Source organism: Onychomys torridus, chromosome 3, assembly GCF_903995425.1.
Source record: "Onychomys torridus chromosome 3, mOncTor1.1, whole genome shotgun sequence".
Lineage (NCBI taxonomy): Eukaryota > Metazoa > Chordata > Mammalia > Rodentia > Cricetidae > Onychomys > Onychomys torridus.
In genome coordinates, this window is record NC_050445.1 from 136,629,175 (window position 1) to 136,701,263 (window position 72,089).

Consider the following 72,089-nt stretch of genomic DNA (forward strand, 5'->3'; position numbering starts at 1 on the left):
CTCATCTTCGCTTGGTGTAAACCTCCCAAGCTGTCAGCATCCTTCAGCAGCATCCTTAGTCATATCCTTTTGCTGTACCCTTTAGCAGTGTTCTTTAACAGTATCCTGTTTATCTGGTAGAAAGTAAAGTCCATTTTGCAGTTCCTACAAAAAACAAAACAAAAACAAAACAAAACAAAACACATGCCATTGAATCAGGCCTAGAAGAAGTGTTGCCCTTTTTAAGGCAGGGTGTAAAACATTAATGAAGAGTATTTATTCTGGTTCCTTCACAAACAAGAACTCAAGTTCCAGTAAATGTCACTGTACTGAGAACAGGTTTCATGTAAGAAAACACCAAACCAGGCTAAATGATGGAATTTAAAAGCTATTATAAAGTTATAGGATATGCCAACAAGAAATATTGAAATTATTTTCCCTAATAAAAATAAACATTTTCTTTTTGCAACAAAAAATAAAATGCATTAACTTGAGAAAAGACATTATAATTTTAACCAAGTAATAGAGCTGTTATTACAGCCAAAAAACTCAGAGTGTGATGCACTGCATATGCCTCATGTTTTATAAATAACTTGTAATTTACCATCAAATGGCACCATGTTATTTCAAGTTTTATGAGCATACTTAAGTATAACTTGCTATAAAAATACATGAATTATGTGGATTGTGCCATTTATTATTGACAGCTTCATCTTAATATACCCTTCTCCTCTGATTAGGAAGAAGGACTTTCTAATCGGGAATTAAAACCTAAGCCAAGGTAAGCCATAAGTGACAGACATGACACCTAGAAGTGGCAATGATGCCAAGCTGCTCAGAGACCACAGACTTCAAAAGTGAAAGATATGTTGCAGTGCCCCTCCATGAACTGTGCCATTTTAAAAGATTACTTATGAGAACATGGTATTATCTTTTATACTGCTGGCAAGAGGTTATATTTCTTTTTTGTTTTTATTAAGGATTTTTTTTTGTTGTTGTTCATTTTACATACCAATCACAGATCCTCCTCTCCTCCCTCCTCCAGCCTCTCCTGCCTTTCCCCCCAACTCACCCCCATGAACTTTAGACCAACAGCTGTGGAGCCTCCATGGGACTGGACTAGGCCCTTTGCACAAACAAGACAGTTGTGTAGCTTGATCCGCTTAAGGGGTCCCCTGGCAGTAGGATCAGGATCCATCCTCAGTGTATGAACTGGCTTTTTGGAGCCCACTACTTATGGTGGAATACCTTGTACAGCCTTGATGCAGCGGGGAGGGGCTTGGACCTGCCCCTACTGAATATACCAGGCTCTGCAGACTCCCCAAGAGATATTTCTGAATAGATGACATGAAATTGTGTGTAAGAGTTTTTGTAAGACTGTACTTTTAGCAAACATCATACAGACACATTGATTAAAACATGTCTGTAGGCTCTGGAGAGATGGTTCAATGGTTAAGAACACTGGCAGCTCTTCCAAAGGTCTTGATATGACATCTCACAACCATTTGAAACTCCAGTTTCAGGGGATCTTATACCTTCCCTTGACCTCTGCAGGTACCAGATGTGCACATGGTGCACAGAAATATATGTAGGCTCAACATTCAAACACATAAAAATAATAAAATAAATCTAGAACAATAAAACAAAAACACATCTATAAGGCTTTAAAGAATGTGCATAGTGTGTGGACTGGGGTGGAATTTCATTGGTTGTATTAAATTAGTTTAGTCTAGGTACTAATTCCTCCATATTTCAATGTAGGGTCTACCACAGTGGGTGGTATCAATTGTCTTCAGAAATGTAAGGGAACAAATAGAATTTAAGTGAAAAGGCAAAACATGCTAAACTTTTGATAACTTAGGGAATCCATAGCAAAGACACTGTTATATAGATGTCTGGGAACTGATCTGCTTTTATCTTACTAAACATGGCAGGGGGTCATGAGATAGCACAAGCAAAATGTGCCTAATCCTGAGAGCCTCTCTGTGGACACGTGGGGCCTCTCACTCCTGGCTCCAGGCCTGCAGGCTTTCTGAATTGGTGAGAGTGACTATGTCATCAACTTAACTTTCTCATTTTGAAGGTAGTTAATGTATATCTATAAATGGTTGAAATGTCCTCTCCATCATCAAGAACAGAAGATATGCCTGTGTATCTTTTCTCCATGTTCTCTTGTCTTGGGCAATATTAGCTCGTGCACACCGAGTGCAATCACAGAAGTTTCTAGTCCTGGTAAGTACTTTTGCAATGTGAGGGCAAATGTTGCTTCTTGCTTTTTTTAAAAAATTTTACTTATTTATTTTTATTTTTTTATTAAGGCCTGTCTCTTAATCTTTTCTTAATCTTTTTTTCTCTCTCTCTCAACTCCCAAGTATTCTCCCTGTATTCTGCACCCTTACTTTCTGCTCCATGAACTGCCTTCCTTATTTTCTTACTTTCAACTACCCTACCTCATCTTTCTATCTGTAAACACTCAATAAGTCCTTCAAAGTTGTGTAAAACCCACCCAGGCCGTGTGCTCCCTTTCCCCCCAAGGTATGGTCTATTCAGGTAAAGCAACTTGTACTTTTTTCCCCCTGGAAGTAGTATTGGATACTGTTCCTATAGCAAAACCCACAAAAGGTACGAACAATCTCTTTTCAACCATTAAGATTTAAAAATATAAAGATTAATAAGGTTTGATGTAGTAGGAATCTTAAAGGTACTTGTTAATAAGAACAAACCTGAGGCCAGTTATTGGGGTGGATGCTGGAAGATCAGAGAAGCAGAAGAAGCCACAGCTTCCTCACCTTGCTAGTTCCTCAGGTGATCCTGTTTCCTCAGGCTGGAAGCTCCTGAGTCCTCATCTTAATGGCTCTGTGCTGCTCCAAAGCCTGAATGCTAAACCAGCCAAATGCTTAGTTCCTGGTCCTCACGCCTTATAAACTTTTCTGCTTTCTGCTATCACTCCCTGGGATTAAAGGCTGGATTTCTGGGATTAAAGGCATGGGTCACCATGCCTAGCTGTTTCTAAAGTGGCCTTGAACTCAGAGATCAGGCTAGCCCTGCCTCCCAAGTGCTGGGATTAAAGGCGTGCACCACCACCACCCAACTTCTGCTATGGCTTGCTCTGACCCATTTTCTAGCCACCATTTCTAGCTCTGTTCTAGTGACTGTCTGTTCTCTGACCCCAGATAAATTTATTAGGGTGCACAATAATGTTGGGAACACAATACCACTACATTTCCCCTTTTTTGTCTAAAATTTAAAAAAGGTTACAACTAATACAAGAAAAACTATCCAATAAGTATATACAATATATACAGTCAATATTACATTAATGATGTCTATTAACATTTGACAGATTCAGGTGAAAAACTCCATTATATATAACAATGTCCAGTCCAGTAACATTTGACAAAACGCAGACAAAAAATTTTCATTACTTATCCTATTTAAAACAAGTAGTTCCTTTTTAAAAGTAGACTCAAAAATTGATCTTTTTTTCTTATCATCTTCATATTCTCTTTTTTCTTTTCATAAAAGTTTCAATAATCTACATTTTGTCATTTTTATGTCTTCCCTTTTTTTACAGTAGATTCAGGGATCTACCCATTTATCCTATTATTCTTTATCTTTTTTCTCAGAGTAGATTCTATGATCTACCTCATACCTACATTCTCCTTTCTTCTTTTTTTTAAAACAAAAACTCTATATTTGGGTTAATTGTCAAGTCCTGTATCATTTGTCCAGCCGCTGCATAATGAGAAAGTGCAGGGCTTGTTTCAAGTCCTTGTTCAAGTAGTCTGTCAGGCTGGATCATCTCAGCTAGCCATCTCAAAATTGTCCTAAGCAGTTTGTAGTTCAAAGTCAATCTTTCCGTGGTGCTAATGGCTTTACCATAGTCCACATGAATTCATCTTTGTAGGGTTCCATCATCCTTTTGAAGATTTCAAAGTCACTGTTAGGTATGGTCATGGTTCTCTGAAGACTTTTTTGGTGTTGTCGTTTTTTGTTTTTTGTTTTTGTTTTTTGTTTTGAAGAGTTAAAAGCCATGAGGTCAGAGCAAGAGCTGAGAGCTGAAAACCTTACCCTTCACTGCTGTTGCTGTCTTTCCTCTCCACAAGAGACCTACTTCCTGTGTGTCTGTCTTTTTATAGACTTTCTGTTAGCTGCTTTCTCATTGGTTGTAAACCCAGCCACATGACCTCCTCATCACTGCCTGTCTGTACAGACCTCCAGGTCTTCTATGGTTGGTATTGAGATTAAAGGCATGTATTGCCATGCTGGCTGTATCCTTGAAAACACAGAGATCTGCCTAGATCTGCTTCCCAAGTGCTTCTGCTCTGGCTTGCTCTGACCCCAAGGCAACTTTATTAATATACAAATAAAATCACATTTTACAAATATAGTATCACCACATTCAAAGATACTATATCACCAGTTTCAAAGACTACTTGAATAAGGACTTGAGATAAACCCTGAACTTTGGCATTATGGATAACAAAGAATATAGTTACCTTTCCTAGAATTTGACAATTAACCCAAAATTTTTCTTTTCAGAATAAAGACACCTTCGCCCATACCCAGCAGGAAGCAATTTTAAGAACACAACGCCCACATTCCCAAAGGGGTGGTGTGAGGTGGGTGGTTTTTTGACCTTTTAATGGGTTTTGGGTCTGGGATAGTTTTCATTGTTTAGAAGGGTTGTTGTTAAGTGTTAGGAAAAGGGCTAGGCAAAGGAGATTAGATTTAAGGTGCTTGTTTAAAACAGAAAGAAAGAAAGAAAGAAAGAAAGAAAGAAAGAAAGAAAGAAAGAAAGAAAGAAAGAAAAAGATAATTACTAGTTTAAAATACTTTACATTGGATTGGATTGTTTTATATTGTATACAAATTATATATCTATGTTGAGATTGAGATTGTTAGAATATGCCATACACATATTTCTAATCTTGCTTGAGATATTGTACTTATACCATTCATTTAACAATGTAATGCAATTTGCTGATCCTTGGATGTTATTATTACCAACTATTAGGATATATAGAAATGAAAGTTAGTAGTTAGACATTACAATCAAACTTGTAGTCATATTAGGTGTGTTTTCAAGATCAAACAGATATGTTTTAGATAGACAGGTCATCTTCAAACCCTTCAGAGATCTACAGAATATGGCATTTAAAATGTTTTAATAACTTAAGAATTTTTCTTTTTTGCTATGACTATGAGACATGTCGGCTCCTGGCAGTACCAGTCTACTTCAGAGAAAATATGGGCACTGAAGAAACTGCATATGGAGTTAACTTTCACTGTGGCAAAAGTTAGCCACTGGACAACAAAGTATCCTCAAATCAACTGCTGACAAACAGGACAGACAGGACATGAAACAAAGGACTACTGATTCTTTCTAAGACAAGTGTGGTTGTGGCTTTATCAAAAGGCATCTTCTGAAGCCAGGACAATATGGCACCATCCCTGAAGTGAGTGACCTTTGCAATCTGTAAAAGGTACTGTGCCCTTTTCTTCGAAGGCAGCTGAACAGGGAGTGGGCCAATGGCTTCTGATGTGCAATGGAACAGCAGATGAAACAGTTATTCTTGAAGAATAACTAAGCTCACCCCTCGCAATAGTAGACTGGTATTTAATAGAGGGATGTGGAGAAGAACGGGATGCCGAGACGAAGCCACATATACACAGCCAAGAAAAATGGACAGCTGAATTGAAAAAACATCAATAATTTCCAGAATTTAAAATCCTGAATCATGACATGACACTAATGGAATTCAGGTGTTTCTGGTATATGGATTGCTCTCACCAAATGTGAGGTTGAACTGTTGACCTTGTGTACATCCTAGTTCACAAATGAATCTGTCAGATATGCTAAGCCTATAGGCTGAAGAGGATGCCCCAACACTATGGAGAAACCTCAGGTGACTGTCCAGGCAGCTGGCTGTTTCTGTCAACTCACATTTTTTTTTTTTGGAAGCTGCTTGCATGCACTTCCTGTTTTTATTTTTATTAGGTAATATTCTTTCCTTCTTGGGTCTCTGAGGGAGTTGAAGATTAGATAGTGGTAGTTACAGTTTTTCTTGTCAAAAAATTCAGAAAAGAAACTCACTAAGAAGTGTAAAGTGTATAAATTTGAAAGACGTTATAAGACAGTTTTGTTAGTAATATAAGTTAGGATAGAAGTGAATCAGCTACATTTTGGACTTACCAAAATAGGATCAATAATGGAATTATTTTCTCTGAATTTGTCAAATACAAATGGACTAGAGATTTTAGTTATTACTTTTTTCCTTTTTTTCTTTTATTAAAATAGAAAAGGGGAAATGTGGTGATACTATATTTGTAAAGTGTGATTTTATTTGTATATTAATAAAGTTGCCTTGGGGTCAGAGCAAGCCAGAGCAGAAGCACTTGGGAAGCAGATCTAGGCAGATCTCTGTGTTTTCAAGGATACAGCCAGCATGGCAACACATGCCTTTAATCTCAATACCAACCATAGAAGACCTGGAGGTCTGTACAGACAGGCAGTGATGAGGAGGTCATGTGGCTGGGTTTACAACCAATGAGAAAGCAGCTAACAGAAAGTCTATAAAAAGACAGACACACAGGAAGTAGGTCTCTTGTGGAGAGGAAAGACAGCAACAGCAGTGAAGGGTAAGGTTTTCAGTTCTCAGCTCTTGCTCTGACCTCTTGCTTATAAACTCTGTATTTGGCTCTGTGTTTCTTATTTCACAAGAAGGTTACATCTACAGTTTATAGTTTAAAGATCACTTCCAACTCACTGGCAAGACAGCTGAGGTGCAGAGCAGATCACCCAGCTGGCTACAACCACACAGTTCATTGAATACTGAGGCTTCAGTGACCTGGAGACTGACTGCTCCACCCACTTCTCAAGTTCTTCACCCCAAGAGAAAAAGGTTTGAAATACATTTCCTCTTTATGAATATGTGGGGAATGGGATATGTGAGGAGAGGATGTCCCTCCACCAGGAGGTAATTAATCCCTCCATCCACAGCCTTTATTTTTTTAATTAGTATTTCCACTCAGGCACACAGTGTGTACAGATCAATTCCAACCTTCCATTTGTCTTTTTCAGGCTTTAGTAATTATAGTTCTACTTCCAGTTGACTTCTATTGTCTTTTTGTGTTTGTTTCACTTAACATGGTATTCTGGAGTTCCATCATGGATTGCAAAGGACAGTATCTCATTACAGTTTATAATTGAATACTGCCCCATGGTGATATACATCTATAGCACATCTGTTCCATGTGAGATGATTCCTTCTGTACACAAGTGTTAAGTTCTTGTCCGAGGCTGTGACAGAAATATCCTGACAAAAGCAACTTAGAGGAGAAAGCTCATTCTGGCTTGAGCATTAGAGGTGCAACATGGAGGAATACTCAAAGCAGCAGGACCGTGAAGCAGTTGGACACATCACACCTGCAGTCAAAGCCACCTGGGAGTGTGAACTAAGCATGCAGACCGGTGTTCAGTCTACTTTCTCCATTTTTGCACTGTCCAAGGTATTTTGCCACCCACAGAGGTGGGGCTTTCAACCTCAGCCAAGGTAACCAAGGTAAGAGGGGATGTCCAGAGGCCCATCTCCTAGGCCATTCTGGATTCTGCCAAGCTGACAGTTCACTCTAGCTATCACATCACAGTTCAACCCCCTCTCCCCGCCTTACATTGGCTGCTCCCACTCAGCATTTACAGAAGAAATACTTTATTTAAATGTGTTTCAGACTCCCTGCTCTTTAGGAAACCTCCTTTTATTCTGCTTCCCTAGCAGACATACACTGTCATTTTCTCCCTTTTAGCTCAACTGTAAAATTCTCTCCTGTTTATCATGTTCCCTTGGGCCTGTATGAATCTTCTGCCCCCCACAAACATGGAGACAGATGGATCTCAATGCTCTCATTCCCAATCTAGATGAATAGTTGTCATTCTATAGTTTAATTTCACAGTGACATTGGACACAAACAGTCAGAAACTCGACAGTGGTGACCTCACAATTAATGATGAGGGATCAAGTAAACTTTACTAACTTTTGTCCATCTCAGGAAATCATCCCTAGAAATGCTTGTTTCTAGAATGTTAAAAAAAATAACTAAAATTTGGTTACAGTTTGTATCAATGTGTAAGTCCTTTATATTTTTAGTTTTGAATGCTATTGTTATGGATGCTTTGGCATCAATTCATAATTCTTGGAACTCAGACACCCCTCACCCTCCTGAGATTACTCTGTCCTGACTTTGGCTCTATTTGCCTCTGCCTATCACTTAGACAAGTGTTCCTTGAGCCCTTGTCTTGGGTTTTTGATTTTTTTTGTCAGTATCTTCTGAGTATTGACATTCATTCTTACAGCCTGCACAAGGGACCTCAGGTATCCAGGCAGCTTAACTTCAGCATACAATAAGAAATCGTGCATATTTTAAAGATGCTGTCCACAAAGAAACAATATAACCCCAGGTATGCATTATGACCCAGGACATCAATAGTTAAGGATAGAGGTGATTCACATATAAGTAATGACACATAGTTAGGATTCAGACCAAAAATAGAATACTTGGATATCTCACCAGAACTTCCTAAAACTACGTGTTCCTTCAGCTCAGCCCTCTGTCATTGCCTCTATTCCTGCCTGTCTGTTCTTTGTGTTACTTGGTTAAGGCAGCATAATTCACTCATTGACTAGCTAGGAAATTAAAACAAACAAGGTTTCGTTCCCTGTAACCTTATCTCTCAAATAGGCTGTCACTCGGCAACCTCTTTCCAATTCCATCGTGAATGCCCTGGTATAGAACCCACACCACTTACTCCACTCACCCACTCACTCCGCCATCTTCTGGATTATTTCCTTGTCACCCTTCCATATTTCAGTAAGACTGATCTTCTCAAGGAACAAATCTGAACTTTAATATTGCCAAAGTTCTTCTTTGATTTAAAGCCAACTATCTTTCCCACCCTTCTAGCCAATCAGGCATTTCTTTCAGGACAAATACATCTCATTTTATTAAGCGCAACATTACTGCTCTCATCTCCATGTGGATGTCATTCTAAAGCTTAGAACGCCCCTCCCCCACTCCCCTCCCCTGGCTTAACCACCACTCACACTTCACAGCTTACTTTCAGATGTTCACTTCCTCCCAAATTGTTTCCAGGAGCCCACATCTGGACTTTGTGCCTCTAGTATCTTCCCTCAAGGAGTCTTCAGCTTCTCTAACGATAATGGTTGACTACTTCATTTGTCTCACTTGTAAAATTGTCCTATCCTCTGCTCCATAAGAATGTTAGAATTTTTGTTCATTCTTGCTTCTACTTATCTGACATTCTATCGCTAGGTTCTAGTCAGGGGGGATCAATAATGGTTAGAAATAACCAAGGAGCTCCAAGAATGAGTGGGTGGATGCATGAATCAATAAAATTGTCTGTAGGACGTGGAGATTAGAGGGGGGGGTGCTGGACAAAATTGTTGGATGGCAAAGACAATTTGGATCTTTGTTAGGCACAGTAGATGGGGGTTATTTGAAACTTGTTACTTTTCACTGCCTTAAAGTAGAGATATGTGTGTGTAAAGGCTAAGGTCAATGTTATTTTATATTGAGACTTAGAAATTCACTGTTTAGCCTAGACTGGCTGGCCAGCAAGCCCAGGATACTCCTGTCTACTGTCTTCTGGCACTTGGATCACAGCTAAGCATTAGGAAACTTAAAAAAGTCATTTCTCCTGGCTCTGATGCTTCGTTTGCAACCTAGTATATAGTATTTCTAATGTCAAAACCTACTTACTAGGTTGGCTCAAAATCTTTTCTACAGGAGGCTGCTGAACGTGGGCCTCGCAGGTCTTATGTGGCCCAGAACTTGCTGGCACACTCCTTTGGAGTGAAGTATTCAAGCCTCCCTGCTTAAGCTGCAGCCTCCTTGCCAACTGTCCAATCCAGGCAGGAGCGCAGAGCATCAATAAAAGACACTGTGGGAGGCTGCTGGGGTGGAGAAGCCGATTATCCGCTTTATTGTAAAAACCAGAAAAAGTGAGCAGTAACTGGGAAGTGGTTAATCCTTGAGGAATTCTGGCTAGCCGGCCAGACATTAACCTTGGCAGTAATCAGGCCATCAATGACCCTTTCAGAGAATGTTCAAAGACCTCAGCTTTGTTTTGAGAACTTGTGTGGGTGGAATCCACGGTTTGCACAAAGAAGAGCAGAAAGCCCAGCTGCTCCGCACCACGTTCAAGACCAAATCTGCTGCGGCGGGGAGCAGGGTGGAAGGCAGCCGGGGCTCCGGTCCTTTCTGCAGCATGGGGAAGTACAGGCTTCCACACCCAAGCCTGGCGGTGCTGCTGCTGCTGCTGCTGCTCATAGACACCTCCACACCACAAACTCCGTGAGTTCCACAGAACATGAGAAGCTTGAATTTAGGGTCCTCTGCGTATCCGTTCCTCTTCTATAAAACCATCTTCTTTCTCGCCTCCAAGGTTCCTTCCAGCTCTGAGATTTCACGAATCCCCCCCCATTCATTCTTCCCCTTCGCTCATTAATCACTCATTCACAGCTTTAATAATGTCTCTTGAGGTCTCTGGATTGTGGAATATCAAACCCACTGCTGTGACGCACCACCTTCCTGAATGCTCCTGTTAAAAGTCTTCAGAACCCGGAGATAGTGTGGCTCTGTTGACGCTTTGCCCTTCCTGCAGCCTCCTTTACAATCCTCACCCCGTTTGATGAAGACACACCTCTCCCTAGCAATGGTTCCCAATGTTGACATTGATGCTGAGAAAGTAAAGGACTTTAGTGACCAAACAGGACTTTTGTGTAGATCAGCTAGTGATGAAGTCTGTGTTTCAAAGAAACAAGAAGAAAACCAAGGAGAGTAGACAGACAGACAGACCGATAGACAGACAGCTAGGACAATATTTGGGAGCATTGGCTCTGAGTAATCCCGGCAGGTCATTCAAGAGACTGTGCAAGAAACGGTGACAAAGACATAATTATTATCTACATTTACTTGTGGGGTGGCCGCTTTGCTTAATGCTTATATTTACACAAAAGAAAAATGTTATTTGTTTTCGTGAGGGATATCCAACCACGGATCATCAATGTTTACTGAGGGGTAGGGAGGTGTGTGTGTGTGTGTGTGCGGGTGTGTGTGTGTGTGTGTGTGTGTGTGTGTGTGTGTGTGTGACACTATTCTAAATAAAGATGAGCCTTGAAAGTATTTTAATTTTCAACCTAATATATATGAATCATGATTTTTATTTTTTGCTAAGTTGTGTATTATAACTTCTGAAAATAATTCAATCATAAGAAAACACTGATGCAAAGTTATGGTTACACATTTAAAAGAAGAGTTACTGTTATATTTACATACCCATGGGTTGGGTATATTAAACATGCAGGGTGGGTAACCCACAGGTATATAAATTTCATGTATAAGTATGTATGTTTATATACCTGTTAATAAAAAATTAAGAGTTGTTCATGAGCTATTTTGAAGCATAAGAAAATCATGGTATAAACTTCTAGGTAGTTAGCAGTACAGAAATTAGAATTTTTGACCATTACAAAAAGAACGTTTACATTTTATTATTTACTTACTTATTTTGGAAGCAGGGTCTTGCTATGTTGGCCTGGCAGGCTTTGTGGTAATCCTGCCTCAGTTTCCCAAGTCATATAGCACCGTATCTCTCAATATATATTTTTAAGTAGGTGATAGTACTTATAAGATTTAAGATTTTTTTTTTGGCTTTTTGAGACAGGGTTTCCCTGTGTAGCTTTGAGCCTTTCCTGGATCTCACTCTGTAGACCAGGCTGGCCTCGAACTCACAGAGATCCACCTGCCTCTGCCTCCCGAGTACTGGGATTAAAGGTGTGCGCCACAACCACCCGGCAAGATTTAAGATTCTATGGAGAAGTTGAAACCTACTTAAGAGAAATTAAGCCTTATTTTAGAATGTTAAAAGAGTATATTTGATTATTTAAAAATGTAATAAAAAAGAAGTTAACTTAAGAGTGTGTAAGAGGTGCATGGCATTTGAAAAACAGTCTTGAGAGTCGCTGTTTGAAACTGGAGTGTCTTTAGCTGTGTGTCATGGTACTGAGAAACTGTCTGTCCTGCTTCTGAGTTACCAGAGGACGGACTATGTTTGAATGGAGCTTTTCTCTACATTTAGAAAGGCAAATACACATGATGCAAACATACAGGGTATGTTGGGTAACCCTCAAAGACTTTGTTATCCAATCGCCACAACAGAGACTGCCTGTCTTCTCTCGCTGTATAATTAAGGATGATGGATGATAATTGGTAGAACTGTGATGGGACATAGTGATTTTGATAGCAACAACTCCTTCACTCTTCTCTAACTATATTCCTTTATCCCCAGAATCTACATGGTGTTGGTTCCTTCCTTGCTCCACACAGGCACCCCTGAGAAGGGCTGCCTTCTCCTCAGCTATCTAAACGAGACTGTGTCTGTGAGTGCTTTCATGGAGTCTGTCCAGGGAAATCAGAGCCTCTTCACTGACCTCGTGGTTGACAGGGACTTATTCCAGTGTGTCACCTTTACTGTGAGTGAGGCCACTTGGCTTATGTACACTTGACTCAGAGAGTAGGGATCCAGGGTTACCAAGATGAAGCCTTGCCAAACTGGGTGGAGACAGTGGGGCTGGCAGGGGCGGGGTGTTCAATAAAGAATTCAAAGGCTGCAACCAAGTACAGAGATTCAGTATCACCTCATCTGTTTCACCTATTAATTATAGGCGTATTAAAAATAAATTCAATGATCAAAGAAAAATTCTATTAGCCTAAAAACAAACAAACAAACAAACAAACAAACAAACAAAAAACCCAACAGCGTGCAGTAGAGAAGGGGAAACTGTGACTTTTACTTAGAGTTAAAATTATGTTTTAAAGTTTATAAAGCAAACTAGGTCAAGGTTAATCATAAGCCACCTCCTGTGCTTCATACTATTCTAAGAGAAAAACTGTAGAAACCACTCTGGGCATGTTTCCAAAATCTCTTCAGAGCTGGATACAAGGAGGAATACTTGTAATCTAGTCCTAAAAAAATTTTCTTTTTCCATAGTGTTAAGACCCTGAAGACTTGTTTCTACAATGTCCTATTAGTGTATAAGTACTTGGTCAAACATAGTGTGTAATTGAGTCCAGACTTCCCTGTATTTTGCATACAAATCAAGATGAGATTCCCAGTCACAAATTTTCTTATTAGTGTATTTTCTCTACCTTATGCTAGGGGGTCTTCCCATTTGTAAAATGTCAGAATTCCTGCATACGCCAACTTCCAGGATGAGAACGAAGGGGTGAAATTCATCAAAAAGGTTGAGATCTCCAAGAGATGTAGAACAGGGAGAGGAGGAGGCTGGAGAGATTCACTCCATTTCAGACTCTCTTACATATTTCAGATCCCACAGTCTTTGTCCAATGAGGTGATGTTCCTCACTGTCCAAGTAAAAGGACCAACTCAGGAATTCAGGAAGCGGAACACAGTGCTGACTAAGAATAAAGAGAGTCTGATCTTTGTCCAGACTGACAAACCCGTCTACAAACCAGAGCAGACAGGTATGGTGAGGTCCACCGTCAGGACAGCATCAAAAAGGAAACTCTTTTCCCTCTGCCTGTTCCTCACAGTCCCTGTGACCTTGGTTCCGTAACAGTTTCGTTGCCTCCCCCCACCCCCATAGGACTGGTCCGTGGCTCATCAAAAATATTTCTATTTCAGTGAAATTTCGTGTTGTCTCATTGGATAACCATTTTCACCCCCTTAATGAATTGGTAAGTCTCCTAATATTTACATAAATCATTGTTGTTTGTATGAACTGGCTAGGATTCTGCTTGGCTTATTGAGGAAGGAAGTGTTGAATAGCACTACCAGTGATTTCTCACATTGCAAGACTAAAGGGTCTTCATTTAAAACACTATCCCAGGTCAAACAGTAGGGGACATGTTCTGTCATGACTGGCACTCAGTTGCTTGTCATTTAATTAAACTTACTCTTTAGTTCCTAAATAGGAAGAGTAAGAAAATAAACAATGGACAGCTGTCCAAAGATCTAAGTTCAAATATTTCTTAGATATTTAAATCTTTTTTCAAACACACTGAAATTTCCACTATGAAAGAAGTTGGGAGTATTAGATTTATTCCTTTGTGAGGATTCACACCTCTTTCTACCACAATGTGAGCATCAGATCAACTCTCCATTCTCAGTTGAGTTTTCTACTACATCTTCCCATCTTTAAAAGAATCAATTCTCTTTTAACTCCAAAGGCAAAAGGAGATGCCATGACCCTGGCTTTTCTGTATCTCACATCTATATGTACTTCACACAAAATCATGTTGGCTCAGAAAAAATACTATTTCTTACTACCTGAATTGATACAACTTGGCCAACATCTGTAAATAAGACCATTGCAGTAACCTTGATATTTGTCTCTCAGCTTCTGCTTTCACTCTACCAAAAATCAAATACAATATCTACCACTCTGTCAGGTTAATATGTATGTGCAATATATATGTGAGAGGCATATGTGTATATATCCATATATATATACACACACACATATCAAACCCTACATATGATGTCATCGTGTGTGTGTGTGTGTGTGTGTGTGTGTGTGTGTGTGTGTGTGTGTGTGTTTTGTTTTTCTATCCATCCTTTTAGAATGAGGACAGACATACTGTTCTTTTCTATTCTTCTATGTTCTCAGCATCTAGAATGGCACACAGCATATAAGTAGATATGTAATAAATATCCCTTTCCTAGTCTTATTATATCCTACCCTTTCTCATTCTTAGAAGCACCTAGTGATGTATATTAATAATTGGGTTCAAGAATAGTTACTTCCAGCACCACATATTTATTTTTCAGTAAAGTTGCATAGCAAGGAAATGTTTTTAACTAGGATGCTGCAAGCTTTTAGATAATATTAGTAAACCCTATTCCTAATAATAGCACATTACCCATGGCTACTAAGTTCTTAATATCACCTATTAGTTGCTTGAAGTGAATTAATTAAAACTTGGGTAAAATTTAATTTGGTACTATATATATATATATATATACACAGATATATATGTGTGTGTGTTGAGTTATTCCACATATTTGAGAACCTTATACAATTCTTTCTTTTCTTTCAGATTCCTCTACTGTACATTCAGGTAAGCAATGCAAATAGTCCACAGAAGAAAAGCAGTTATTTCAGGGGAAACCTTCTTTCTGGACTTCTTACAATAATATGCCAGAGACTTTGGGAAAGGGAGAAGCTCCCAGCCAATCCAGGAATGGACGACTGGAACTCGTCTGCCCTCTGAGCCCTTCTCATTTACCCTCTTTATGGATAACATGGAAGCTTTCACAGATTTCTTTCATAATCTCGGATGTTCTTTGCACTTTTATGAATTATGGTTAATTTATTACAGGACCCCAATGGAAATCGCATTGAACAATGGCAGAGTTTCAAGTTAGAGCATGGCCTCAGACAGTTGTCCTTCCCCCTCTCCTCAGAGCCTCCTGAGGGCTCCTACAAGGTGGTGATATGGACAGAAACAGGCAGGACTGTAGAGCACTCCTTCTCCGTGGAGGAATTCGGTATGAATCATGGAAAATCATGGAATGATGTCCTTCATAGCTGAGACCACTAGAGCACATAGTTTGAGTTTGTTCAGATTCCTTTTGTTTCTTGTGGATGGTTTTGGGCTTGGAGTAGAATCAATTATGTTTAAGTCCAATGGGGCATCAGTGCTTTGTGAATAAAATTTCATTTAGTGTAGCTGTTTGTAGCAATACTGAATGACCAAAATAAAATATTGCTTCAGTAGTGAGAGGGGTAGGGGAGAAGGGAAGGGAAGGACGTGGAGAGAGAGACAGAGAGACTCTTTAAGGTCACAGTGAACTGTCATAGTGCCTTCATCAAAATCTGTATTTGAGAATGAAGTAGGTGTGGATAAATTGGAGAATGGAGTTGCCTTTACAAAATCCCAGAATATTGTTAGGGAATTGTTGCAAAGAACTAGAACATAGTCAAGCCTTCAGATCTGAAGAGCAACCCTAACCTCCTTCATTGCGGTCCACAGTGCTTCCCAGGTTTGAAGTAAAAGTGACAGTGCCAAAGACAATCACCATCATGGACGAAGAGATCCACGTGTTGGTGTGCGGCACGTGAGTTGATGGGAAGAGCAGCAGCACTCTTGGAAGCAGAGTCACTGCTTGAGACACTGGGCCTGCTTTCCCCAGGAGCAGGGGCAGCATGGGGACTTCAAGTACCTTGGGAGTGTTCCCAGCTGTAGGCCATTCTTCTCCTGTTCCCTTCTTGTGTTTCCTTCTTGCTTTCTTTTATATATCTATCAACATTTCTATAACTGTCGTGATGCGGGGACCATTTATAGAGAGGCCACACAGCTGGGAATGACTCTACAAGGGAGAAAGCTGAACACATGCGCGCGCACACACACACACACACTCTCGCACATGCAAGTGTGCTGAAGGACCCTGGCTTTCCTGTAGCCATAAGTGATACCGATACACTTAGGAGGGAGATAAGGCACACTTCTAAAGGGATTTCAGTCCATAACAGATCACTTATTTGACCTTGTCAACAGTGGGTAAGCATAGTAGATTCAGAATCAAAGTCATACATAACACACCAGGCTGTTTTAGGCTGTCACCTCCCATTCTCTACTGCTGTTTTCATTGAGATATTGGACATGTTCTTTCTGGACAGTCCCTTTGAACCGGAAATGTCTGAAGGGTCTTAAGCCCCCAAGAGACCTGTAGTGGCACTAATAGAAAGCAGAAAGACTAGTGCTGCCCTGAGGTTATACATGTGGCACACATGTTATCAGCTCCTTTGGAGTCATGGCCTCCAAGTTCCCTGGAACTCCTGACCAAAGCTCTTGCAAACAGAGGCAGGGGATACTTCAAATTTCCAAATAGGACAGGAAACAAATACCCTTGAAAACAAAATAATCACATGTGACATTAATGTCACAACCCGATTCATTTTATAAAAAGCATATACATAGAGATTTATACCGAGGACACATTTTGATAGTTTGGATTCTTAAGTCGTTTTGAGAATGTTTGTAGTTTCTATTAAGTTTATTTTGTTCATGCTGGTATTACTTTTCTCTTAAGAATGTAAAATAATGCATCCTCTCTCATGTGTGGATCCTAGCTTGTAATGCTCATATGAGCGCATATAAGTAGGGCGTGAATGTGGGTATACACCTTGAGACCAAGAGAAGGGAAAAGAAGAGAAAGAGAACACCTGTGGCCTGAAAGTAGAGAAGAGAGAGGAAGGGAATTGACAAGAAGAATTGGGGAAGAATAAAAAAAATTGCTGTTTGAAAATGTCATAATGAAACCTAATACTGTGTGTGTCCCAATTTAAAAAATTGTAAATGAAACAATCTAGTCAGCCTTTGTAACAAAAACACCTTTTAAAAGATTGACTATACTGGAATTTTAAAGTTAAAAACGGAGTACAGTGCTATATGCCTATAATCTCAACACAATGGAAGCTCAGGCAAGAGAATGGTGAGTTCAAGGTTACCCTAGGCTATAAAACTGTCTCAAAATAAATTAACTTATAATAAAGAATCAAGATAAAAAACTGATAAAAGAAGAAGTGAAGTGAACTTCAGCACCTGGCGTGGAGGTTTTCGGAGTCACAGTGAGTTTGTCGGCTTCCAGTGTGTAATGAGTAACCTCAGCACAGGGCGGAAAGAAACACTGAGAACAGATGTGCTGTAGGTGAAGGAGACTTGCAGAAGAAAGCAACAGGGAAGCCCAGTGCTTGCTTTGAGTCATTTGGCAACATTCTCCTTGCAGATACACCTATGGGAAACCTGTTCCAGGACACGTGACTGTGAACATTTGCAGAAAGTACAGTCATCCTTCTAACTGCTTTGGTCCAGAGTCTGTGGCTTTCTGTGAGACATTCAGTCATCAGGTAGGCTCAGATCTGTGCCTTCTGGGAGCTAACAATAAACACATTGCTTGTTAATGGCAACACGGTGCTAAGCCAGGGAGAAATTCTATAATATCTTTAAGAAACTTAAAAGAAAATCCCTGGTCTTTTGCTATTGCCCAATGTACTTGTTCCAGAAGAACAAGTCAAGCCGTCCAAAGCCCTTCCCAGGTATCTTCTGTAAAAGAAGGAGACACGCCACACATCTTTTAAATCACCTTGACCCCGAAGAGTGTCAGTTCTGTTTTCTTTCCTAGAAACAAGAACCTATTGCAATGCCTCATCTAGATGCCAGGGAGATGAGATTACCAGCTGTCTGCCATGGGAGCGGACCCAGCACTCGGAGAAGTGTTAGTTCTGTTGTAGTAAGATTACCCAAACCATTAGCATATCTCTCAGTTATTCTTTCCAGGGAATGTCAGGCAGTGAGGAGTTATATCTGTCAATTATGCACAAGATATTGTTGTGAAATTACCAATAACTAGTCTCTGAACGGTGTATAATGTGTCTTAATATGATATAAAATGCCTAGATTATTTTATCATTTCCCCCTAAATTCTTCCAGATTAACCAACTACTGATCTATCCAGTGTAATACGCATTATGTTTTCAAGTTTTATTTTTTCCCTTATTAGCTAAATGATGATGGCTGCTTCTCACAGCTAGTGGAAACCAAGGCTTTCCAGCTAAAGAGGAAAGAGTATGAGATGCAGCTTGAAGTGAATGCCAAGATCCAAGAACATGGAACAGGTTGTGTGTTGCATGGTTGTGGGGGAAGAAAATGACATTGATTTCTTGCTTGGGCCAAATTATGAACTGTAAGGAAAGAGGTAATGATATAAGAAATTCACAGATATTGGCCTTCAACGAAAGAACCTTTCCCCTTCTGTTTCAGATGTGGAAGGAACTGGAAAAGGGTTCACTAAAATCACAAGAATCTTAACCAACCTGTCATTTGTGAATGTGGACCCACATTTCAGACCAGGAATCCCATTTATTGGACAGGTTGAGTATTTTTCAATCCATCAAGCCATGTGCTATCAGAATTCACATCATGGGTACAATGTCTGCTAAAATTGTACCTTGTTAGTGCTGTCAATCAATGTAGCCAAAAGGAAAAACTATAACCACATGTCTATTATATAACCAAAGGTTATGATTTACAAAAATAGATGCTTTTGTCTTAAAGTTGTATATGAAGTCTCTAAAATTATCCTAAAGGATTATTAAGTTGATAAGTTTTTTAAAAATCATTTTTAGAACAGCATTGCTTGAAATCAGTAAGTCTTTTCACCAGCAGATTTTTACTACATTATCCCTTAATCCCATCAAAATTCATAATGACAAGTCACATTATCCTTCTAACATCGACTCTGTGTGGAAATGGATATACAGGTTGCTTTTCCCTTGTGCCTAGGGTTTTTCATAAATATTATATTAGCCTTAGCTTTCTGTAAGAACAAATATGTATTTTAAATAGTCCTAAATATAGAGATAAAGCACTGTTTGAGGTTTCTAGCCTCTCATAATGACCTTTCTTGCAGACCTGTGACAACTTTCTATTATGATTTTTCTATTGTACGTAGATGTGTAAATGATCTTTGTGACTCTTGAAGTCTGAGGTGACAGTTATGTCCAGCTCAGTGTGTAACTACTGTGTATTGTGTTTTTTTAATGAAAAGGTTGTTTCGCTGTGGAGGCTGTAAAAGACAGGACTGGACTTAAATGAAACAGAGTACATTGTGAAAGGTTCCGTTATATTATGGCGGCAGAACATGTTCAAAAACTGTAGCCATTTTCTAAAATCAAAATGTAGTCCATTTATTTTTTTTCAGATGTATATTACAGTGTTTCTAATTTAATGCTGGGAAATTACTTTACTATCTGTCATAAGACTCTCTTAGCAGGAGACCAAAGAGCAAAGTTATATGCCCATTCTTGTGCTTGCACATGAAGCTGACATTTTCTTGATAAACCTAGATTTCATTGATAGTTAGGAATACTGATACATGTCAGCCTGTTTTGGTTTCTGCTACCAAATATATGGGACAAGTGATATGCCAATTATCTTGACCTTATCATTATACATTGTTTGCATATGTATTGAAATTTCATATTGGACTTTATAAATATGTACTATGTGTTAATTAAAAATAAAAGCATTTCAAAAAATTTCAAAGTAGGGCTAGAGAGACAGCTCAACCATTAAAGGTGAAGCTCACAACAGAAAATTATTTTCAAAGTAACTTACAGTAAAAAAGTCACCAACTTTATAATATGGATTGGTTTTTTATCTATCTATCTATCTATCTATCTATCTATCTATCTATCTATCTATCAACCATCTATCTATCATCTATCTACCATCTATCATTTATCTGTCTGTCTGTCTATCATCTGTTCATTTATTTATTTATTTTGCCAAGTTCAGTATTAACAACAGTTAGGCTTTAAAACCTGATTCAATGCTAAGTGTGTCTTACATTTGTCATGTGGGAAGCACATCATCAAGTCTGCCTGTTTTCTAGAAGATTGACCATCTAGGACAAAAAGCAGGTGCATAGATATAAATCAACTGGAGAAGCATATGGGACCTATATTAGAATTCTTTGCTTGTATACATAATGACACCCCATAACATTAAGCCATAGGGCGTTATCTTGTCTACCACAAGATTAGTGTCTGAGGCTCAAATAATAGTTTGATAACTAAGCTATTTTTTTAAACCACTATATAGCTCTTGTCTTCTATAACTCTCTGTGAGTTATGTAGCACAGTCTTTGCAAATGAGCCACAATGCATCTGCTAAGTCACTCCTGTTTATTCTTGTTGCTTTGTGTCTCCTCACATTCAGTACTTATCTTCCTAAGGTTGATTACTGACCACTAGTTTACATTAGTTGTATGTTTATTTAGCATCCTTTTACGACCCTGTAGCCCCTTGATGATATCCACAATGCCTGGGACTGTGAGTATGCAATACACAGGGACAGACATTTGCTTTTAACCTTCAGGTGCTTTTGGCGGATGGGAAAGGCATCCCTATCCCACATGAAATGATCTTTATTGAAGCAGATGAAGCGAACCATCACTCCAATGCTACCACTGGGGAGAATGGCCTGGGGCGGTTCTCTATCACCACCGATGACATCATAGGCACCTCCCTCACTGTCAGGGTGAGTGTGGAAAGAGGTTGATAAAGACATGCACAAGTCTTGAAAACAAATCTGCAACCTAAAGAGATGAAATCTCCAAATTGTGTTTAGTCCAATGTCCTATGGAGAGAAAACAGCCCTAAAACTTAAGAGACAATTGAAGGTCAACTTTTAATAGTTTTAATAAGAAAGTAATGTTGTGACTAAATATGGATGCTCTATTTTGTCAGGTGGTGCATACACTGTGGAAAATACCGTGCCATTTTCTCAAAAATAAAATAAAAATAAAAAGAACTAGAGTTTCTGTAAGATTTTGCAGTCTTACTATTATGTACATTATTGTTCACCCTACTGCCCAGCTGCATGAACCTAGAGAATGATAATGTAATGTATATTTCAAAATACTAGAAAAAGTATTTTAATGTTTTTTATCATAAAAAATAATAAAGTTTTTTCCCCATTGTGTAGCCCTGGCTCTCCTGGAACTCTCTGTGGAGACCAGACTGATCTTAAACTCACAGAGATCTCTTGCCTCTGTCTCCCAAGTGCTGGGATTAAAAGTGTGCACCACCACCACCCAGGTTTTTTTTTTTTTTTTTAAACATTTTTTAATGTTTATGTTAACAAATAAGATACTTAATCTGATTTAAATATTATGAAATTCAGAACTACAGAATGCGTTCATCACATACCTAAGACAGGCCTGGAAGGGATATCAGCTAATTCTCTAACTCAGCTCTAGCCAGTGGTTTTTGCAGTTGTTTTCTCAAATTTATAAGGTTACACCATTTCATTTATTCATAAAACCCAGTTGGAACTAATTGCCAAAGATGAGACTCCTTAGTGATGTAGTTACTGGCATTTCTTTTCCCTGGTAAGGCTTTGTAGCTCCAGTGTTAGTCTGCATGGCAAAGGAGCAAAGAGACCTTTAAACCAACTAGTCAGCAAGACATACAGCTCATATTATTCTCTTCTGATATATAAGTATCAAACTCAGGTTGTTCTGGGATGGAAAGTCACAGCCATGCCTATATTTAAGACAGATGAAATAAAGGCCTTTCTTAATTCACTGTAGAGGAAAAGACTTCTAGCTACTAGTTAAGGAAGGTTAGTAAACTTACAGAGTGTTGTGAGGACAATGGTTCCCAACATAGAACCTTGTGAAGTAACATTGTTTTTCTAATTCCTTAGGCCAAATACAAGGATAACCATGTCTGTTATGGATTCAGATGGTTGACAGGAGAGAATGTGGAGGCACAGCACACTGCCAACGCCGTTTTCTCGCCAAGCAAAAGCTTTGTGCACCTGGAATCCATACCTGGTAAACTGCCCTGTGACCAAACACAGCGGGTCCAGGCACATTATATTCTCAATGGAGAGGCTGTGCTGGAGATGAAGGAGCTGGTCTTCTATTACCTGGTGAGTAGGGAGCTTACTGCATTGTTACCTACAGATAAAGCTCTCTGGGGACAAGGGCTTATGACACTGTGGACATCATTGCTTTGACCTCCTTTGAAAGCTTCTTATTCTTATGTATGCATGTATCTGTGACTGTATGCCATGTGTGTGAGTGCCTGTGGAGGCCAGAAAAGAACATCTGATCCCCTACAGCTAGAGTTTCAGGTGGTGATGAGCTACCTAACTTGGGTGCTGGGAACCAAAGTTGGGTTTTTTAGAAGAGCAACACTGCTCTTAACTGATGAGCCACCATTCCAGCTCCTAACTTCTTACTCTTGTTTCTTTCTAAAGTCTGGCTTCTCCTGGGGCTATTTATTTCCAGCAGGGGCTCAATAAGGCAAGCATGTAGAGCGGAAGCTAGGATAAGATCTCTGTTGGAAATTTTTAAATTTCCTGTTTTTCAGATAATGGCAAGGGGAGGCGTTATCCGATCGGGGACTCACACACTGCCTGTGGAGCGGGGAGACAGTGAGTATGGCATTATCTCCACAGTTCTGCTCCATACTGACCACCTAGCCTCGTTAACTGTCAGGGATACTTCCAACGGGTCTCTTTTCCATCTAGTCACAATAGAGAGGAAGCCAGGGAGGAATGCAATTTCCTTTTTTGTCATTCTTTATCATATAGTTTTTTTTCCCCCCAGTACATTTTGCTTAGGTTACTTAAGCTGTTGATAGGGTCATGAGTATACCACAGTTATTTCAAAATTTCTAGCCAGAAATATTTGTGGACTCTTTTTTTTTTTTCAATGTAAAGGACATTTTAAGAGTTGTATAAATGGAGATGGGGAAAATTTAAGTGCTTTCTATTTACCAGGTTTTGCACTTCTCTCTCTCTCTCTCTCTCTCTCTCTCTCTCTCTCTCTCTCTCTCTCTCTCTCTCTCGTGTGTGTGTGTGTGTGTGTGTGTGTGTGTGTGTGTGTGTGTGTGTGTGTTTCTCCCCTGAACTTAGTAATGATTTACAAAAGTTCAGTTGGGCATTTCTACCATGGAATGGGACTCTGCTCATGAATAATAAACATCTGAAGGTTCCCCTGTTCTGAGGTCTGAACACTGACTTGTTAGAAAACTGAATGAGCACCTCTTTATCTCTTGGTGCCAAAATGGAGACACCACAGTGGACTCAAGACCATTTAATGCAGGCACTACAGTGTCTGTAGGCATCAAAGTTGCCTTCTGAAAGAAAGTAGACTTCCTCTTCAGGAGAAAAGGACACCACCCCATATTTCACATAGGGAAAGAGAACATAAGCATAAATATAGTATGTTAAACTCTTAGCATCAGGTCACATGACTTCCTTTCTCTCCTAACACGAGGAATCAAGAAGGAATGAAGGTGAAGTCAATACCTCCACTCCCTTAGGTAGCATTTGAGGTTAGTGTCAGCCAGCTAAATCTGAAAAGTGATGAGAAAAAACATACATGATTGATGGAGGAGAGAGGATTCTGTGTATTGCCTTCTCTAGTCCCAGGGTACTCTACAAGGTAGTCATGCGTTTGTTATGTGTACTGTTCATTGTGTCCACTAAGAGTAGCAGTGATTGGCCAGGCCAGGGGCCCAGACTAGCTCTGTGTAATAAAGGAACTTTCATCTTCACTCTGAATGTGTCTAACACATGGTTGCTGCCTCTCCTTCTTTCCTCTTCAGCAAAAGGCCATTTCTCCATATTCTTGCCGGTGGAGACAGACCTGGCTCCTGTAACTCGATTGCTCCTTTTTATCATTCTGCCTGATGGAGAAATAGTTGCAGATACTGTCAAATATGAGATTGGAAACTGTCTGGGCAACAAGGTGTTTGCTTTATGTAATAAAATTTCAACATTTATAACTAGCAGTCCCTGTTATTAGCTGTTCTTTTATACGTGTGTGGATTGAAGGATTAAGTGAATGTCCCAGCAGTGCTCTGTGAGGTCACAGCAGAGTCACATTAAAAAAAATCATGTTATTGCCTCCTTTTCAAAATTCTTTGTGTAATATTAACTCAACACATATCCCAGCTCTTTCAATGTCCTCATCCTGTAATGGAATATTAGCAAGCAAGCAAGCAAGTTTACGGTCACGTGAAACCTAAACAAAAATGCTTTTGTTAGAACTTTTTACGGTCCACAAATCCAGAGTTAATGAGCACTCACTGTATATTAGAGATACGAGACTGATATTTCATAACTGCCTTTTAGAAGTATCTTTAGAGACCATTACAATGGTCTAACTAATCTTGAGAATCAAAGCAAATTCCAAGGTGGGAAAGAGCCTTGCTCACATAGCATAACAGCAGCCACTGTGAAAGCAACCAACATTGTTACATGCTGGAGGTGGGGAACACCTGGGAAATGTAGGTGACACATGGTGGAATACAGAAATGGATTTTTCTGACCTTTCTTTCCTATATGCCAGGTGAATTTGATCTTCAGTAAAAGTAAAGGTCTTCCGGCCTCTCATGCTCTCCTTAGTGTCACAGCTTTTCCTCATTCCCTCTGTGCTCTGCGAGCTGTGGACCAAAGTGTGCTGCTCATGAAGCCTGAGGCTGAGCTCTCTGCATCCTTGGTAAGTGCTGGCATCTATTTGTGAGCTATGGGATGTCAGATATTTGTGTCTTGTAGAATTTACATTTTTATAATTGAAATGGACAATATATGTTTGGGAGGAAAACAAAGCAAGGGAGGAAAATTTTGGGGGCAGGGCTGAGGAGGAGTCACTTGTGAGGATCGCCACACACTTCCCGTCTAGTCTTTCCAGGCCATGGTCTCCTTCCCTTGCATGCACATCTGGCATCTGTCAGCACTTCATGTCTGTTTTACTTCTCTCCCCTTAATGGATGGAAAGCCCTGTGTCCAGATTTTCAGAGATCAGCCCTTAAGGACTGAATGATGAACCTGGAGCATTTTGTCTCTGTGGATAAAACCTTAGAAAGTATTGTTCCCTCCTACATGGATGGTGTCTGCAGTCCTCATTCTGCCTGAGACCCGTGCCCTTCATTCTATGCAGAGACTCAGTTGCTAACTATGAAGTGACGACAGAAATATCATTTCATTCCTCCCCACAATGTTGTGTCACCTACAGCACAGTCCAGTTTCTCAGTCATTAACGCTTCATCTCCTTTTAATATTGAGTATAGTGTTGGCTGTTGAATGGTATAAACAAGTATGATGACCCTCGATTAATTAAATGGGAAACATATTAGTTTTATTTTTCTGAAACAGTTAAACATCTTCCAAATTAAAACATGTTGTGATATAAATATCGCATGTAAAATTATTTCTGTTGAGTGAGAAAATGCTCCATATCTCATTGCTCGAGGGAAGGTTGGTGTTGCTGTTCTTGGGTTTGGTTTGGTTAGGTTTGGTTTTTTAAGAAAATGCCACAGACAAGTTAGCCGTATGTGCTTGCATTTCCGCAGGTTTATGATCTGCTACCAGTGAAAGACCTCACTGGCTTCCCTGAGGGTGCAGATCTGGAGGAAGTAGACAGCAAAGACTGTATTAGGCAAAACAACATGTACATTAATGGCATCCTGTATTCCCCAGTACAGAATACAAATGAAGAGGATATATATGATTTCCTAAAGGTAAACTCCTTACCTTAAGGACAGGTCTGAGGGTTCTTCAAGTATCCTGTATGGAGAAGTTATTTGTTTCAATGTCTTCTTGTCATGGTTGAAAATAACAGAATAAAAGAATCAGGTGACTTCGCTGAGGTCGCCAGGAGGAGCAGATCTGCCAAACGCAGTGGAATAAGGACCAGGGGATTTAATGATTAATGACATTTTCTTTTTATTGAAATTCATTGCTTTGTGATATTTATAAGTGTCATGTATAGAATTATTACTGTCAGGTGGATTTAAGGGACAAAATGACATTAACACCACGGGCATGCCAATGTTCCTGCTTCAGATGCAAACACGGAAGTTTAATTCAGACGAAAGGAGGTGTATATGGCTATGTACTGATCAGCTGATCATCTCCTTTGTAGGACATGGGGTTGAAGGTATTCACCAACTCAGATATCCATAAACATAAGATCTGTGAGCAGCCTGAAGACATCACAAAAGGTTAGTACTGAAAATACCGAACTAAATAAGATAAAATTTTAAAGACAAAATGTGATTAAAATTAACAAAAGATTTCATTCAGATATATCTAGGCCATTGCATAATGTTCATAACAATATAAGCTCAAATCTGACAGGGTCACCTCCCCACCAAGTGCAGAACATGGAAGGCAGATTGTCAACAGAGGTCTAAGAGAAGTGTAGATTCAATCCAGGCTCAAAGTAAAGAAAGGATGGACCCTGAGGAGTCAGGAAATCAGCCACCAAGAACCTGTCTTTGCCAACAGAGATGAGGGGGCTGAAGGAAAAGGGACAGTTCCCAGGAGTTTAACTATGAAGCCAGTGTTAGAAATACCCACAAAGCAGGGCTAATTCTCTCAGTCAAGCAAAGATGTTCTTCAACGGCTCTAAATTATCAGTGAAGACTCTTCACTGTTTTAGGTGATGTAAGCTGTTTCTTTGCTTAATCACAGTAGGCAGCATGGATTTAGTATTATATTACTAACTAGTGATTGGCTGTGTTAAGTATAAAGAAAAGGAAAAGTCTAGGAAAACATTCAGTGAGAATCCATTTTTCTTTGTGACATTTACTACAGAGAATCAGATATTTTTATTTATAAATTATAGAATCCTTTATTATTAAGATTTATAGGATATTTATATATTTATCATCTGCCTGTGTATCTACTGTCTGTCAATATGTCCATCTGTGTATTTTCCTGAAGGGAGTGGCTGTCACACGTTCATAGTATGGGTGAGCTGACAGACCTTCTGATTCACTATGGAGTACAGAGCTTTTCCATATTTGATGCCTCTATTGCTCTAAACCGTTTCTCAAAACTGCTACCATATTTTTTCTTTGCTCCCACAGATGGACATGCCAATGGCAACTTGGGCTTCTGCCCTCCTCCCCACCCAACGCTCTAGGTCTCTTCATTTGGCAGAATGGGTAGTAGCTTCCTGGGATTCCACAAGACCTTCTCTTTTGCATACAATCCAAAGCTTTCTGCCACACTTCTTCCATTCTGTGCTTGGGATTTTCTTCCCCTGGTTCAGTTTGTTCTAATGCCTCAGAATTCAGCTGAAATGGCACTTCCTCCAAGAAGCTCTCCTGGTTGCCCCTATGTCCTTTCCTGGCTCCCACCTCACGTTCCCAATCTTTCTGTGGCAGCACTTGGGTAACACAACATTTCATGAACTCAGTCTTTGTATTTATAGTCCCTGTCTTCTCTCTCCTACCATAGTACCAACTGCATATCAACTCTTGGGCCACAGTCCTGTGGAGGATATTCTAGAGGCTTTTGAGTATCCCCAGGAGACTATACGAAAATACTTCCCTGAGACATGGATCTGGGACTTGGTGGTTGTGGAGTAAGTAACTTTTTTTCTATAAGATGCAGAAATATAGATCTATCAAAGTTTTTAAACTGTAGTGAGTTTTCCCTTTTTAATGTATATATTTAGGATTGCCTGGCATGCTCTTTCACTTTTCACTGTGAAGCATTACTAAGGTTGAATAATGTAGAAGATTGCTAGGTTAAATTGATTTCTAAGTATTTATTCCATCATAAATGGGATTGCCATTTTTATTTCTTTTTCAGATAGCTTGTTACTGGTATAGAAATGCAAACATGCTTTCATATATTGATTTTGTATCTAACAGCACCACCGAGTTTTTATTAGTTCTAAAGGTTTTTTTAAATGAAATTTTGAGGTTTTCTTCATTTGGGATCAGACAATGTGTAAATAGAGATTATCTTCATCATTTCCAACTTGGATACTCTTGACGTCTCTTTCCCCTTATATTTCCCCTTAATTATTCTCGACAGTACTCAGTGGAACAAGAATGGCATCCTTATCTTGTGCTGGATCCTACAGGCAAAGCTTTCAGATTTTCTTCACTGGTTATAATGTTAGGGGGCTTTCCTCATCAGTCTGTATGATACAGAGAAAATTTCCTTCTATACTTACTTTATTGAGAGTTCATATCATGAAAGGATGTTGACTTTTTGTTCTGTACCTATTAAGATAATCATACGGGTTTTACTTTCTATTCAGCTAATGTGGTGTGTTGCTCTGATTGCACTGTCTTGCATTCAGTTGTCACTACATCATCTTTTTAATGTCCTGTTGGGCTCAGTTAGCTATTATTCTATTAAGGATTGTGGTTCTTGGTTTATTTAAAATATTGTCTTATAGACTGATTTTCTTGTGGGCTTCTCATCTGACTTTGATATCTGAGTGAGGTTGGTCTCTACTTCTATTTTTGGATGTCTTTGAAAGGCTGATGTTAATTCTTTGTAAGTTAGGGCAATTGATTAATGAAGTGATCTAGTCAGAAAAGATACACAAAATGATTTTTTGCCTTTTAGAGTTGTTGAGACTTGTTTTTTGACCCAGTATGTGATCTACCCTGGAGAGTACCCACTATATGCTTGGGGAGACTTCATAATCTATTATTTTCCCTGAAAGTTTTATATACATCTGCTTGGTTGATTGTTTTTCAAGTTTATTATTTCTTCATGGGATTTATCTGCATATTATGGTTGAACATGGGGTACTGGGATCACCCAATATTTAAGAAGCACTTCACCAGACAACCAAGCCAGAGATTCTAGTGTTTCTCAGATCCTTGTGCTTTTTTTGCACCACCCTATTTGCCATTGTGGTTACCAGGAACTTAGAAATTACCAAGATCAGTCAGTACCTTGAGATAGGTGAGATGGAAATTGATCCACTGATTCAGGGTCAAAACCATTTGTACATTAAGTGTTTGTTCCGATCCCCCCATTCCTCTTGGAGAGTCCAGGAGCTGGGTTCACACTGTGCAAAGCCAAGGAGAAGGTCTGTGACAGTGGCTCCACTCCTGTCACACTGCATATATTTCTGTTCATCCTTTCAGCCCCTATCCCCAGGGGCCAAACATCTTATCCTTTTGCTTCCAGAGGCAGGCAGCTGTTGGGACACTTTGACCCTTCTCTGGGGCCTTTCAGCAGAAAGAGCAGTAGGAAAGGCCCATGCAGCTGTTCAGGTTCCCAGGGGACTATGAGTTCACTGGAGGCCTGGTCCTCTGGGGGAAAACAGTGTCACTGAGTGTGCGGTCAAACTTATTCCAGGACAAAACTAAGAGCTGAATGCCTGTTGCTTGTTCTCTTTAGGCTGAGCCCTGGGAGAAAGGCACTGGTCACAAATACACATCCGTTGCACGTTTTCTCTTTGTTCTCTGTGATGTCAGAGATCTTGAGAATGCAAGCACCATTCATTCCCCCAGATGCGTGATTTAGGAGGCAGAGCAGACCCTTGGACAGAACTACCAAAGTTGAGATAGTTGATGCATCCACAAATTCCTTCTAGGAGAAGCCAGAAACGAATTTTGTCACTGAAGCAAAAACCTGGGGCAGAAGAGTAGGAAGTGCCCACCTTTCTGTTCAGGTTCTTAGCAGTCTTCTGAGGGACCCCTCCTCTCTAAACTGGGCCAATGAGGAGTCCAGCTCCCAGAGGACAATGAGGCTAAGTGAATCTATTCTCAGAGAACTAAGAACTATATCTTTTAAGTTTAGAAGCAATACTTTTTGGAAAATTTTAATTATAAGATTCTAGAAAATGAGCATATGGACCAAATGCAAGCAAGTACCATACATATTAAAAATAATCTGCTCCTTTATTGATAAGCAGGTGTAAGTTAAGCTTAGAATAATTCTGGCCAAACAAACACAGTAGTAGCAGAAGTAAAAGCTATAGACCCACCCTAGTGGGATCAGATTTTGTAACATAAATTGAGAAAAGTATCAATTACATGCAGAGTTTATAACTATGTTTTTCTATAAGAGATTAGCTCCATTATCAGGAGACAATTCTCAAATGGACATAACTGAAAATGGAAGAAAATCTCACCATTTCCCCGCTGAAAGTCTTGGCTTTGCTCTTCAATCACTGATATTTCTATTGAGTGCATTTATATTATGACCATGAAATCATTTATAGGTCTCCCCTCCTAAAAGGGCATTTATTTAGCTGCTCACTTTCTTTACTTCATACGCCACTCTCTGCAGCTCAACTGGAATGGCTGAAATAGAAATGACAGTCCCTGACTCCATCACTACGTGGAAGGCCGGGGCCTTCTGCTTGTCCAGTGAGGCTGGATTGGGCCTGTCTCCCGTAACCCAATTCCAAGCCTTCCAGCCCTTTTTCTTGGAGCTCACGATGCCCTACTCTGTGATCCGTGGAGAATCCTTCAAGCTCAAGGCCACCGTGCTGAACTGCCTCCAAACGTGCATCCAGGTAGAGATTTATCTCCTCAATTGAGCACAAGCAGATTAAAAGAAAGTCACATTCTTAGAAATACCAAAAAGTAAGACAATAAAATAAATAAATAAACCCACCCCTTGTCTACACATATGGTCAACAGAGGAAGAAACTATCATACATATATTCCTATGTTATAAAAGTGGATATCTCTAAGAATCAATCTACAAAGAGAAGTAAGTGTCTGACATTAATCATAATCCTTTAAAGTTAGGCTGTTTGTAGAATAGAAGAATTTCTTACACAAGCAAGCATCACCTTACCCCGTCTCATGTTTGTAGATCCAGCTCCTACATTCTTATATGTTTCATTTTTCTTAGTGCATTCATTATACATAGCTTCCTTTAAAGTGTTGTTTGTGTACATATTACCTCTGTGAAAACTCTAACTACTTACAGATTTTTATGTAATGACTAAGCCAGGCAATAGTCATGCTTCCGAGTCCTAGAAAGAGCACTCACCCAGGCAACATTCCTTCATTGTTTGTTTTTCTGGCTCCACTGCTTAAAAGAACAAGCAGTCTTCCACATGCTGAGGTTTATCTGTGAGGGGCTAATAAATATACTATAGCACTTCGTCTTTGTCTCAATGATGTGAGGCAACACAGAATCTAACCATCTCCAAGCATGCTTCAGTTTAAACTTGGTCTCCTACCTTTAATCTTGCTTCTTGTGTGTTTCCAGGTGGCTGTGCAACTAGAGGCCTCTCCTGATTTCTTAACTGCGCCACTGCAGAAGGCAGGAGAGCCTCACTGCATCTGTGTGAATGAGCGTCACACTGTCTCCTGGATAGTAACCCCGAAGTCTTTAGGTGAGCAGCAGGGTCCCACAAGATCAGCAGTCAGCCAGAGCAGTGCTCCTTTCCCGAAGACAAAGCCCCCAGGCAGGAGGACTGGTTTTTGTTTTGTTTTGTGACTTTCATTCCTGAATGCTAAGCCCTGGTGGGGTTTACTGGTGCACACCTGCAGTTCAGCACTTCGAAGCCTGAGACAGGGTCAAACATCAGCTCAAGCCCAGTCTTGCCCACGTAATGGAGCCCCTCACAAATTAAATAAAACAATAACCACTGTGAAAAGGAGTCTTTTCTTGTCAGACAAGGGTACAAGGGACCCTCTCTTCCTCACCTCCCCTTCTAGTGCCATTGACCTCTAGTGGATGTTGCTTGCATTTCTGCTCCTGTGTTTTTACTGATCTAAAGCAAATATTTTAAGTTCTGAGTTTGGAAGTGTGGAGGAAGGGGAAATGTACTCATTTCTACTTGGCTTTTTTTTTTTCTTCTTCTTCTAGGAAATGTGAATTTCACTGTGAGTGCAGAGGCACTCAATTCTCAGGAGCGATGTGGGAGTGTAGTACCAGTGGTCCCTGAACATGGAAAGAAAGACACAGTCATCAAATCCCTGTTGGTTGAAGTACGTAAACCTGCCTACTTTGAGAGGACACAGTGAGTCACAGAAGAGTGAAATCAGCTAGGGCTCTAACTCTTTTTAGAGTTTCATTTCTTCAACTCTTCAGTTTCTTTATCCAGGGTTGAATAGTGCACAGTCCATAATAAAGTTCATAATAACATAAACATGTAGGTACTGTAATAATAATATATATGTTTCACAATGTTTTTATCTCTCTATTCATCACCCATCCATCTTTCCATCTATCCATCTATCTATCTATCTATCTACCTATCATCCTTTTCTGTCTCTTTAATTAATTTCATTAATCTTTGCTCATTTTCCATTCTAACAATCCATCTTTTTTATAGATCTATAATGAATAGAATTTATTTATATAGTGCATCAAATCTTTCTCTTCACTACGAGGGACTCTGTGGTCCCCGAATCAAAAACACACATCCAGAAGGTGTTGATGCATTTCATCTTAACTTTTCTTTCTTTTTCCTAAAGCCTGAAGGTCTAGAAAATGAAGTGACATTCAACAACATGCACTGTTCGGAGGGTAAGCCTCAGCTATTATAGTTAAATGCACTTGGACTAAGACTTGTATAACATTGAAATTCAAAGATTGTTTTCACGTTCTCTGTGGGATGAAACCTGAAGGGTCATCAATGCATGTAACAAGTGAGTTAGAATGTTGTTCCTAAAGAGTTGGTGCATGCCTGTAATCAATCCTAAACTTGGCATTCCAAGACAGGGGAATCAAAACAAACAAAAAACAATCAAACACCCATCACAACGAGAGAATTCTTCCTAAAAGACAAGGAGCTAATTTCTCTTGTGTTCAGACTGTTATCTGGTTCTCTTGGCACCAACTTTTGAAGAGACTCTCCTTTCCACACTGTATTCTTTACTCTTCTTTGAAATTGTCTATGCATATGTGGCCTTGTTTCTAATGTCTCTATACTTTTACAGTGGCCTCTCTATGTATATTTTAATGTAAATATTGTGATTTTAATTATGTCAGTTTTTTTTTTTTTTTCCCGAGACAGGGTTTCTCTGTGTAGCTTTGTGCCTTTCCTGGAACTCGCTTTGTAGACCAGGCTGGCCTCAAACTCATAGAGATCCGCCTGCCTCTGCCTCTCGAGTGAGTGCTAGGATTAAAGGCTTGTGCCACCACCACCACGCTAAAGATTTATTTATTTATCATGTATACAGTGTTTGCCTGCATGTATGCCTGCAGGCCAGAAGAGGGCACCAGATCTCATTACAGATGGTTGTGAGCCACCATGTGGGTGCTGGGAATTGAACTCAGGTCCTCTGGAAGAGCAGCGAGTGCTCTTACCTGTTGAGCCATCTCTCCAGCCCCGAGTTGCCTCAATTTCTATAAAAAATGATTATGAAATTTCAAAAGAGTTGTATTAAATGTTTAGATTGATTTTTTAATCTCTTGCCTTAGTTAAATTTATTCCTACACATTTTCCCCAAAGCAACTATAAATGAGATTGTTATTTAGATTTCTTTTGGATCTTGAGATAAATTTTTACTTTGTGTGTATGGGTGTTTTGCCTGCATGTGTGTATGTGTACCACGTGCATGTGTGGTGCTCATGAAGGCAAGAAGAGGGCATTGGATCCCCACAGACTGGAGTTAGAGATAGTTGTGAGCCACCATGAGGGTGCTAGGAATCAAACCCAGGTCGTCTGAAAGAACAGCCAGTGCTCTTAACCACTGAGCCATCTCTCCAGCCCCTATTTCAGTTTTTTCTTCAGATCATTCATTGTTAGCATAGTAATACTGCTGATTTTTTTATTCATTTACTACTTGTGAAGTCATTGCTTTACAGTGGAGGTTTCTGTAATCATCGCAACTGAGTGATGATTTTACTTCTTCTTTTATGCTTTGGATAATTTTCGTTCTTTTCTTGTCCAATTGCTCTTGGAAATTCCAGCACTATAATTAGAAGTGAAAAAAGTAAGATGTCCTATCTTGTTCCAGATTATAGAGGAAAGATTTCCAATTTTCCTCTGTTGAGTAAGTGTTGCCTTTGTTGGGTTAAGGTATGTTCCTCTATACCTAATTTGGTGAGTGCTTTTATCAGGAAAGTATTTTGAATTTTGTTCAATTGTTTTTCTCCATGTAATGAAATAGTAGTGCTTTCATTCCTTATTTTGTCACTGTGGTATAAAACATTGACTGGCCTATGGTGAACCACTCTTGTATCCAAGGGACCAGTCACAGTTGATCATGGTGTATGATCCATTAAGTGTGGCATTGAATTTCGCTTGCTGTTACATTGCTGATTTTTATTACATCTGTGTTCATAAAGACATTTGCTTGCAATTTTCTTTTCTTGTAATGCCTTTGCCAGAAAAGGCTAATATTCTGATTAATTTTTGATCTGTTAAGATTTCCTTTTTTTTTTTTTTTGTAAAGTTTTCATTGGTTGCAGATCTCCAGAAATGTATCCATTCCTTCTAAATTATCTGATTTGTTGCTGCATAACTATATTGTTTCTTCCAGCTTGTGGTAGTTTGTCTTGTTATAATTGCTCATGAGGAATGTGGGTCATTTACTTAAGGTCTTCCTTCTGTTTGAGTTTGGCCACTTATTTTGGTGATGCATTGTGTCCCCCAATATATTGTGTCTCCCAGCAAAATTTGCCTGGAGATCAGAGGAAAAAGCCAGCCACAATATGGAAGTCAGGCAATGGTAGCCCATGCCTCTAATCCTATCACTTGGCAGGCAGGGATCTGTCTGGATCTCTGTGAGTTCAAGGCCACACTGGGAAACAGAGTCAGACATGGTGACACACGCCTTTAATCCTAGTACCAACCATAGAGGTCTGGAAGTTTGTACAGACAGACAGGAAGTGACAGAGCTGAGAAGGAAGAGGAAGTGATGTAGCTGGACAGAAAGAGCAAATCAAATGGCAGAACATATAGGCATATAGGTGTGGATAGACAGGAAGTAGCCCACTTTAGGAAGCTGTGGAATTGGTAAGGTGAGGTTAGCTGTAGCTTTCCCTATTTCTCCGATCTCTCAGGTTTTCACCCCTATATCTGGCTCTTTGTTTTTTATTTAATAAGACCATTTAGAAATTCATCTACAACTTATTACTATACATTTTCCTCTTAGAACTGCTTTGTCTGTGACCCTTAGGTTTAGGTATTTTGTGTTTCCCTTTTCATTTGTCCCATGATGTTTTTAATTGGAACTCAATTTCTTCATCGATACACTGATTTTTCAGGTGCTGGTTCCATAATTTCCACATATTCATGATTTTCCACGACATTCCCTGTTGTTATTTTATGACATACTGACAAAAAGAGACTCCATATTGTTTGATCCTGTGGCCTAGTGCACGATTTACCCCTAGTAACATTTTATGTGCTTCAGAAGAATGAGTGGCCAGGAAGAAGTGGGTTTCCCCAGAACAGAGCCCTAGATCTTCCTCTAGCTGCCTAGGCTCCTGCAGGTGGTCAGGTTTCCATTTCTGCTGCTTTCCCAATGTGAGCCCCAAGAATGGTCAGCTTTGAAAGGTCGTTAGTGTTATTTACCCCTCCTGTACTCCATACTCTATCCTACCCTCCACTCCAAGCCCAGTTTAGCCTTTTCTATTATTCCCCTTTACCCTTACCAGTGCAGTCTATCTTCCTTCCCTTGAACATCCCTCCTCAGGGACCCTTAGTGATTTCTTATGTCTATGATTATTCCAAATGAAATATATATTATGAAGATTCAAAGCTAATATCCACAGATGAGAGAAAACATGTGATATTTGTCTTTCTGGATCTTGATGACCTCACTTGGAGTGATTGTTTACAACTCTATGCATTTTACCTCAGGCTGCCATAATATCATTTTAAATAGTTCAATAATATTCCCCTATGTAAATGTACTGCATTTCATTATCTGTTCATCAGTTGATGGATATCTAGGTTGTTTACATTTCTTGGATATTGTGAATAGAGCAGCAATGTACATGGATAAGCAAGTGTCTTTAGAGTAGGTCTCTACTGAGTCCTTTAAGTATATACACAAGCGGATCAAATGGTAGATCTACTTTTAGCTTTATGAGGAACCTCCACAGTGATTTCCATAGTGGTTGGACCAATTTGCATTTCTACTGGAAGTGAATAAGTATGAATCTTCCCCACATCCATTTTAGCATTTGTCATTATTTGTGTTTTTTATCTTAGCCATTCTTAATGAGGCAAGATGAAATCTTAAAGTAGACTTATTGTTGTACTCATAGATCAATGTATCTCTCAGACCTCATCAGAGAAGCTTCTATTTCCAGTATATGGTGACTAACACAAAGACCCACAACTGGTCAAAGTGTAGAGAATAAGAGACTGCAGAATGCTCTGCCCTAAGGGGAGTATATATATTTAACCATACCCCCAAACCTCCAAAGTCATCATGGAAAGGGAGACAGAAAAAGTGTCAGTGCCTGAGGTGGTGAATGACTACAAGGCAACCGTGTCACAGCAGATCAGTGGACAAAGCAGGGCAACTGCACGTATGAACTCACAGTGTGCACAGGACCTGTGTAGGCACAAGCCAGATCAAATTCCAGCATGAAAAGGGGTGCTGGCACATGATTCCATCTCTAGCTGTCAAGCAAATGGCAGTTTTTGGCTGCTGAGAGAGGGAGAGACAGTTTTCTCTAAGAGTGTAGCCCCTGGAAAGTCAACCACACTCTAGTGGAAGACCACATATCCAAGAACATTTGGATAGAGCAAAGTGGTACCAAAGTAGGGGGACATCAAGTTGGGAGGCAGATCTGGGAAGAGTTGGGAGTACGTGAATATGATCAAGACATGTTGTATGAAACTCTAAAAGAACTAATTAAAAAAAACTAGCAAATGTTAGCAATGTGTGTATGTACACACACACATACACACACACACACACACACACACACACACACACACACACACACACACACACACACACATATATATATATATATATATATATATATATATATATATATATATAAATTTAATGAGAGGAATTGTAGACAGGAAGATAGGGGACAACAAGGAATAAAGAAAAGTTTAGCCAAGAAAATCTGAGAACTATATTCCATTTGCTAATCAAAGCCTTCATAGTTTGATCACATCAATATAATTTATAAGCATTGCTCCCCATCATATAAAGAAGAATGGTATTCTGTTGTCCCCTATGGAATGTTGTACAGTCATTTTTTAGGTCTAGCTAAGTTAGAGTGCTGTGTAAGTTCAGTGAGTTCTTTATTTTCTTTCTGGATGACCTAGCTACACTTTAAAATGGGGGTATTGAGGTCACCCTCATTTCTGCATTACAGCATCTGTCCCAATATTAGAATATTAATAATAGATTACAGCCTGTATTGCTTTATATCTTTTATGTGTCTGTGAATGTGTATATTTACAATTGTTATTTTCTCTTAAAGAATGAGTCTCTATAGAAGGTCTTTCTTTTCACGTATTTTTTAATTAAAATTTATTTTACCTGATAGGAGTGCCATTCTCCCCATTCTTTTTCTGTTTCCATGTGTGTCCCAAAAAGGTGATTGTGTTGTAGCACCACACACCTAGGTCTTGTTTCATCCATTCATTTACTCTGTCTTTATACTGGGGATTCTGATCCTTTTACATTTGGGGTGGTTATTGGTAGGCAAGGCCGTTTCCAAATGTTAACATTTCCTGACTATTGTAGGTGCTTCATCTTATCTCTTCCCCTCTCGCTGTCTTCTTTTGTGGTCTGATGTTTTTCTGCAGTGTTGTTTTTAACCCTTTTTAGTTTTGATTTGTTTTTCTACTGAAGTTTTTCTTTTTAGATGCCATGAGGCTTAGAGCATCTTTATTAGAGAAATCTGTCTCAAGGCATCTTCATCTGAATCTGTGTGATCTAGCTGTGACATTGCCTTCAGGTTTTCTGTGACTTGGGACCATGGTGGGCTCCTTATGGGGTGGATGACTGTCTCTGTTGTCTTTTCTCCTGTACAAGCTGTGGTCTTGGGGAGGGAGATCTCCGTCAAGTATTGTGTTAACTCAGAGAAAGCAGGAATGGAATGATTAAAATGCCATCGCCTTTACCTTTCTGGCTTGGGTTCTCTTTGGTTGTGGGCCACCTGCTCCAGGTGTCTAAGACTGCTTCTGTATAATGTTTCTAAAGAGGCGCTAGTCCCTGAAAAGAAGCTGGCTGAGCCTTGCGTGGGAAATTGTGGGGCTTGATACTTCCCATTTCATCATATTTCTCTCTAGTCTTTGTTTTAGTAGAAGAGCTCTTCCTAACTATGACTGTTTATTCTTCCGTCATTTTGCATTCCTACAATGTATGCTCAGCATTGTTATTTAATCTCTGTTGCTTACAAATGTTGCCAAAATTTTGGATTAAAATTATTGTGAAGTTGTCTTGATTCATCACAAGTGAAGTTGAACTTGGTTTTTTGTTGTTTGTTTGTTTGGGGCTTGTTTATAAATTTCACCACATGTGTTTGAATATTTTGTCTTTTTTGACCTGAGCTGAGTAACACTGATTATTTGAGGAACACATTGGGTTTTCTTTCAACCTTACCTATGGCATCTGACTTCTTATGTAACTCAACATTAATTTTAGGAGAAAGAGATGATAAATACCACAGTTCATTTTTCTATTCATATATTCCACCAAGACTAAAATGGCAGCATATGTTTGTTCATCAATTGTTATTACTTTATTTCAAGCAAGTCAAAATACTTTCTTCCACCTGGTTATTTTTATTTTATGTTTACTTATTTGTTTTCTTGCAAAAATTTTGTTATTAACTTTATGAAAAGGACACATAGGAAATGACTATTATATTTTTCTTTTCTATCTTTATTATAGTGATAATTTTATTTTTAATCAGTCAGGTACTATTCATTTTCTTACTCCTATTTTAGAGGTCTTCCATTAAAATATACTATATTCATATCTAAAAAAAGAATACTACATTGTTGTAAAATTTGGGACTTTTGGGGGAGTTTTTCCTTGCTTATTTGTACACACGAAGCTCTGTTGGATTTTCTCCTCTCATGATTATTGAGAGAAGAGTTGTGAAGGTGAGTGCTAAAATAGGTAATCTTGTCCCTAACCACTGGAGGATGTGGAGTGACTACAACAGAGCCTCCACTTCAGGCTCACTGACTCGTTGCCGTCTTTGCAAATGCTACTTCACATCGAGGGAGAGCAAATGGTTTGGGATGAAAACCTCCAAATCCCAGTAGCCCCTAAGATCAGAGCAAAAACTGTTTTATTTTTAAAAAGGGATAGCTTTTCAGAAGTAGCTTGTGTGTAAGGTGTTAATTCCAGTTTCCCAGCCATTGACGTCTCTAAAAGACACAGTGCAGAATGGCCTGTCCTGTTGTTCACATGCTTCTTGCCCTAGGTGCTAAGCTGTCTGAACACATATCCCTGAAGCTGCCACCAGATGTGGTAGAGGACTCTGCTCAAGCCTCTGTCACAGTTTTGGGTGAGTTTACTTCCCAGGAAATTTGTGGATTAACTTTGGCTGTATTTCTTTTTTGTTTATACATGTGTAAACACACACATACATACATATATATATGGAGAGAGAGAGAGAGCCAGAGAGAGAAGTTATTTGTATTTACCAAACAAAATCGTTTTACTTTAGAATTTTTAGCTTTTTAAATTAAAATATATTCATATCATTTTCCCTTTCTTCCTTCCAATCCCCCCAGGTAACCCCTTTCACTCTCTCTTAAATTGTTACCTCTTTTTTAAAAATTGTTGTTACACACACACACACACACACACACACACATACACACACACACACACACACAAACACAGACACACACACACACACACTCCTAAATATATTAATACACTGATCACTCCATGTTACTTTTCTATAAATATTTATTCAAAAGAAACAACAATAATAACAATGTGGGAATACACACCTACTATGCCAACACTTGAGCACTTGAGGCAGAAGGATATAGAGTTTGTGGCCAGCCTGGGTTGTATAGCAAAACCTTGTCTTAAATACATAGTACATACATACATACATACATACATACATACATACATACATACACACACACACATTCATGAAAATGAAGCTTTAACTTCTTTTCTTCTTTGAATTGTTTATTGTTTCCAATAATCCTTCTGTGTCTGAAATGCATCCTTTGCAAAATTACTTATTTTTAACATGGCTAATTACTCATTTCTTTTCAATATTTCAGATAGAATCTTAAATTTCATTATTTCCCATCTCTCCCATTATCTAGGAGATATACTGGGTACTGCCATACAAAACACACAGGATCTCCTTGAGATGCCCTATGGCTGTGGAGAACAGAATATGGCTCTGTTTGCTCCTACTATCTATGTCCTGGATTATCTGAATGTAACACAACAGCTGACCAAGGAGATCAAGGACAAAGCCATTGACTATCTCAAAGTGGGTAAGTACTGAATGAGGGACTGAAAGTTAACAGTATTGTTTCAGTTGGATTGCCCAGTAGGATTGAACTATTTATCATTACTATCACATACTATTCCCCTGTAATGGTTACCATAACAAAAAACACTAGCATGGTTTATTTCATAGAAACTATCTACTTTCAAAACTCCAATAAAAGATTCTAAACTAAGAACATACTATATATGGACAAAAAAAATGAAGAAAGGTCACAAGAGATGGCAACATTTTAATAATCTTTCTGGCTTCCATAGGTTTCTGGCTGACACATTGTTTCACTAACCTCCTATTGTAGGGTACCAAAGACAGTTAAACTACAAGCACCAAGATGGTGCCTACAGCACCTTTGGGGATAAATCTGGCAGGAATGATGCCAGCACCTGGTAAGGAGAACCCAATTTCTTGAGTTCTTATTTTGAATCAGCTCTTTCCATATGCCTCAGTTATATCAATAGCAACTCTGTTGAGTCATATGTTATTAGATCTAGATTGGATTGTACTACATGAATGCACCAGTATCAGTGAGTTAACAAACAGAGAATCTGGTATTCAAGTACATATATGTTAAACATGTTCCCAAAATTCATCCTGTCCATGTTATACCAACATATTCTCATCTAAACTAGCTCCCCTAACTGAGAGTTTTAAAGAGATATAGTGAGGATATTGTATGAGTTCTAGATAAGCCGTATCAACTTCAGCTTATATTACTTTTCTCGGGTCATACTTACCTTAAGAGAGGATGAATTTATTGGGAGGAAAGAATTAAGAATGGTGCAAAATCTTATTTTTACATTCCTAATGTAAAAACAAATTTAAAGTTACTGCGTAAAAGAGGACTGCAGGAGAAGTCTCTGTCATCTATAGAAAGACACCTTTAAAGAGAAGAGTCGAGGACCATCTTATACTGGTTTCTCTTCAGACCATATATATCTCTTGCCTCTTTAAAAGGCCTTCCTCAAAGAACCAAGAAAAACAACTGGGGCAGAAATCTACAGACTCTTTATGGCTAAGGCAAATTCTAGATCTAGCGTCTTCTTCAGGAGAGTAAAGGAGAGGACATCTCCAGTGTACATGGATTCCCGTTAGATACTTCTTCAGTGTAAGGGGGTGACTCATGAAGCATGTTGATGTGAAGTGGTTCTAAAATCATTGTAACAGCAAATATACAATCACTTCCACCTCACTCAGGCTCACAGCCTTTGTACTGAAGAGCTTTGCTCAGGCTCAAAACTATATCTTCATCCATGAAGCACTTATCACCCAAGCCGTTCTCTGGCTCTCCCATCAGCAGCAGGACAATGGCTGTTTCAGGAGCTCCGGGTCTCTGATCAACAATGCAGTAAAGGTGAGTCATTCCAGAGCCAGTTTTGAATTATCCATTATGAGATATGTGGGGATAGAGAGAAGAGGTTATAGGGTAGAAATTACCGACAGATCCACCAAAGAACAATAAGACCAAGACATCACCAAGAAAGAGAGGGTAAGTTCATACCAATTGTGATCTATTGACTGGGGTATGGATATTAAAAAGTGATAAGCTCCATAACACAACAGAAGAAGAATAGCTAATTAATAGAATTCTTAGAACCACTCAGACCCCTCCCTCTTGTCTGTTCACAGGGAGGAGTAGAAGATGAGGTCACCTTGTCTGCCTACGTCACCATTGCGCTCCTGGAGATGTCTCTCCCTATCACTGTGGGTACCACTTCATTTCCTGTGGAAAAAGTGGTTCTGGATGCAACAAAACTCTGGTCTGTTGTCTGAGACTCAAGCTTCCTAAGCATCAAGTGTCAGCTTCCCTTCTACGCACTGCAAACGTTTCACAGATCCACTTGCTCCATCAAAGAAGAAAGGTTTACATTTTCTCAGGGAGACACGTATACTGTTTCTCTCCCATGACCATCTCCACTAAAGAATCCTAAAGATATAGTTAATAGCAGATTAATGGTTAATAGTAGATTATTTTTTTCTTTACTTGAGAAATTCATGCATGTACACAGTTACGTGCAATCATATCTACCCCTCTATAACCTCTTCAAACCATCTTTTCCCAACCTCATGCCTTTTTTGAAAAATATAACCCACTAAGTCCAGTTAGTGCTTCTCATATGTTCATGAGTATGGGGCCATCCACTGAAGCATGGGACTTTGACCAGCGGCTGTACTCTTGAAAACTAATGTTTTCACTCTCCCTCCAGAAACTACTAAGTGCCAAGAATGTCTCAGTAGGGCGTGTGATCTGAAGAGCATCTCTCCCATCTATGCCAGAATCTTGGCTGGCTTGATCATGTGGAGGCCTTTGCCAGTAGCCCTAGCTACTGTAAGCTCACCGTGTGCTAGCCATGCCATATTCAGAAGTGAGCTTCCCACAGCACCACTTCCTATTCTTACGTCCTTTCAGCCTCCTCTTCTGTGATGTTCCCAAGCCCTGGTTAGGTGCTATTTCTTCTATGTATAGGAATGAATTGGAAAAACTTTTTTCTCCAGTGCCATGCTCTACTTTGTGTGCTTACCTGGGAATGCCAGAACCCTTGTACACAGAGCTGTTTCTTTTCTGACCCCTTTTCACAGCACATTGTTGTCCGCAATGCCCTCTTTTGCCTGGATACAGCCTGGAAGTCAGCAAGGAAAGGAGCCCATGGCAGCCATGCCTATACTAAGGCGCTGTTGGCCTATGCATTTGCCCTTGCTGGGAACCAGGACATGAGAAAAGAGATACTGGAATCACTTGATGAGGAAGCTGTGAAAGAAGGTGAGAGCTCATCTGAGATCTTTCTCCTGCCAACATTCTGGGCGCCAAAAATTGTACTGTAGAATGTCCCTACCTTGCCTCTTATAACTCTGTCCTTTCTGGTACCTGCTATCTATCATCTAGGTATCTATCTATTCCACATAATACCTTGTTTAAAATTACACATCAAAAAATAAGAAACATCAGCAACAGTGGTGAGAAGCCCAACCTTGGAGACTTGCTCCAAAATGAACTATTTGTGTGAAGCTGGGCATGGTTCTTCTATAAACAGGGATAATGTTTGCATGGTACAGTTGTTGCATTAAATGAATAATAAATGTAAACACTTTGTGGAGTGTGAGGCACATGGTAAATGTTATAGAAGGATACAGCCTAGACTGGATTGAACTGTCAAATTCACACTCATACCAAAGGGAATGTATGTCTGTAAGGTTAAGTGCAATCCCTACTTTAGCTCTGCCCTGGCTGCTTTCAAACAATTGAGTATAAATATTTAGTTACTTGTGAGTATCTTTTTCTCACCTCCAGACAATTCCATCCACTGGACAAGACCTCAGAAACACATGTTGCCAGTGGGTTTTTGGTTCCAACCTCAGGCTTCCTCTGCCGAGGTAGAGATGACTGCCTATGTGCTCCTGGCCTATCTCACCACCCAGCCAGCTCCAGACGAAGAGGATCTGAGTACTTCGATGCTCATCATCAAGTGGCTCACAAAGCAGCAGAATTCCAACGGTGGCTTCTCCTCCACTCAGGTCAGGGATTGGCCAGAACCTTTGATTCTACCTTCAGTTGGTGAAAGATTTACCAACTCTAAACACACATGAGAATAAAAGACCAAAGGTGGCTTGAAGGATGATCAATATACAAAGATGAGAAGAAATTAAAAAACAGTTAAAAAAGTATTCTTAGCCCACAGCACCCCACCCCATCCCTGTGTTGCTGTGGTCTCCTCATTTCAATAACAAATCCATGTGCCTACAATAGTACTAAGGGACCAGAAGAAGGAAGAGAACATTTACTTATCATTCTTCTTGAAGGCTAAGACTCTCTTTTGAACTGTTCATGGGAATCATAACTCAGCATTCTTTCCTTGCAAATATGTCCATTGGTGGGCCTCTGTTTAAACTAGACAGTTTTGATTTTCCCCAGACACCTCTCGGTACACAAAAATATGTTTACTAGGAACATAATAAACTGTCTTTACTCATCCAAGCTCTCAAGCTCAGCTCTATGTTCATGCATCTAAACAATTCATCAGCATGAGCCCAGCAAGAAGCTTCATTTTCAGAGGAAGTAGATGTTAGCATCTAAGAGAAAAGAGGGTATGGAGAAATACAATCTTGCCCTTTTCTATTGCACTAAAAATAAGGTTATTTTTTTTCCACAATAATGAAAAAATGATTTTTATTAAAAATCACTTTCATGTATTTCTTAGAAATATCTATTTAAGTATGCCCTCCCAGTTCAGTGTCGATGGCATTGAGAACCCAGTAAAGCAAGGTGGAAGTAGCACAGGTGGAATTCTGATGAAAGGGGAGAGCCAAGTAAGAACAGCAACACACCAGGAGGATGCTTAGAATAAGTGCCCTTTGCTTCCTTTGAAGAAACTGAGGCCTGACTCTAAGCAGTTATAAAAGACCTTGGCTTCTTTCTCATCAGCACAGGAGACGTTTAATTTGGAAGGGGAGCCAGACCAAGCTCTGGCTGGGGAACAGCAGATAGGATCACAATGGTCAAAAGGGCCACCATAAGTAAATAGCTGAAGCCAATAAAGTATTCCATTCCCATTTACATATACTTTCTGCATATACACACACTTACATAGGGAGGGACAGAGAGAGATCAATTTGCTGATAAACTTGTAGGGCACACAACCCAAGGCATATATGTGATGTTATGATCCTGTTATCCACCCAAAAGTTAGGATCAGTCTTTAAAGCTTAAATATCTAAGTGAAGAAAAAATACAAAAATAGGAAATCTAAAACCCTTGTGACTGCGAACAGGACTTTGGAAAATTGGAGATTTCATATCTATATTTTCTAGTGTCCCTTTCATCCCATAACAAAATATCTGAGAGTAATTCTACAAAAAACAGAGGCTGATTTAGCTTACAGTTTTGATACTGGAAGTCTGGAGAAATGTGAGATAAGGCTCTGGTGCAGGCTGCCCTACCTGGTGGCTTCCTCACCTTCTGGTGGATAGCTGTGGGGGGAACATGTGTGGGAAGACGATATCCTATTTTAAAACAGGAAGCCAGAGATCTGTGTAGGGCCAGAGTTGTTCTTTTTATAACAACCTACTCATAAGAACTCCCTAGGATTCCCACCAGAACATAATCCCTCCCAGGAACAATGAGGTCATTGATTCAAGGACCTCTGTATTAGTTACTAGCCTGTTGCTGGGATATAACACTTTTATCAAGGTAACTTATAGAAGGAAGGGTTTGTTTGGCGTATGGTCCTGGAGGGATCAGAGTCTGTCGTGGCAGGGGAAGAAGTGTGGCAGCAAGGGGCAGACATCGTGGCAGGAACCAGACACTGAGAGCTCACTTTTAATGCCAAGAAAATGGCAATAATGCAAGGCTTTTTACTCTCAAAATCCACCCTGATGGCATATTCTCCTCTAGAAAGGCCACACCAACCAAAATTCCTTAAACAGTGTCACCTACAGGAGAACAGACAAGTGTTCCAATACATGAGCCTCTGTGGGACACTTGCTTTCCAGAAAACCCTCCTACTCGTGTTGATCTGCCTTCAATAGCAGCACCATAGGGACTAAGCTTCAAACCCGTGAGCAACACATTACTTCCAAACATAGCAATCCCTGAGTGGGCTGTACCGTTCCTCTTTCAGGACACAGTGGTGGCTTTGCAGGCTTTATCCAAATATGGAACAACTACTTTCACAGGAGCTAAGAAAGCTGCACAGGTGACCATCTATTCTTCAGATTTATTTTCTACCAAATTCCAAGTGAACAATGGCAACCAGTTATTACTACAGAGGGTCTCACTGCCGACTGTGCCTGGGGATTACACCACAGAGGTGACAGGAGAAGGGTGTGTGTACCTTCAGGTAAGACTTGGGCAGAAGAGGAAGGTCCCAGGCATTGTTCTCCCTGGAAAATCATAACCAAGCAAGCACATGGCCAAGTCAGAGAAAGAGTGGAGGGAGTTGAGGGGGATTTGGAGGAAAGGGGAAAACTGATGCCTGTCTTGAATGTTCCATAGACATCCTTGACATACAATGTTCACCCGGAAGAAAAGGGGTTCCCATTTGCTTTAGTGGTGCAAACTCTGCCTCATATTTGTCATGATCACAAACATCACACCAGCTTCCAGATCTTACTTAATGTCAGGTAAGACTCGTTTTCTCAATTCGGGGTGGGGGAGGGGCACAATCCATATTCTTACTGGAACTTCTCACTAAGCAAAACTGTTGGGCAGTAAATATTTGAATCTGTTTGAGAAAATAAGTTATTCTCTTAAGTTGGTAAAATCAAGTTCCTCAAAAGTGGAGCTCATGTCATCTGTCCTCTACCTTCACAAGTTAATTCCTTCAAGCAATTACTTAACTCCCGATAATAAATAAATGAGCAATTTCACCCTTTGTCTATTCCTTGAATTCCTTCTATATAATGAAATTGTATAGTAATCTTGGTCTTCACAGAAGAAAAATTTCTTGGAAGACTAAAATAAAAGGAAGTCGTGGCTCATCCATTGTAATTCTACTGTCAATCAGGAAATCTAGTTATCTATAGTATAATCTGTTAGGGAAAACAACACACATGTCCACAGCAGTAGTCAAGTGGCCATGGGACTGACAAAAATGTATCCACAAGACCCTTAAGGGTTGGCTGGCTCTCCTACTCAGGGAACCGTGGAGGAGATAAAGTGAGAATAAGGAAGCCTAGTATAGATTGAAGGCCTTGAGGGCATGTCACTTGCCAAGCTTCCTTAAAACACAGATCTGAGTCCACTTACTTGAAATTCTGATTCCAGATCTGATCTCTATGAATTTACTCAGTTCTATACAAATTCCAATAAATAGCAAGTTTTCCAGGATCCTCTGTGGAATCATGAAATATTCAATATATAGACATAAAAAAGTATTAAATAATACAGGAAAACTAAGTGTTCCTTCCCCGGATCTTCAGTTACATTGGAAGCCGTTTTAACTCCAACATGGCAATTGCTGATGTGAAGATGGTGTCTGGCTTTGTCCCCTTGAAACCAACAGTGAAGATGGTATGTTCACTATAATCCCAGGATAGCACATTTCATTTTATATATTATGCATCAGCAGACCAAGGTAATATTTATTAAAACGCTACTACATTAGGTTTTAAAGACTTATGCCTTTTCCAAATGAAGTGTTTGTGCTTGTGTATGTAGCATTGTTTAGATGTCATGGCTACCAGGGAAACTTGTAAGTATATCTTTTTTCTCTTTATTTTCTTATTTTAATTAAAATATAGTTACATATTTTCCCCCTTCCCTTTGTTCCCTCCAACCTCTCCCACATTCCCCCTTTACTCTCTCTCAAATTCATGGCCCCCTTTTCTTTGCTATTGTTACATATTTTTATGTATATGTGCACATATATAAACACATAAATATAGACATACAACTTGCTAAGTCCATTTCATGCTGCTTGTGTGTATTTGATTTCATAGTTGATCATTCAGTAGTGGATAACCAGTTATGGTGGATAACCAGTTATGGTGGATAACCAGTTATGGTGGATAACCAGTTGTGGGGCCCATCCCTGAGAAACACCACTGTCTCTTTCAACAGTTGTCTAATTGCTTAGATCTTAGAATCTCAAGGAGATAAAGCATGTGACTATCAACTAGTGAAATAATAAGAAATGGCTGATGTCATAATCTTCTGTAACACAGACGTTAAGTGAAAATGAGATTGTCTTAAGTTAGAGGGAAAAAACAAGGAAAAGGGTCATGAGTAATCAGATACATCAGCTTTACAAGTGCACCTATGCCACACTTAATAATAGTATGCCCTTCATCCAAACTACCTTTCATTTTCACTTTTGCTTTTGTATTTATAAGGGACCTTTGAAGAAATTCTACCCTTGGTATTTTGATAATTATTTTATTTTCCCTGGATTCTCCAGGGGTTTCATCTATTTATTAACACTTGTGATGTCTCCATTTTCTCCAGCTTGAAGTATCTATGGATGTGAGCCGGACAGAAATCAGCAATGATCACGTCTTGATTTACATGGATAAGGTGAGAGCCCTAACTGTCTGGTGCAAAACACGTAGAATATAATCCTCCAGGAGCTGTCTGGAAACTGAGAGTGTGTATTTTAGAGTCATCACCTAAATGCTAGATATATGAGAATTCTAGTATCACAGTGGCTGCCCTCTCTTTGGAGATATTTCATCTGGGACTATGAGTAAAAATGCCACGTGATACTTCTGGGGTATGAATACTTCCAGGGACCTGTAAGACATTCTCTGTATCAGTTTTAGTTATATCAACCAGTTATCCTGGAGATACTGAATAATTCAGGGAAATGATTATTGTGATTAGTCAGTCATTACATTATCATCTTCATCAGCAGTATAAAAAGAGAAAATGCCATCAATCTCAGCTGGCACTTGGGCCACATAATAGTAAAACACCAATCTACCCATGGACTAATAATTGAAAAGATAGGTGCAGTAGCATAGTTATTCAGACCTCTATAGAGAGGAATTTCTGTTGACAAAGCAGCAGTGTTTCACCTTCTATATTTCATCTTTATAGTATCTATAGTATCTGTATTTTTACAAAATGGAAAGGCAAAACTATACTAAACCCTCTAAAATGTAGAAGAAGATATAATAATAGGTAGTTAACAGAAAGCTGGAGTGCACACAATACACACACACACACACACACACACACACACACACACACACACACCATGAACAGAGCTATGTGCTGGTGTTGATTAATGTAGCAGTTCTCAACTTGTGAATTATGACTCCTTTGGAGGTCAACATATTAGATATTTTGCATATCAGACATTTACATTATGATTCATAACAGTAGCAAGATTATAGAATAAAGCAGCAATGGAATAATTTTATGATTGGGTAATACCACAACATAAAGAACTGTATTAAAGAGTCACAACATTAGCAAGGTTGAGAACCACTGGATTGAGGCCTATGTAGTGATGAAGTTATGTTAGATATTTAAGAAGTAATTTTTCCCATTTACTCTGAGGGCTTTCTACACCATGCACCATGCTGTTAGCAGGTAAAGCCCCCAGACCCTAAAACCCTAATTAATACTTATCTGTTTATTCAAAGTGAGAAGAAAGCTGCCAGGAATGTCACTGAGCTCCTTTTGATTTCCAGGTGTCAAGTGAAATGATAAACTTGTCCTTCATGGTTCAGCAAGATATTCTAATAAGAGACTTGAAGCCAGCTGTAGTGAAGGTCTATGATTACTATGAGAAAGGTGAGTGTGAGCCACCTAATCAGAGATATCCAACTTACAATCACAGGACTCAAGAACGTGTTGGGTGACCTGTTAGCACTGGCTTCTCATCACTTAGTGTTGTCTCCATCAGGTTGGATACTTGACTTTTTAACTCCTTACTTCTATGGGAGAAAGCACATTTTAAATATATCAACCAGCAAAACAAAACAGCTGCACAGTTAACTTCCTGTTGGACAGACCAATTGTAGGGCAATATGAGATTTAACGATGTATAACGACTGACTGTCAAGAATCTGGAGTAAAAGAAAATGTGGCTCATTGTACCTGGAAGGATGCCCAAGGCAGCAAACAGTGCATCAGGGGAATGACATGGGCATTTCTGATGCAGTCGCAAATGCTCATGGTGACGTCACATAATGTGTTTGTTTCTGTTTTCTCTTTCTCTCAGAGGAGTTTGCAGTTGCTGAGTACAGTGCTCCTTGCCACAAAGGTAAATGATTCATATTCCTGTAAAGGGTAGCCAGAATTCCTCTGGCTTGTCTCCCAAATTTCCTCCTTCAAGAAAGTCTACATAAACATTCTTCTTAGAAATCATTTTGCTTACATTGCATATTATTATAGGAAAACATGTGTTGGAGAGGCCTGGTGCCTCTTCAACTCTCAGCTAGTTTGCGGCACTGCTGGTTGGGTAATTATCTGTAATGGGTCTCGTTTCCTCTTGTAGTCACGGGACTGTCTTGGATACCACCCTGTTTATACTTAGAGGCAGGGACATTGCTTGCTCTTGGAAACCCAAGCCCATGTTAATGTTCTTTTCTTTTCACTACTGCAGATTATCAAAATGACTGAGGACACCATGAATAAAGTGTTTTACTGGAGTCCTGTTCCTAGGACTTCCTAAGAGAGACATTGTTTTTGTATTTTCAGAGAATTGATAAATAAAACATTTTCTCTATTAGTCACCATTCTCTCATTCATTCAGTCATCATTTTTTACATTTCCATGCTTCCAGATCTAATACCCAATAAAAACTGATAAAAACTAAGAATGGGAGAAATTTGGAATACCAAAAAGTGACAAGTGATATTGCTTGGAATAGGCTTCATGGGGTGGGGATGGGGCAAAAATTATTGGATCATAGCTAGGAGAAAGTAAAATATGTTTGTTTGTAGGAATGCCTTAAGGAAGAGCCAGAGTATATTTGTATGAGCTAATAAAAGACTCAGAAATACAAAGTTGGATACGTTTTATTGGAAAATGCCCCACTGTTTGGCATTTATGTGTTCCATGAAAGGAGAAAATCTGCCAAGGAGTAGTGAGAGTGGCCCATCCATTAACCTTGACCCTCAGATTCCACAGTGGATGGCTTCTGAGACGGAAGTTGTGATCCATGTAGATTCGAGTATTCTCAGAAGGAAGACTATGTATGACTCAAGTCCATGTGTGTGTGTATGGGGGGGGGTGAGATACGAGAGCACCAGCAGCTCCTGGGTCACCAAGTCAGGCTGAAAGGACAGAAACAAAGTCAAGGGGGTGTTAGCCAGAGCAACCAGAGTTCTCACAGTGTCTAGTCTCTTGTGCTCCACTGTTTCCCCTCCTTAGTTTATTTTTCTTGCACTCAATATTTAAATCACTCTTATGTAAAAGGGTACACAGAGGTTGTAGGGGAGAGCTGAAGGACATGAAGACAGAAGAATCCAGAGGTAAGACACTGGAGGCAATCCTGGCCCCCTAGCCTGAACTGGGCATGAAAATGACAGTGTTTATTTTGGTAGGAGGTGAGTGGAGGAGGTATAAACTGACACCATGAAAGGACTTTGAAATGTAATCAATCCTTAGTTCTGTTTCCAGGATAAACACAAAACAGAACAATCATAGTTTGTAAGAAATCATGCTGTGAGCATCTAACAGCTTTAGTCCCTTTCTCCTTGTCTGTGTGGGACTCACAACTGAAAATGTGTTGCAGAGAGTGCTTGTGGCAACCCTTAGCTGTCACACATAGTACAAAAAGGTTCATTCCTGAAACACCAATTGTTTGCTTTGCATCTGGAAAGAACAGGATTATTGGACAGCCTGTTGAACTGAAGGAATATTCCTGCAGTAAACAGCTGCACACATTTCTCTATGCCAGACCCTGAAAGACAAATACCCAACAGGGAAGAAGAGTTCTGTGATGACATTTTGTTATACACTAATAAAATTTACTTGGGCTTACACAGGGACACTTTGCTCAGCCTGGAAGGAGGTGACAGGACCTGCCTGGACTGAATCCACCAGGTTTAAATGAGTCCCCAGGGGAGTCTTGGCCCTGGAGGAGATGGGAGTGGAGGGGAGGGGCTGGGGGAAGGTGGGGGTGGGGCAGGAGGGGGGAGGACAGGGGAACCCATGGCTGATGTGTAGAATTAAAACACAAATATAATAATAAAAGAAAATAAAAAATAAAAAGAGAGGAGCATCAGTGAGATAACTTTTTATATAATTTTGAATGCTTCTTGTTAAGATGACATTTTATTTGGTTTATTGAGCATGTAATTAACAAGACATCCTGTTCATATCTTGTAGGTCATTTGAGAATAAAATTATTCATTTCTATTACAAAAGCAAAAAAAAAATTACCTAAAGATCAGAGGACAGAGCCAGCCAGAGTTAAACATAGAGGTCAGACAGTGGTGGCACACACCTTTAATCCCAGCTCTTGAGATTTCATGCCTTTGCTACCAGTATGTGGGAAGCACACACGCCTTTAATTCCAGCACTAGGAAGGTTGAGATAGGAAGTGAAATGGCCTGGCTGAGAAAGGCATGTAAGGCCTGAGGAGACAGGAGAACTCAAGAGACCTTTGACTGAGGACTCAGAAGCATTCAGTCAAATCTGAGGATTTGTGGAGACAGGACTGGCTGAGGAGCTGGCAAGGTGAGAAGTGGCTGTGGTTCATTTTTCTCTGATCTTTTAGCATTTACCCCAATATCTGACTCCAGGTTTTTATTAAAAGACCATTCAGGATTCATGCAATATTAAGAGCCACTGGGAGCAATAGTCCACGACAATATACAGCAGTGACAACTAAGTTCAGAAGGTCAACCTATCAGAACTAAGGGTTCTGTTAGAGGAAACCATCATGCAAGGCGTTATGGAATTACTGACTTTTGAATGAACTGGCTGTCTCTTGTTGTAAACGTCTTGTGCAATAACAGCTATGATTCTCCTCATTTACCGTGCACTTCCATGTTAATGTGTACATGTACTCTTATGACTGCATCTCAATCTTATGGGCACACATAATTGTGGATAGTCTAGTTTCTTATTTAACTGTACAATTTTTGTGAATATAAACATACTAAAATATGCTTCATAACAGAGTCTATTGTTCCATGTGGATTGTAGACACTTAGAGGTCTTACTCTCCATCCTTAGCCACTGACAAGGTAAATATTGGCCAGACAAAGTGTCCTCATAGAACTTTCACGAGCGGAATTGCAGGTGCCTGGCCTTGTTAGAACAAAACTCTTCAGAAGAGTTATAGTGAACCAGAAGTGATAGTGCAGGTGTCTGGCCTTGGTGTATCTTAGTCCTTCAAGAGATCAATAGCACCTATGTTACCCTAGTGTCCTCCACCAGCACCTTCCCACTCTGATTCAAATAACAACACTTTGCACTTATTTCTACACTAGTTTTTAATGCAAGATTTTAGGCTAGGTAGACTAATTATATGTAGGTCCTGAGATTCAGGTGACTAACAGAAAAAGGATGTTAACTGACTAACCATATCTGGATATTATTAATCACATAAAATATTCCACATATTTTTGGCCTTTTCCTTAAATCTCTCAATGGTTTAATTTCTTTCTTTGTAACCTTTGCAGCTATCCCTTTAAGAGATAGCCAGAACTTTTTACAACCTACAGCTGTTGTCAATCATGGATCAAGCTGACTAAATCTTTGCCAAGTGTGACTCCTATCAGAATACGTGGCCCTGAGAGTTTACTTTGTAGTTTTTACTAACAGGTTGTTAATGAATGGACACACGCACACACACACACACACACACACACACACACACACACACACACACATGTTTGGGGGAACAAAGAAGGAGAGAAGATGGAAAAGACCTATATAGATATGAAAGAACAGGAAGAGAGTTGATTGAGAAGAACAAAGATGAGGACAGAGACAGAAATAACTAGATGGACGTGAGAGAACAACAGAAGGGACTGAGAGGAGCTAAGTAAGAGAACAGAAAAGAAACTCTGTAGATAGAATTGACTTAGAAGAATAAAAAGAATGGACTAACAAACTCAGTGTGCTTAGATTCATTGAATATCCCTCAGATTAGAATCCTTAGCCACTTGTAGCATCTGTTCTGGACTTTGATAGAAATCCCCTCAAGGCAGGCACTTGAGGGGAATTTGTTAGTGCAACAGGGTTCTTCTACTTCTATGCCCATGATTTGCCATGATATTCAGTCTTCCATTTAAGCCATTTTCTTGGTGAGGCTTCCGATTAAGATTTCTTTTTGTTTAACTTACTCAGTTGTTCATATCCAAAATTTTAATTTTATTATTTCCAGTATTTCTGCCTCTTAATTGTACTTCTCTTTCTTATACTGTATTGCCTTCCTTATTTCATTTATTTGTTACTGCACTCAGAAGGCTGAAGTAAGGGAGACTTGAAGTAAGGCCAGTCTGTGCCTTAAGGCTAGAACTCACAAGGAAGGAGGGAGGGAGGGTGAGTGAGTGAGAAAGCAAAAAGCTTGCTGCTAGTCTCAAAGAACAAAAGCAGCAGGACAGAAGGAGGTAGAATCCAAAGAAAGAACACACAGAGAACACTGGGCTCGCCACTGAGTTGATTTGCATACAATCAGAGATTCTAGGGGTACAGGTAATATACAGCTGCTGAGAAAAATCCTCCCTTCTCTGCCTTCAACCAGAACAGCTGCAGGAGGCCATGTTGAAGAAGTCACCCTACTCCTTAACTCTGCTGTTGTAGTTTGGCAGCGGGGAGAACACCATACAAGTGGGAGGTTTATTGCGGAAGGAAAAAGAAAGGGTGCAGAGACCAGCCTCTGAGGAAGAGGTGTCCGGGTCCACCTTTTATAAGGGGATGTAGTTGAAGTAGCAATGAAAATGATTTTATAAAGAAAAAAAAGGGGGTGTGTGTGTGGTGCATGTGCACAGTACATAGCAACATAGAGGATGATGCATTCTGAGGACCCTGAGCTGGCCAGCGTACCTGCCTGAATATTGACAAGCACGTGTGCACAGAGTGTGCTCTTAGAGGCTGTAGCTGAGGATCCTGAGCAGGCCAGCATGATGCCTGAATGCTGATAAGCACATGCACGCAGGGATGACATATCCTGCCAGGTCCCAAGGGCAGGCCAGTATAATGCCTGAATGCTAATGTTCCTCCTTTTTGTTTATTATAAAAAGGTGAGGAGTTAGGAAGGGGTAGCAGTTGAGGTGGAATTGAGGATACCGAGTTCTGGGGACTGCTTCCTGCTGACCAGGGCGGTGTTGGTCATCTTTGGGAGACCTGAGAGCTGGGGTTGCTGGCCCTGCCCTGAGGTAGCTGGTTGTTTTACTGCTGTCTAGGCTCTGTGGAACCATCTGTTATAGCTTGGACCTGGCAAGATGCTGACGGGGCAGAAGATAAAGTTAAGTTTAGGTGATTTTTTCCCCCTTAGGTCCTGGTAGTTGAAGGGGGGGGTGGTCCCAAGGCTAGGGGAAGGTGGGGACAGTACTTATCTGGGGTGCATCTGACCTGTTTGAGGTGGATCCAAGTTGACTCCCTGTGAAAGCCCCCCCCCCCCCCCCCCCCCGGTCCCAGTAACTTAGCCTAAGAAACGCCATTCTGCAAGGCAAGTACCAGAAAAACAGGAGTTCGTAACTGTGCCTTGGAAGAGATAACTGTGGTAGGCCACATGGCCTTGGGCGAGATAACTGTGGTCGGCCACCCGGCCTTGGGAGAGAAACTGTTGAGTCAAAACAGGATATCTATGGTTGGCCACCTGGCCTTGGGGAATAAACAGTCGGGCTAGGAAAACACCACTGTGCCCTAGACAAGGCCAGGTCAGCCACACACATCCAAATTCCGAGATGTCCCCAAGTTCACCCTGGCCTTATTTGAATCAACCAATGGGAACCCTGTAACTATGCTTCTCGCTTCTGTAACCGCGCCTCTGCCCCTGGGATCCTATAAAAAGTCCCCCTTTCCCTAGGAAGGCACACAAGTCCTCCGAGAGACTTGTCGCCCCAGGTACCTGTGCATTTGAATAAACCCTCTTGCTGTTTGCATCTGATCCGTGGTTTCGGCGTGTTCCTTGGGTTCAGGGTCTCTCCTGAGGGAAGATCTCCAGTGGGGGTCTTTCTTTCATTTGGAGGTTCCACCGAGATAGAGACCCCCTCCCTGGGACCACCGACCCACTGTCAGGAGGTAAGCCGGCCGGCCTCGGTATATGTCATCCCTGTCCTGTCTGAGTGTTGTCTGTCTGTCTGCGCGCATCTGATAATCTGTCTGTGGCGGTGGGGGCTGGAGGAGCTGACGAGCTTGGACTTCGCCCACCGTAACCCTGGAAGACGTTCCATGGGTGTCTGAAGTCCCCTCAGGAGCACGGTTTTACACTCACGTATCCGAGGGATACATGGTGTCGGTTGGAGAGGAGGGATCCGGACCCTCACAGCACTCTCCGTCTGAGTTTCTGCTCTCGGTTTGGAGCCGGAGCCACGCAGCGCATGTCAGTCTTGTTTGCGTTTGTCTGTCGTTTGTTATTTTCTGTTTAACCGTTCTCCTCCTAGAAACAGCCATGGGACAGACTGTCATCACACCCTTGAGCCTCACGCTTGACCACCGGTCAGACATGAAAGTACGAGCCAACAACGAGGAGAGTTGTAGTCCCCCTCTCGCCCCTCCTACCTCCTCCCTTTACCCTGTTCTCCCAAGATCCCTGTCCTTCCCCCGGACCCCAATTCACCTATTATTGACCTCCTGACAGAGAGGAGCGGCCGCCGCGGGAGCGCCAGCGCCCCCCCTCTGGTCCCCCCCTTGCCGCTGCCATCCCGGCCGCCGCCCGCCACCCGCCGCCGCCACTGAGGGAATGCGAGCCGGGTCGGTGTGCGCGGGGGCGGTGCCGCGGCTCAGAAGCGCTCTAGCCCGGCCCCGGCCCCAGCCCCGGCCCCGGCTCCCCCGCGATCCACCTCCCCACCCGCCTCCACCGCCCTCAGCCCGCGCTCACAGAGGCCACAGCGGCCCTCGCTGCGGCACCAGAGGGACCGGCGGCCCCCGAACATCCTCTACAGAGACAGCAGGAGGAGGAGACTCCGGCTCCCTCCCCAATTGCCGGTCGCCTACGAGAAAAGCGCGATGAACCAGCCAAAGAATCCAGGGCCTTCCCCCTCCGGGAGGGCCCCAATCACCAGCTTCAATACTGGCCATTTTCGGCCTCTGATCTTTACAACTGGAAGCAGCATAATCCTCCTTTCTCTAAGGACCCTGTTGCCTTGACTAACCTGATTGAGTCCATTTTAGTGACCCCACCAGCCCACGTGGGATGACTGTCAGCAGCTGCTGCAGACCCTCCTGACAGTGGAGGAGAAGCAGCGAGTCTTCTTGGAGGCTCCGAAGCAGGTTCCTGGAGACGATGGAAGACCCACCCAACTGCCTAATATCATTGATGCAGCCTTTCCCCTCACCCGCCCGAACTGGGACTTCGTGACCCCAGAGGACGCAGACCGAGTGGCGTTCGGACCGGTTGTCTCCCTCGGCCCCACAGCCCTGCTGCCCTTGCCGGACCCATCCGAGGAGCACAGTTGCCTCCAGATTCTGGCGGAGGCCCGTGGCACCCGCTCCCACCTAGCAGATCAGCCGCTGTGGAGCCCAGATTTCATCTGGTTCACGGATGGGAGCAGCTTTCTCCAGGAGGGAGAGCGGAGGGCCGGAGCGGCCGTCACCACCGCATGGGAGGTAGTTTGGGCCTCGCTGCTGCCGCCCGGAGCGTCGGCCCAGGGGGCAGAGCTGGTCGCGCTGACCCAGGCCCTCCGGATGGCGGAAGGTAGGAGACTCACAGTCTATACCGATAGCGGATGTGCCTTCGCCACTGCCCATGTGCATGGAGAGATCTGCAGGGGGAGAGGCCTCTTGACCTCGGAGGGCAGGGAAGTTGAGAACAAGGGGGAAATTTTGGACCTCTTGGGGGCTTTGTTCCTCCCACATCAGCTCAGCGTTGTGCATTGTCCCGGGCGCCAGGGGGATGACTCTGTCATGGCGCGGGGAGATCGGCTGGCCGATCTGACGGCCCGGACAGTCGCCTTGCAGCCCCCCAGGGGCGACCGGCTGCTGGTCCTGCAGGACCAGCAGCCAAGCGGGGACCCCATGCCCTACAGCCCGGAGGACCAGGAACTAGCAAAGAAAATGGGGGCGGAATGGAGCCCTGAGCAACAAGCTTACATCATGGATGACAAGTTAGTTATGCCAACCTCCTCCATCCGCTGTGTTGAATGTTGGACACAGGCTAAGCCCAGGCTTGCTTGTTAACAATAAACCCCTGTGTGTTTTGCATCGGATATTGACTCTATGGTGGTCTTGCTCAGGGGTCTCGTGACATGGCCACAATATTTGGGGGCTCGTCCTGGATTCCCTGTGACCCCCAGACCCCAATCCAAGGGGTTCCTAACCAGCTGGAACACTGGCTGCAAAGGACACACTCTATGCTTACCGCTCCCCCTCTCTTCCTTCCTAAGCCAAGTTCTTCACTGTGATAACTTCAAGGTCTCTTCTGCCAGCCAGCAGCTACCCTTGTTAACTTTCTCTGCCCTGATATGTTTGAAAAGAAAAAAATGTTAAATTACCAGTCCAAGATACATTATGTACTGGGAAAATTATGCTTTTGTTTCCACAGGAAAAAGAAAAATTTACATGGGTTTTGGTCATTTGAGTTCAATGGGTTATAAATACTTGCCATCATTTAAGAGAATTGGTTACAAATTATTGTTGGTTAAGATAAGGAAAAAAAAACTATATCTAATTCCAAGTAAAAGATATCTCAATGAATTAAATAAAAAATAACTTTTTGGTTTGAGGAAACAGTTTAAAATATAGAAATTTGATGGCCTAGGCATGTCATGAGGGTTTGAATATATGATATTTTGGGTCTGAGAAAGTAGTTTGAGGTATAAGTTATGAGGTTTGAATATAAATAGAGTTTATATGGGGTCTAAGGTATAAAGGTTTTAGATATAAAAATATAAAAAAATACTTTAAAAAAGGAGAGTTTATAAAATATAAATTATTAAAATATATAAAAACAAGTTATAAAGATCTGAGGATAAAAAGGCTTAAATAATGATAAAAAAATAAATTAAAACAGAGACAACAACTATTCGAGTCTCAACAGATTGGTACAATTCGTCAAGGATAGGGTTTCTGTAGTCCAGGCTTTGGTCATAACCCAGCAATATCAGAGGCTCAGACAGTCAGAGATGGAGCTGACCCCTTATTCTCCATCCTGAAATGAAAGATTCCATTTAAAACAAAAGAAAATGGGGGAATGAAAGCCCCCCCCCCCCCCCCGGTCCCAGTAACTTAGCCTAAGAAACGCCATTCTGCAAGGCAAGTACCAGAAAAACAGGAGTTCATAACTGTGCCTTGGGAGAGATAACTGTGGTCGGCCACCCGGCCTTGGGAGAGAAACCGTCGAGTCAAAACAGGATATCTATGGTTGGCCACCTGGCCTTGGGGAATAAACAGTCGGGCTAGGAAAACACCACTGTGCCCTACCTAGACAAGGCCAGGTCAGCCACACACATCCAAATTCCGAGATGTCCCCAAGTTCACCCTGGCCTTATTTGAATCAACCAATGGGAACCCTGTAACTATGCTTCTCGCTTCTGTAACCGCGCCTCTGCCCCTGGGATCCTATAAAAAGTCCCCCTTTCCCTAGGAAGGCACACAAGTCCTCCGAGAGACTTGTCGCCCCAGGTACCTGTGCATTTGAATAAACCCTCTTGCTGTTTGCATCTGATCCGTGGTTTCGGCGTGTTCCTTGGGTTTGGGGTCTCTCCTGAGGGAAGATCTCCAGTGGGGGTCTTTCTTTCACCTGGAGCTTGCAAAATTTTTTGAGTTTACAAAAAGAGATAAGTTTTATGCACATTAGCATTCCCGTTGTTTATAATCTGTACTGAAATCCACATTGGAGAAAAGGCAGCATACTTACACCTTTTAGTCATTAGAAAGCAACCAAAGGGAATTTTAAACCCTGAGCTTGTGGCTATGATAATATAATTGTGTAGTATAGTATTTGTACTTTGCCAGAGCTAGATTAATAGCTTATCAGAATTCCATCCTTTAATGTTAAGGCTATGAACAGTAGCATAGTGAGAGAGAGAATCTGGAACATGTTGCATTCTTTTCTACATCTCAAATCACTTTTTCCTTATCACCACTTAACCTTTCCCATCTTCACCAAAACAAACCTTAAAGCACCTGGTCCTTTCCATCACCATGGCACCACCTTGACAACCAGGAGACACAGGTCGTTGGTTGCTGAGGGCAGTCAATAGTAAAATGTTACATTTAAATCTGTTCTCTGAGTCTCCTCTTTTTAGTCTGGATGATGTGGATATCTCTGGGGTGCTGTTGTGTGGTGATATATTGTGTATCAAATAAAGCTGGCCTGAGGATCAGAGGACAGAGCCAGCCACTAGATTAAACATACAGGCCAGGCAGTGGTGACACACAGCTTTATCCTACCTAGCATTGGGGGTAGGGGGCAGGCAGAAATCTGTCTGGATCTCTGTGAGTTCAAAGCCACCCTAAACTACATGAGATTGATTCAGTCTAAGAGAGAAACAGAGCCAAGCAGTGGTGGCACACACCTTTAATCCCAGTATTTGGAAGTCCCAGCACTTGAGATCTCATGCCTTTGCTACCTGTATTTGGGAAGCACACACGCCATTAATCCCAGCACTAAATAGGAAGTGAACTGGCTGGGTGGAGAAAGGCCTATAAGGTGTGAGGAGACAGAAAGGCATATAAGGTGTGAGGAGACAGGAACTAGGAGCTTTCGGCTGAGGACTCAGAGGCTTGCAGTCTAAGGATTCATAGAGATAGGATCTCACATTTGGCCTGAGGATTCCATAGTGGTGAGAAGTTTCTCTAGTGGCTTGTTCCTTTGTCTCTGATCTTTCAGCATTTACCCCAATATATGGCTCTGGTTTTTTATTATAAGACCTTTAGGAATTTGTGCAACACTGTTGTTTCTTACCCACCTGACATGTTTGGTGGTCTTTATGCCTCCAGCTCTGTAGCTAATGGTTGGCAGTCCTGGAACAACAGCTAACTAGTTGTTTGATTAGAGATGTTTGAATGTGTCATTGGAAATATATAGAGAAGAAGCTGATGAAGCAGGGTGTGATTAGTAGAGTCAGGAGAATGAGGAGAGGGATCAGGAAGGAAAGCATCCTCTTCCATGTGTGATTCTCAATTTGGGAGAGTTGAGTATGACTGCTGGGTGAAGCCTCATTCTTTTGGAATTGGGAACAAGACAGTTTACCTCATCCTCTGAAACTTAAGGGAGCAGAGTCCTATTGGGGTTGATGTGTATAAAGAAAAATGATTTTGAGGTGAGGAATTAAAGGGCTTGAAATGGGATAAATGAATCCAATTAGGGAGGCCCTCAACTTACCAGCTGTGGGAGTTACAAGAATTCCCTTGAAGGGTCCCTGCCATTTAGGGGGAAAGGGAGAGGGGCTAGAGGAGAAAGAAGGACTTGGTCCCCAATGTTGATTGGAAATGGACAGGGGTTGGCACATGGTCAGGGTAGGGAGTGGTCAGTAAAGTTCCATAGAAGAGAGTGGAGATGATAGAGTAAGGGAGTGAATAGGTTATCAGCAGAGGTGAGGGTTTGGATAAGAGACCAGGAGTTAGAACCAGCCTCTGAGTTCAAATGGTAGGATTGAAAGGGGTTTCTTGGGAGCCTGAAAAGAGCCAGAAGCAGGAGCTTTACTCAGTCTAGGTGGTGTTCCCTTCACATTTTAACAAAGATGTTTTTTAAGGAATGGTTAGTTTTTTCTATCTTTCCTGAGGACTGGGGGTGGTATGGGGTATGAAAATGCCAAGGAATGCTGTAAGAGGACTTTGGATGAGGTTTGGGAAATCTGGAAGGTGATTTTAGGGCCATTGCCTGACTGGAGGCAGGATGCCACATTGGAGAATAATCTCTTGAAGAAGGAGGTCAGAGACTGTCTGAGCCCTCTTGTTAGTGATTGGGAATGCCCCACCCAGCCTGAGAATGTTTACCACTAGGACCTGAAGGTACTTAACTATCTTACTGTGGGCATGTGGGTAAAGTCAAGTTGCTAGTCAGTCCCTGGGAGGGATCCTCTGGCCTGGTGGGTAGGGAAAGGAGAGCTATGGCATCTGAAACTGGGGTCTGACATTTGATAGATTTTAAAGGGGCAGTAATAGTTCTTAAGAAATGCAAGTCCTCAGGGGTGGGCTGGAAGTGAACCTTGACAAAGTGAGACAGAGCCTGGCTATTAGGATGGAAGAGTTAGTGTAGATAGAACAGAATTTGTCAAGTGTCAGGGGGTGACAGTGGGGATGTCAGCTCAGCAATTTCCCTTAAGGATGATTGAGTTGTCAGTCTAGTGAGACCAGGCGTGAATAATCCCTGTAGCTGTGGGGAGGTGGGAGGCTTTTAGAATGGCCATAGTTTGACCTGAGTTAGTTATGAAACCTTCTTTCATTGTAAGTAGCCCATGCTCATTCCAGATGGCAGAGTGGGACAGGAGGATATGAAAAACACATTTGGAGTCTGTGTAAACATTTAGGGATTGTCCTTGTGCCAAATGGGAGTCATGGGTGAGAGCTATTAGTTCAGCCTCTTGGTTAGTAGTGTGGGCGGGGAGTGCCTGTTCCTCAACCAGCTCAGTGTCTGATGCGATGGCATAGCCTGCTTTTCAGGTCCCCTCGTGTAAAAAGAAGCTGCCATCTGTGTACCAGGTATAGATGGCTTGAGTCAATGTACCCTCCTGCATGTGTAAGGGATAGGGCAGTAGTTTCTCTAGGGTTTCAATGCAAGAATGAGATGGGGAGTGGTCAGTGTTTGTTTAAGGCAGAAAATCTGAGATACTGAGGGGTGGGCAAGATTGGAAGGTAAGTGTGGCATCTTCCATTAGTGCCGCCTATAGAGAAAGAACCCGGGAAAGAGGTAGAGTTTGTCAGCCTTCATAAGTTAAAACATGAGACAGGTTGTGGGAGGAAAAGATGATGATGGGTGACTCAAAGGCTAGTTTTTTGATTCACAAATGAGGAGCTCAGCAGCTGCTAAAGTGTGTACATAGGATGCCCATCCCTGTGTGATAGGGTCTAGTTTTTTGACATGTATGCTATGGGTACAAAGGAAGGTCCCAGTTGGTGGCCTAGGAACCCAAGGACATATCCCTCTTTTTCTGTTACATAGAGGGAGAAAGGATGAGTTAGTTCTTGGAGATGAAGTGCTGGGGCCTGGAAGGAGGGCATACTGGAGCTTCTGAAAGGGCTTAGTAATGGGGGTGAGGGACTCATGTGAGGGACCAAGGGATGCCTCATATAAGGGGTGGGCAAGGAGGGAAAAAGAGGAGACCCAGGAACATAAGAAGCCAGCTGTTCCTAGGATGATAAAATCTCTTCTATGGTGATACTTTATTTGTGCTGAAATGTGATTTTATGTTAATAAAGTTGCCTGGGGATCAGAGCTAAGAGAAAGCCATTAAACAGAAGTCTGGTAGTGGTGCCACATGCCCTTAATCTGATCACATGGCAGGCAAAGTCTCTGTATGTTCAAGGACACAGCCAGCATGGTGACACATGCCTTTAATCCCAGTATCAACCATAGAGACCTGGAGGTCTGTATAGACAGGCAGTGATAAGGAAGTCATGTGATTGGGCTTAGAACCAATGAGAAGGCAGAACAGAAAGGCAATAAAAAGACAGGACACAGGAAGAAGTTCTCTCGGGAAAGACAGCAGTGAGTGGTAAGGTAAGGTGGTCTTAGCTCTTGGCTACTGCTCAATCTCTAGGCTTTTAACTCTTTATTTGGCTCTGTGTTTCTTATTTAATAAGACCATTTAGAATTACATCTATACTCTTCTTTAGTAGAGGGGACTGCAAGAGACTGGATTGTAGTTAGAGTTTTCCTGCCTGGCCCACAGTCAAGACAAATCTCTCTTACCCGCCAGGCCCATAGATGCTCAGACCCAACCAAGTAAACACACAGAAACTTATGTTGTTTACAAACTGTATGGCCATGGCATGCTTCTTCTATCTTAAATTAACCTATTTCTGTTAGTCTATAAGTTGCCACATGGCTCGTGGCTTGTCAGTACCTTACATCTTCCTTGTCATGGTGGCAGCTGGCAGTATCTCTCTACTCAGCCTTCTACTTCCCATAATTCTCCTCCTCCCTGTCCCACCTACCCTATCCTTCCTGCTTGGCTACTGGCCAATTAGCACTTTATTTATTTTAACCAATCAGAGCAACACATTTGACATACAGAACATCCCATAGCACTGGATTAGGTGTTTTCTATCACAAGTTAATGGCTTTGCTGATTGGGGTTATGGTTAGTCCCAAGTAGGTGACCTGAGGAGTGGACAGTTGTAACTTGGGGGGTGAGACTCTATAATCCCAGCTATACAAGAAATTTAGAAGAGCAGAGGTGTCAGTTTGGCTAGTTTGTAGGGATGAACTGCAGAGGAGAAGGTCATCTACATAGTGTATGAGTTTAGATTTGGGGAGAGGCAAAGAGAGTAGCTCAGAAGTCAGGGCCTGGCCAAATAGGTGTGGGCTGTCCTAGAACCCCTGGGACAGGACAGTCCAAGTGAGCTAAGTAGAGAGTTGGGTATCAGGGCCAGTCTAGGTGAAAGCAAAGATGCATTGAGACTGAGTGCTAAGAGGGATAGACAGGAAAACATCCTTGAGATCCAGAACTGAGAAATGGGAAGTTCCTGAGGGGATAGTGGAGAGGAGTGTGTAAGGGCTAAGTATCATAAGATAGAGGGGGACCACTGCAGAATTAATGAGCTGCAGGTCTTGAACCAGGGGGTAGGTTCCATTAGACTTTTTAACTGCAAGTGTAGGGTGTTAAAAGGAGAAGATGTGGGATAAAGTGGTTTTTTTCTTGGAAGGTCAGAGATGATGGGTTTAAGTTCCCTAAGGCTCTGTAGTGAGAGTGGGTACTGGGCTTGAGTAATGTACCATGTAGAGTCCTGTAATGGGATGATAAAGGGAGAATGGTATCTAGCACAGAGGGGTTTGGGTGTCCCAGACTTAGGGGTCCACCTGGGAGGCTGGCAGAGGAAACAACATGTTGGAACCAGTAGGGTGGGTGACTAGGAGGAGGAGTAGAGGGGCTGCTGGTAAGTCTGGGGTCAGGTGAATGGCATAGAGCAAAAGAAATAGAAGCTCCCACTTTATCTAAAAGGTCCCTTTTCACTAAGGGTGCAGCCAGTCTCAGTAATGGATAAGATTGTCTGAGATTCTGGCTAGAAGTGTAGTATGATGCACCATCTCATCTTAGAACTGTCCTGGGCCGGGCGGTGGTGGTGCATGCCTTTAATCCCAGCACTCAGGAGGCAGAGGCAGGCGGATCTCCGTGAGTTCGAGGCCAGCCTGGTCTACAGAGCTAGTTCCAGGAAAGGCGCAAAGCTATGCAGAGAAACCCTGTCTCAGGAAAAAGAAAAAAAAAACAAAAAAAAACAAAACTGTCCTGAAGTATTTTCAGTCCAAAACTGATCATAGTATCTTTCTGGACCAAGTAGAGTCATTGTTGTGGGGGCCCATCTTCCTTCTGGAGACTTCAGAGATTGCTATTGGGAAGATTTGTTTTCACTGGGGGAAAACTTGAACATTATTAATATCAAAACGAAAAGTTTGGATTTAAAGATGATATGACATGTAAGGAAGGATTTTGAGAAATCCGAATAAGCATGGAGAGAAATAGAACCTTGATAATAATGGTCCTTAGATTATTGTTGTTGTTGTTGTTTTTTTTTTTCCTGTCTCACACCAGTTGGCTTTTTCCAATATGAGACAGAAATCTCTTGATTTCTTTCTTTAAACAATATTCTTGGGTTTAGAGAAGGAGAGAGCCACAATCCAACTCTAAAGCCAGCTTGATTTATAATTGAGTAGGGACCACAACTATTCTAGATTTAAAGAGATATTGATGTTAGGCAGTGAGATACTATGCTGTAGAGTATATTGGTACCAATAGGTTCTTCCCCTCTGCTGTAGACATCTGAGTGTCCAAGGCCTTATGATTTCTGAAATATTCCTATTATCCTGTAAAGACAAAAACAGAACCCTGCCCCAACCCTTGTTTGTTGAGTTTTTTTTCCTACAACTTGTAGAGTTGTTACATCAGTGGATGAGTTATTACTTTTCCTCATCAAGGGGTTTCTCCTTTTCTAAGCCAATTTTTGTTAATTTTGTTGGTATCCATAGCTTTTCTTCTGCAGAAACAAAAGCAAAACCCCTTCCCCAATGTAGGACATAACATGGTTTTCATTCCAAGGTCAACACATCTTTGAAGTAAATGGGTTGGTTTAGCTCAGGAGTTTTTTCTGTTGTCCAATGTCTCTCTGCAACTGTTGTTCCTTTCTCATCAGCATTGAGAAAATCAAGGTCAATAAAGCACTATGTAATCTATTTCTAGGAGTCATTTGTTACCTGTTATTGTTTACTTAGCACATCCTTTAAAGTTCGATTGGATCTTTCTATGACTGCTTGGCTTGAGGGATTGTGTTCTTTTATATGATTTATATTGTAATAAGCTAAGAACTGACTCATTTTACTTGAGACATATGTTAGAACATTGTCAGTCTTAATTTGTACAGATATTCCCATGATGTCCATAACTTCTAATAGATGTGTAATCACAGAGTAGGCCTTTTCAGAGCTCATAGGAGTTGCCCACTGAAATCCTGAATAGGTTGGTGTCAGTGGTATGGTGTACATATTTTAATCTTCTGAATTCTGTGAAATGAAACACATTCATCTTCCCAAGTTTCATTTCTTCATATGCCTTTTGGTTTGGGGGTCTGTGAAAGGCCCCCTGAGGCATTTCCTGCTGGTGAAGGGTTGCCTCCTGTGTCTCTTGTTGATCTACATTCATTGTTCCAATGTCAGCCTTTGCCACATTTTCTGTCTAATCCAGAGGGTTGAGGTCTCCCATTTGGGTTATTCTAGAAGGAGTATTGCTTCCAGGAGCACTCTGTGTACAATTTCTTCTCATATGACCTGCTGTACCACAGTTAAAACATTTGGTGTACCTTGAGGCCTCCTTCCTCCTCTGGAAATTGCCTCTCCTATCCAAGCCTCATTACCATAGTTAAGAGACTCAACACCATTTGTATATTGAATCCATTCCTCCAAAGATGCAGCTCTGACCTTTAAAGGTGTAAATATTCTTTTGCATCCTGTATTAGCATTATCAAAAGCCAAAGGTTGAGTTAATACTTGTCCTTTTTTTTTTCTTTCAGTTTTTCAAGACAGAGTTTCTCTGCGTGACAGTCCTAGCTGCCCTGGAACTCACTTTATAGAGCAGTCTGGCCTTGAACTCACAGAGCCTACCTCTGCCTCCTGAGTACTGAGATTAAAGGCATATGCCACAATGCCTGGCTAATACTCATCCTAATTATTGGTCTGACACTACATTGTTACAGCCATGGTCAGCCTTTGCATAAAATCAGTAGAAGTCTTTTCTGGTCCTTGGAAAATTTTTCTATATAGTTCAGTTGATTTCCCTGGTTTTGGAATTTTCCTCCAAGCATTTAAATCTGCTGTACAACATAGGGAGATTGTATACCCATCAAAAGTAGCTTGTACATTTCTATCAGTGAAACATCTCCCCCACCGATAATTTGATCTTGGGAGATCTCAAAACCTCTGCTCTGATCCTGCTGTTCCAGGCTTCTAGCTTCCCCTCTCAACCAACTTTTTCATTGTAACTGCTGGCTATATTCTAGAACAGCTGGGATTAACTGATTCTAGTCATCTGGTATGATTCCATTTGTGAAAGACCACTTATTTAACATCTGTTTCACATATGTTGAATGTATACCATAGGTCACCACCACTTCCTTAGTGTTTTTTTTTTCTTTTAAATCTCTTATATGAACAGGTTGGAAAATATATTCTACATATGGCTCAGGATATCTGTCATCTGCTGACTTTTCACAGATGGTGACAGGATAAGCCATTGTAGGAGAGCCATCTGGAGATTATGACTTGTATGGCCTTGCCCTTCTGTTTATTAGTTTCTTTGTCATCTTTACTGAGAGATTCTTCCAGAGCTTGCAATTGAGCAACTATGGCCGGTTGCAGCATTTGAACCTCCTCTGGTGTAAAGGATTCCAAAGATTTCATGGAATCATGCAACTTTTTATATTCTTCTGGAACATATGATCCCACAGACCTTTTTTAAAAAAAATCAATTAGTGATAATCTTTCCTCCTTATCTGAATAGTGTTAACATTGCTCTGGAGAGATATTGTTTTATCCATTAAGTATTCATATTATTTATCAATAGAATTAAATCTGGTTGTACAGTTATTATTAATGGACTGAAGTTTCTGTGATAAGTTAGCAGATTCCAAAGAAAGAATCTCTCTATTTAAATCCTCATTGCTACTACACAAAGCCTGAAATTCTTGTGGTAAATTAGCATGTTTCAAAGAAAGAATCCTTCTATTTAAATCCTAATTGCTACTCTGTGAAGCCTGAAGTTCTTGTGGTAAGTTAGCAGATTCCAGAGAAAGAATTCTTTTATTTAAGTCTTCATTATTACCTTGAAAGTCCTGTATCAGTCCCATTAATGCCTCATTTTTGCTATTAATATTGAACCAATATTTTAAATGATATGATATGATTGTTATGCTAATTGTCATATCAGTGAATACTATATATGTCTCAGGAAGGTTGTATATGTCCTATAGAAATTCATTCATCATACAAGCAAAGATTTTTTTAAAACCCTGAAATGTAATATTTTCTACCATTTTTAAAGAAATGTTCAAAATTTGTAAAGAAAATTTTATTAATTTGTTATTTTATTAATAAATTTAAAGTGTAAAATCATCAAGTAATTTAACTCAGATAAAGTTCTCAAAGATTGTCCCTACATGTCCAGGTATTCCAGATGTAATTGACCAGGTGGAGCTAAAAGGCTGGCTCATTCGATGGTTTGTGGATGTAGTATTGTTGCTTGGCCAGTAGATGTCGCAGGTGTAGTACCAAAACAGGTCTGGTCCAAGCTGGCTCAGGTCCCTGAATGGCTCCTGTGAATTAAGCACTGAACACTAGGTAAGGTTGCTGGGACCACAACAGATTGTATACAACAATGAGGCAATACACCAGTGATATGGAAACACTCAGGCATGGTCACAACCTGGCACGAGCCATCTGGTTGGCTGATGCTATAGGGCTGGTGACAGTGGTCGCAGGCCGGGGCCTGGCACTGGGGACCAAACTCAGCTTGAGTGGTGGAAGCTGGCAGGCAGGCAGGTACGCTCTTGAGGGTGGCAGCCCAGGGAATCCCGGAATTGGCAGCAGCTACACTGAACAATTTTAAAAGTAACAGAACCGTCTGCTGGTAATCTCTAACCAGGCAGAGGACTATGATCTGTTCTGGCTACTAAAAGCACGGAACTAGTACAGGCACCTTTCTCTGGTGCTCTGTCTGTTGAAGAACATACATGCTTCTGGCAGTGGTTACAAGAACCGATGCCTTGTGAGTCACCTGGCCAGAGAATGATTGACTCACATGCCACACGTGAGCTGCCTGGTCTACAGGCTCCCTGCAGGGCTGCTTTATGCAGCTGGTCACCAGAGCAGGGGTCAGGTCATTCCTGGGGGGATTTGAGCTGTGTGGGCTCTGCAGGGTGGAGAAACTCACCAGTGCCTTAGGGTTTGGTCACTCAAGTAGCCCCAGTGGGGATGAGTGGGGCTCAGATCCATGTGGTTGGGACAGAGTGGCTCAGGAATGCTAGCCTGCAGTGAGCACACAAGCCTCTGAGCCAACCAGCCACCACTGTCGAAGAGGCTGTGGGCAGGAGCTATAGGGAGTGTGGGGTCTTTTTGTCACATGGGTGCCACTTATTATGATCAATCCATGTGAGTCTATTAAATGGGTAACAGAATTTATTAAGATATAAATTGAGGAAATACACTTACAAATACAGAATGGAGTAGACAGCTAAAGCTGTCTTCTGATCTAACTAGGACTGAATCCACCTCACAGGCAGGAGCAGGGAGAAGGGGAATGTGACCTACCCTTCCCCATCTTCTTATAAGAAGTCATGTACAGTCCCAGCACTTGGGAGGCAGAGGCAGGCAGATGTTTGTGAGTTCAAGGCCAGCCTGGTCTACAGAGTGAGATCCAGGACAGGCTCCAAAGTTACAGAGAAATCCTGTCTTGAAAAACCAAAAAGAAGAAGAAGAAGAAGAAGAAGAAGAAGAAGAAGAAGAAGAAGAAGAAGAAGAAGAAGAAGAAGAAGAAATTATATACAGTGTCAGGAAGCACTGTCTCCTTTGGGCTGTGTAGTCCAAGGTCATGGGTGGAGCAAATGCCACTACAGGAATAGATTGTGAAGGTGGATCCCAGAGTTCATGTGTTCAATTTGGAGATGAGCAGAGAAGCTTTTAGCAAGACAGAAAGGCCAGCTGCAGTTTAGAGTTTTGGAGAGGTAAGGGACAGAGGTAAAGATTGGTTTCAGAGAGTGTCCCAAGACCTCAGGGCATAAATTTGTTTTTCAGAAGTGTAAAGATGGAAAGATCTGCATAGACCTGTGAGGAAGATGGCCAGGGTTGAAAGGAGAGCATTTTTGAGTTTAGAGAATTATTTGTTAATGGGAAGAAGCTCATGGGAAGATCTAGAAGCAGCTTGGTATAGAGAATGTACTAAAAGTGAATATATAGGGATCCATGAGCAGAGGAAATTGGCCATCCCCCAAAATTAAAGCAGTTTGGTTTTTGTTGAGGGCAGAGATAAGGAGAAGAGATGGGCAAGGTGGTCTAAAATGAGGTGTTTATGGGTTGAGGTGAGAGAGAATCCAAGATAGATGACTTGGGGAGAAAAGAGTTGAGCTTTGGAAGATGAGACCCAGTAACCTCTGGAGCTGAGGAAGTTGAGGAGTGAGGTGGTGTTAGGTTGGCTATCAGAGAGGTAAGGACTGCTAAGGAGAAAGTCATCTATATACTGAAGCAAGCAGGAAGGAAAGTGGGGGAGGGCAGGCCAGGTCTGTAGTAAGTGCCTTGCTGAAAAGGTAGGGGCTGTTTTTGAGTCCCCAAGGAAGAACATTTCAGGTCAGTTGTTAGGGTTGCTGAGTATTGGAGTCTGTCCAAGTGAAGGAAAAAAGATCTTGAGAATGAGCATCTAGGGGTATTGATGAAAAACCATCTTTAAGGTCTAGGACTGAGAAGTGAGTAGTGTTGCTAGGGATAGTGGATAGAATAGTTTAATGGTTGGGGACCACAAGGTGGAAAGGGATAACAGCAGCATTTATGGAGTGAAGGTCTTATACTAGGCAGAAGGTTTGGGTAGGTTTTTCATTTTTTGTTTGTTTGGTTTTGTTTTTTGGGTTTTTTGTTTGTTTGTTTTTTGGTTTTTTAGACTGCCAATATGAGAGTGCTGTAGGGTGAAGAGGTGATGCATAGAAACTGCTTGAATAAAAGTGGATGATGGATTTGAGGCCTCTGAGACTGGCTATGGGTAGCGTGTATTGGAGTTTGAGGATATAGGCAGAAGGGTCTTTGAGTGTAATAGAAAGGCGCTTATGATGTACAGCAATGGAAAGAGAAATGGTATCCTGTACAGTGGGATTGACTAAGGAAAGGGAATAAGTGACAGAGAATAAGTGGGGTTTGGGGATCTTGGAAAGTGAGAGTGTACAAACAGAGGCCAAAGAAAGAAGGAGGGATACAGAGGTGTGGGAAAGAGAGGTGTCTTGGGAGGTGTTGTTGGGGCAGAGGCAAATTTTATGTCAATCTCTTTCTAGTAAGGGGATAGGGTGTGAGGGGATGAGGAGAAAGGCGTGATGAAAGGAGAAACCTTTGAAGGAGCAAGTTAATGGTGGAGTTTAC

General features: G+C 41.1%; 1 protein-coding gene across 1 annotated transcript; it reads left to right on the top strand.

Annotated features, from left to right (window-relative positions):
• The first annotated feature begins 10,264 nt into the window (after positions 1–10,264).
• On the top strand, positions 10,265–50,821 carry LOC118580266 (alpha-2-macroglobulin-like). Its single transcript, XM_036181938.1, has 36 exons — positions 10,265–10,350; positions 12,347–12,530; positions 13,386–13,542; positions 13,703–13,755; positions 15,118–15,138; positions 15,400–15,568; positions 16,054–16,138; positions 17,810–17,930; positions 18,584–18,698; positions 18,844–18,953; positions 20,962–21,123; positions 22,294–22,521; positions 22,965–23,028; positions 24,207–24,349; positions 24,953–25,102; positions 25,956–26,123; positions 26,528–26,606; positions 27,850–27,976; positions 30,658–30,886; positions 31,594–31,720; positions 32,197–32,318; positions 32,808–32,859; positions 39,700–39,783; positions 40,571–40,747; positions 41,060–41,147; positions 41,956–42,112; positions 42,388–42,462; positions 43,339–43,519; positions 44,048–44,271; positions 46,374–46,592; positions 46,748–46,875; positions 47,674–47,764; positions 48,698–48,766; positions 49,888–49,990; positions 50,421–50,462; positions 50,805–50,821. Exons 1-36 carry the CDS (start codon positions 10,265–10,267, stop codon positions 50,819–50,821), a joined length of 4,407 nt encoding a protein of 1,468 aa, XP_036037831.1.
• Positions 50,822–72,089: the final 21,268 nt, after the last annotated feature.

Excerpts from the sequence above, each read along its gene's own strand:
- LOC118580266 (XM_036181938.1), top strand. The coding sequence starts at position 10,265 with ATGGGGAAGTACAGGCTTCCACACCCAAGCCTGGCGGTGCTGCTGCTG. Across the intron at positions 18,954-20,961 it reads GAATCCCATTTATTGGACAG|GTGCTTTTGGCGGATGGGAA; the intron begins GTTGAGTATTTT and ends TTTAACCTTCAG. Across the intron at positions 42,463-43,338 it reads AGATGTCTCTCCCTATCACT|CACATTGTTGTCCGCAATGC; the intron begins GTGGGTACCACT and ends CCCTTTTCACAG.